Here is a 72,089-nt window from a genome sequence, read left to right as displayed (position 1 = left end):
TCCTCATGTAGGATCTCTGTCCTTAACGTGCTGCACACTGAGGCTTAATGCTATAACGAGTACTCAAACAGTATATTTCACTTTGTGTTTCTATGGGGGTGCAAACGACTGAAATCTTTACTTAATGTACACTAAACTGATCTTCTGTAAAAAAAAATAAAAAAGAAAGAAATTATCAATTCCCAACTTGACTCTCACTGGGATTAAACATGACAATAGGTCTGATCTGATTTCATCATCATTTAAAAAAAATCATCTATTATTTTTCACTTTATGTTTCTGTGTGGGAGCAAACTGTTGAAATACTTACTTAAGGTATACTAAGCTGATCTTCTGTATATTAAGATAATCGAAAATGAATCTTGATGTGAATGGAAGGGGAGAGGGAGTGGGAAAGGGGAGGGTTATGGGTGGGAGGGACGGTATGGGGGGGAAGCCATTGTAACACATGAGTCGTACTTTGGAAATTTATATTCATTAAATAAAAGATTAAAAAAAAAAGGAAACAATCAATGAATAAAATAATTTAAATTATGTAATATATTTTAGCAATCATCAAAATCAATATATAAAAATGAATGACTAGAAAAAATGAGCTCAGAATATGAAAAAAATGAATTACAGGCATTCATAAACAGTGAATAAATGGTAACTAGCCTGAAGCAGATTATTTTAAGATCCAGCTCACAGGAGGCTCCCTGTAGGAACACAGAGTTGAAGCATTTGCAACTGCCTTTAATGTCAGGGAGCCAGAAGACCATGCTACAGAGCTGAGCCCAGGATTCTCCCTTCACAATGCCCACATCTCAAAAACCCTAAGTCCTTGTCCATCCTACACTGCCCAAACACGCTGTGCTATGGAAGATGCTGATTGGCTACAGCTTTGTGACATCATAGGTGCCCACCAGCTTTGCAAACTGTCTAATCAGGCATGCCAGGGGCAGTATGTCACAGTTGTATCCAGCCTCTGCTGCTGAGAAGCTGCAGTTGGGTCAGGCTCTGCCAGTCTATGAATAGGAAACCAGAAGCCTTGGAAACTCAGAAATGGTGAGTACAGGAAGCCTGGTGTCCAAAGAAGGGGTGGTGCTGGTGGAATTACTGGAACTAGCTGTAGGGAGACTGGATCATTTCAGTGTTAAACTCTGGAATCTGTGCACTCCAGTCCAACACTGGAACATATCTTCCCTCTGTTTCCTGTACCCTGTGGAGTGAGAGCTGTGCTAGCCTCCAGGACTCCAGGCAGCCTGTCCCATTGATGCAGAGAGTACACTTTAGACCCAAAGCTCTTGACAGCACTGTGCAATTGTCCCTGATGCCACAGCATTGAGCCCCTAGTATAATACTGTTTGGCAACAACAAGGGTAGTCCTTGTGGTCTTGTTTCTGATGCTGAGAAAGTGTCCCACCTGGTAAAAGGTTCACAACACCAAGTATGGCAGCAGTGTATTCATGTGTGTTCTGTATCACATTGAGACAGTTCACCTCCATGCAAAGCTTTTATGAATGTCAGATTTTATCAAGCGTGTTTCTGCATTTTTTCATATGAATGAGTCTTGAATTTTAGTGTATGTTTAGAAATGTAATATTAATATAAACTGCTTTACAACAAATTCAATTAAAATGTTTCTTGTCTGAAGGGAGCAGCTACAAGTGACAGATGGTTAAGGCTAGTTGATCATATATAACTATTAGTGACAAGACACTGAAAATGTTAATGGTAAGCAAACTGCCATTTTAAAACATCAGAAAGGGGCTGTGATATTCTGCTGTCATTGGCCTCAAATAGTAATTTCTATAGATAGAATTTAGAATATCTATTAGTGTGCTCTTTACAGTGATTCTCATGAAGAAATCCCATATTACGGGAAATTTCGATGTTCCTCCCTCTATGATTTACTGTCAAATATGTCTCAAATTATTTTTTCTGGAGAGATGTATGTATGTTAGTTATTGGTGATGTTGATAAGCTAATATGCAAGCTATATAATCTTCTCAAACTTCTGAAAGCCTTCATAATCATTTTCTGAACATAAGAATTCACACCTCTAAGCTAATGCATCAGATACTAAACAAGAACAATTAGCCTTCAGGCTCAGAATTCTTTGTTTTTAAGATTTATTTATTTCAAAGTCAGAGGTACACAGAAGAAGAGATACAGAGAAAGAGAATCTTCCATCTGCTGATTCGTTCCCCAAATGGCCACAAAAGCCAGGGCTGGGCCAGCCCAAATCCAGGAGCCAGGAACTTCCTCCTGGTCTTCCTCGTTATTCCAGGGGCTCAAGTTAATTGGTCTTCCTCTGCTTTACCAGCAGGGAGGTGGATCAGAAGTGCAGCCACCAGGTTTTGAACTGGCACATGTGTGTGATGTCAGCATTGCAGGCAGAGGCTTAACCTACTACACCACAATGTGTAGGCCTTTATTTAGAGAGAGAGAGAGAGAAAGAGAGAGAGAGAGAGATGTTCTCATCTCAAAAACTGAATTAGCAAATTGAATATAATTGAAAACAAGTGTTAGCTCTTAGTAAAAGCTTCCACTAAACTGTTCACTGGATCTACTGTGAAACTGGCATTAATGTAGACCTGGATGATTGCAGGACTTACAGAACTGGTTATCAGTGTAACAAATAGGATGTACCTTATGACATAAAACATGTGGAAATGAAATTCCAAAAACTCTTAATGGATTATTTGTGGTGTCTGTTAGATGCAGAAATTATTAAATTATTTGACCATGAGGCTATTTTTCTGGCTGCAAATTTATTTTTCAGCACTTATGAATGGGTGGAAATAGATTTATCCTAAAATCACAATAGCCAAAATCAGTGAATGGAAAAATTTCTTCACAAGTTTTATGATTAACTATAAGATATTTAAAATATACCTACCTTAAAAACCCTCAAATCCAATGAAATGTAATAAATATAAAAAATGACTTTTTGGGGGAAAAGGATAGGATGATAATGTTTTATAGTTAAAATGTTTTCCAGTGGCTGGCATTGCATTGTGGCGTGTAAAGCCTCTGCCTGTGATGCCAGCATGTCACAGGGACACTGGTTTATGTCTCAAGTGCTCCACTTCTAGGCCAGGTTCCTGCTAATGTCTTGGGCAAAGGAGTGGGGGATGGACCAAGAGTTTGAGTCCCTGCTATTCAAGTGGGTGACCACATGAAGTTCCTTCCTCCTGGCTTTGTCTTGGCCCAGCCTTGGGTGTTGTGGCCATCTGGGGAGTCAATAATAGATGGAAGGCATCCCTCTGTGTCTCCCTCTCTCTTGTAACTCTGGCTTTCAAATAAATGAATGAATCATAAAATAATTTTCCAATTGAATCACTTCTGATGGTTTGTAGTATACAAAGATATAATTTGTGTCATCAATAATATAAACTTTGAAGACTTAATATTAATTATTATAAATGAATTCTACAAAGAATAAAATTTTTCTATGCATATACATTTAATGTAGTATCAATTTAACGTGAGTCATTGTAACTTTAGAACAATATGCATGATCCCCATAATAACCACAGAACCATTTTTATATATAAGAGGAAATGTGAAAGTAATCAGGATGAGTCACTACAAAAAAATCAGTTAAACAAAGAGGAAGCCAATGAAGTAGGAAACATTAAAAAAGAAAATATAAGACCTAAAGACAACACAGAACATGGCAAAACTATGTACTTTGTTGCCAAAATTAATTCATAAGTCCATAAATAAAATTTCCCAATGAGAAATATATTTTAAAATTTTATTTAAGGTATGTATTTCATATACAGAGATTTAGTAACACGGTGATACTTCCCATCTTATCCTCCCTATGGCCCATGCTTCCACAGTTTTCCTCCTTTCTCCCCTATTTTCACTCTTAATTTGTTACAAAGATCTATTTTCAGTTTACTTTATACTAATTACATTAACCCTACACTAAGAAAGCAGTTCAAAAAATAGTATGAATAAGAAAACACTGTTCCTCAACAGAAAAGACAGGCAATAAACAATCATTGAATCTCAAAATGTCAACTTCACTCCAATACATTACATTTCAGGGACTTTATTAGTTACCACAGATCAGGGAAATATTACTTATGCATATACACTTAAGTCAGAATCAACTTGACATGAGTCATTACAACTTTAGAACAATATTTATAATCCCCATAGACAAAACAATAATATAATCCCACAAAGACATTTTCTGTATGAAAAAGGAATGCGAAGGTGTTCAGAATGTGTCAAAAGTAACCATAAAGGAAGCCAACAAAGGCCAATGCCACAGCTCACTTGGCTAATCCTCTGCCTGTAGCACCAGCACCCCGGGTTCTAGACCCATTTGGGGTGTCAGATTCTGTCCCGGTTGCCCCTCTTCCAGTCCAGCTCTCTGCTGTGGCCCGGGAAGGCAGTGGATGGTGGCCCAAGTCCTTGGGCCCTGCATCCACATGGGAGACCAGGAGGAATCACCTGGCTCCTGTCTTCGGATTGTTGCAGCGCACTGACCATGGCGGGCATTTGGGGTGTGAACCAATGGAAGGAGACCTTTCTGTTTCTCTTTCTCTCACTGTCTAACTCTGCCTGTCAAAAAAAAAAAAAGGAAGCCAACAACAACATGGAACAAACATAATGGCAAAATTAAGTAATCTAGTTCATAATTAATATTTCTCAATGAGAACACAGAATATGGATAATATTTCCCAATGAAAATCAGAGGTAGCTTGAATGGATAAAAACCAACAGATTAAACTATATAGTGTCTATAAGAGATTCAAATCAGATATAAACAGATTCTTATTTTGAAACTGAAAGGATGGAGAAATGTTATTTCATGAAAATGGCAATCAAAAGAGAGAAGAGTCTGTATCGCTATAAATAAGTAGAATTTATGACAAAAATACTACAAGACACAATTAAAGATAAAACATGACAAAATAGTGACTCCTTAAATGGCTATAACTATTATAAGGCACATTCACAAATATTTCCATGCCTAAAAATTTCTAAAAGCACGGTCTATCAACAGTATGTTATAGGGGATGTAAGATGATGGAATAGTAGCAGGTAAGTCTGCTCTAGGTTCTATGAATTTGGTGAAAAAAATAGTTGCAGGGACAATTGCAGTGGGAGGTGATATAAAAGTGGTGGTAATGGTCTGGACCTCAGTGGACGATGCAGGCATGCAGCATGGAGCACACAGCATGAACACAACAAAGAACCCAGCAGCCCACACTGGCTAGCAAGGTGAGGTCAGACTGCACTGGCCTGTTCCACTGTTGATATGGCTGGAGGGCTGCCTAGTAGACAACATCATGTTTGAGTCTGGCCCAGAACCCTCAGGAGAGATAGAATACTGCTCAAATGGTAGTTTGTCCTCCTGACAAATGCCCTGTGGCTAATTGTGAAAAGATTGTGCCATTTCAGACATAAACAGTAGCAGCTGTTCCAGCTCTTCTGTGCACACACAGAAGCTAGAAGGATCTGTCAGCAGGGGCAAATAGAGCAGTTTGAAAGTACTGCTGGCACAGTGACCCCATACAGTCACTGGGACAACAACAGCCATCCACTGTGCTCACCCTGCAATGGGTGTGGAATGGGAGCCAGCACCACAGAAGGAAAGTGCCACCCATGGGAACTCTTGTACCTGCCCAGTACAATTGTGAAGAGTAGGGCTGTGGCTGGTGGGTAATGTGAACTCTTGTGATATATGGATTTTTATCAGGGGTTAAATTTGCATTTGGCACTGACTATGAGTCTAGCTGGGGGAACTGAATTTGATCTGACTGGACAAAACACAAAGGAGTTGCAGCTCTGGGAACCACTCATTCTCTCTGTGGACAAAACAGATGAATGGGGCAGAGTGGACTGTCTTGCATCACTTGACTGTAGGAGCCCTGGAGGCTGATACTGTGAAAACACAGTGAAGGTGTTGAGAGGGGGCAAGGTGTAGCTAGGTTTCTGGACAAGGCTCTGGGTGCAGAGCCAAACTCTCAGAACTTGTTTGCCAAGATAGTACATTGCAGCTAGAACCATGCCCACAGGGAGGGCCACACAGATCATTCACATGGATGCATGTTCAACACACTCAGGACTAACACCAGGACATTGTTCAGCTTGAAGAAGAGGAGGTGATGGAGTGATCACACCAACAAATGTGACCATTCTCCCACTTCTGTTAACCAGAGAAGTGCTACCTCCAACTTGGGTGCAACCCTGGATACTTGCTCCACCCTGGAGGACTGACTAAAGCTCTTAGGACACACCAACCATACATTTCTCAGTATTCATTGAAAGCATAGACATTCTACTAAGCCATAGAGGTATAGCTCTAACATAAAAGTTATCAGAGGGAAAAAAATAAACAATTAACTCCACAAATGCCTAAAAATAAATAGAGAAATTTAAAAAAAGAATATGATCCCCCCTAAAGGAACACACCAACATTTAAATGTGAAGATGGGCTGGTGCCGCGACTCACTAGGCTAATCCTCCACCTTGCGGCACCGCCACACAGGGTTCTAGTCCCGGTCGGGGCACCGGATTCTGTCCCAGTTGCCTCTCTTCCAGGCCAGCTCTCTGCTGTGGCCAGGGAGTGCAGTGGAGGATGGCCCAAATGTTTGGGCCCTGCACCCCATGGGAGACCAGGATAAGTACCTGGCTCCTGCCATAGGATCAGCGCAGTACGCCGGTCACAGCATGCTGGCCGCGGCGGCCATTGGAGGGTGAACCAATGGCAAAGGAAGACCTTTCTCTCTGTCTCTCTCTCTTTCACTGTCCACTCTGACTGTCAAAAAAAAATGTGAAGATGAAGAGATTGATGGAATACCAGAAATGGAATTCAAAAAAATTAATCCTAGGATTACTCAAAAGCAATTAGAAGCAAATTGACAAACTAAGAAAGAAAACAATGCATTACATCAATAAAAATGTTTCCTATGAAACTGAGATGTGAAGAGAAATGAAATACTATAAATTAAGAACTTAATAGGTCAAATAAAATGCAATGAAAATCCTTAACAGCAGACTCAGTGAGGTAGAAGTAAGAATATTCAAATTAGAAGATAAATCTTGGGAAATCCTACAGTCTGAACAACAACAAAAACAGAAAGCTCTCCACGTAAAACATAAAGAAAAGATTATAAAATTTGCACAACAGAAATACCAGATTTCTTTCAGAGGAGCTCTAATTACACTCATGGCTGACTTCTCATAAGAAATCTTATAGGCTAGAAGGGAATGGTGAGATATACTATCAGTCTTAAAAGAAGAAAAACATGTCAACCCAGAATACTGTACCATGCAAAACTATCATTTATAAATGAAAGTGAAATAAATTCCTTCCATAACAAACAGAAATTGAAAGAATTTGTCACCATGTCTCCAGCCTTAAAAAAGATACTTAAGGAGGTGCTACACACAGAAACACAGAAAAATAGCCATCATTATGAAAGAATGAGAAGGCAGAAAATCCTCCAGATGTACAAAAGAACCAAAGTAAAACAGTAATATATACAGAAAAATGTCAATGCCAAGTTGTTACTTATCAATAGCCATCTTGAATGTAAATGACCTCAACTCTCCAGTTAAATCATATAGACTGGCTGAATGGATTAAACAAGACCCCTCTATTTTCTACTTACAAGAAACACATCTCCCCAATGAATATACAGGCATATGTATAGTATGGGAAAAACTAACAGAATCCAAAAAAGGAGGTTTTTTTTTTTTTTTTTTTTTGCTATCCTAATATCAGACAAAATAGACTTTATCATAAAAACTGTTAAAAGAGACAAAGAAGGGCACTATGTAATGATTAAGGGGTCAACTCAACAGGAAGCTATAACTACAAGAAATGCATATACACCTAATTACTAATTACAGGGTTCCTGGCTACTTAAAAGCAATATTGGATCTACATAGAGGTATAGACTGCAGTACAATAGTAATGGGAGACTTCAATACCCCACTTTCAGCAATGGACAAATCAACCAGCAAGAAAATCAGCAAGGAAAAAATAGAGTTAATAAACATTATACACAAGTGAATTACCATATATACAGAACTTTTCACTCTACAATGGCAGAACACATATTATTCTCATTAGTGCATGGAACTTTCTCTAGCATAGACCATATGTTAGGACATAAAGCAAGTCTCTCTCTATTTTTTTAAAGTGTTTCTTTTCTTTTTCTCCTTGCCTTGTTTCTTTCTTTTTTTAAGATTTATTTGTTTGAAGGCAATTGAAAATGAAACTCAATGAAGGGCAGGATGGGAGAGGGAGTGGGGGAGGGGAGGGCCATGGGAGGGAGGGAGGTTGGGGGGAGCCACAACAATACAAAAGTTGCACTTTGTTAATTCACATTTATTAAATAAAAAAACTATATAACAAACAAAAAAAGAAAAAAAAAGAACTTAATACTTTACCCTTTTAGTATTTTTTATGTTCTACTTAATACTATTGGTTGAACTCTGTAATTAATACACAATAACTCTTACGTGATTAATTAATACTATACTAGTACTCAAATAGTGTTTCTGTGTGGGTGCAAAATGTTGAAATCTTTACTTAATATATGCTAAATTGATTTTCTGTATATAAAGATAATTGAAAATGAATCTTGATGTGAATGGAAGGGGAGAGGGAGTGGGAGAGGGGAGTGGGAGATGGGAGTGTTGTGGGAGGGAGGGAAGTTATCGGGGGGAAGCTATTGTAATCCATAAACTGTACTTTGGAAATTTATGTTCATTAAATTAAAAAAAAGGATTTATTTATTTATTTATTTGAAAGTCAGAGTTACACAGAGAGAGGAGAGGCAGATAGAGAGAAGTCTTCCATCTGATGGTTCACTTCCCAAATGGCTGCAACAGGCAGAGCTGCACTGATCTGAAGCCTGGAAGAAGCCAGGAGCTTCTTCTGGGTCTCCATGTGGGTACAGGGGCCCAAGGATTTGGGCGATCTTATAACTGCTTTCCCAGGCCACAGCAGAGAGCTGGATTGGAAGTGGAACAGCTGGGCCTTGAACCAGCTCCCAAATGGGATGCTGGCACTTCAGGCCAGGGCATTTACATGTTGTGCCACAGTTTCAGCAAATTCAAAAAATTCAAAATAGTACCACACATCTTCTTGGACCACAATGAAATGAACTTGGAAATCAACTCAAAAATCTCTAGAATATATGCAAACACATGAAGGCTTAACAACATGCACCAGAAAGCAGAGTGGGTCATAGAAGAAATTAAAAGATAAATTAAAAAATTGTGGAAACAAATGAAGATGACAATATGTCATACCAAAATGTATAGGGCACAGCAAAAGCAGTACTGAGAGAAGGTTGTAGCAACTGGTGCCTACATGAAGAATTTGGAGAGATACCAAATAATTGAGCTATCAATGCATTTAAGGACCTGGAAAAACAAAAACAAACCAAACTCAATATCATTAGGAGTAAAGAAATAATTAAAATTAGAGAAGAAATAAAATTTAAACATAAAAATATTAAAAAAATCCATGAAATTACAAGCTGCTTTTTGAAAAAATAAATAACATTGATGCACTATTAGCACAACAAACCAAGAAAAGGAGGGAAAAGACCTAAATCAATGGAATTAGAGATGAAAAAGTAAATTTAACAATACCATGGAAAAAAATCAACGGATTTAATACAAAGAACTGTATGTCAACAAAATGGGAAACCCGGGAAAATGGATATATTCCTAGATACATACAATCTCCTCCAAAATTGAATCATGAAGACACAGAAAACAAAAAAGACCAATAACCAAGACAGAAATTGAATCAGTAATAAAGACACTCCCAAAAAAGAAAAGGCTAGGACCAGATGGCATCTCTGCTGAATTCTTTTTTTTTAACTTTTATTTAATGCATATAAATTTCCAAAGTACGACATATGGATTACAATGGCTTCCCCCCATACCGTCCCTCCCACCCACCACCCTCCCCTTTCCCACTCCCTCTCCCCTTCCATTCACATCAAGATTCATTTTCGATTATCTTAGTATACAGAAGATCAGCTTAGTATACCTTAAGTAAGGATTTCAACAGTTTGTTCCCACACAGAAACATAAAGTGAAAAATAATAGATGATTTTTTTTTAAATGATGATGAAATCAGATCAGACCTATTGTCATGTTTAATCCCAGTGAGAGTCAAGTTGGGAATTGATAGTTTCTTTTCTTTTTTTTTTTTTTAACAGAAGATCAGTTTAGTGTACATTAAGTAAAGATTTCAGTCGTTTGCACCCCCATAGAAACACAAAGTGAAATATACTGTTTGAGTACTCGTTATAGCATTAAGCCTCAGTGTACAGCACATTAAGGACAGAGATCCTACATGAGGAGTAAGTGCACAGTGACTCCTGTTGTTGACTTTACAAATTGACACTCCTGTTTATGGCATCAGTAATCTCCCTATGCACCAGTCATGAGTTTCCAAGGCTATGGAAGCCCCTTGAGTTCTCCGACTCTTATCTTGTTTAGACAAGGTCATAGTCAAAGTGGAGGTTCTATCCTCCCTTCACAGAACGGCACCTCCCTCTTTGAAGACCTGTTCTTTCCACTGGGATCTCACTCACAGAGATCTTTTTGCCAGAGTGTCTTGGCTTTCCATGCCTGAAATACTCTCATGGGCTTTTCAGCCAGATCCGAGTGCCTTTAGGGCTGATTCTGAGGCCAGAGTGCTATTTAGGACATCTGCCATTCTATGAGTCTGCTGAGTATCTCACTTCCCATGTTGGATCACTCTCCCCTTTATTTATTCTATCGGTTAGTGTTAGCAGATACTAGACTTGTTTATGTGCTCCCTTTGACTCTTAGTCCTTTCATTATGATCAATTGTGAACTGAAATTGATCACTTGGAATAGTGAGATGGCATTGGCACATGCCACCTTGATGGGATTGAATTGGAATCCCCTAGTATGTTTCCAACTCTACCAATTGGGGCAAGTCAGCCCGAGCATGCCCCAAATTATACATCTCTTCCCTCTCTTATTCCCACTTTTATGTTTAACAGGGATCACATTTCAGTTAATTTTCAACACTTAAGAATAACTGTGTGATAATTACAGAATTAAACCAGTCATATTAAGTAGAACAGACAAAAAAAATACTATGAGGGATAATGTATTAAGTTGTTCATTTACAGTCAGGGCTATGCTGATCAAGTCACCATTTCCCATAGTGTCAACCTCACTCCAACAGGTTACCCTCTTGGTGTTCAGTCAGTTGTCACCGGTCAGGGAGAACATATGGTATTTGTCCCTTTGGGACTGGCTTATTTCACTCAGCGTGATGTGTTCCAGATTCCTCCATTTTGTTGCAAATGACTGGATTATGTTGTTTCTTACTGTGGTATAGTATTCTAAAGAGTACATATCCCATAATTTCTTTATCCAGTATATCATTGTTGGGCATTTAGGTTGGTTCCAGGTCTTAGCTATTGTGAATTGAGCTGCAATAAACATTAGGGTGCAGACCTCTTTTTTGTTTGCCAATTGAAAATCCTTTGGGTAAATTCCAAGGAGTGGGATGGCTGGGTCGAACGGTAGGGTTATCTTCAGGTTTCTGAGGAATCTCCAGACTGACTTCCATAGTGGCTTGACCAGTTTGCGTTCCCACCAACAGTGGGTTAGTGTCCCTTTTCCCCCACATCCTCGCCAGCATCTGTTGTTGGTAGATTTCTGTATGTGAGCCATTCTAACCGAGGTGAGGTGAAACTTCATTGTGGTTTTGATTTGCATTTCCCTGATTGCTAATGACGTTGAACATTTTTTTCATGTGCCTGTTGGCCATTTGGATTTCCTCTTTTGAAAAATGTCTATTGAGGTCCTTGGCCCATCTCTTAAGTGGGTTGTTGGTTTTGTTTTTGTGGAGTTTCTTGATCTCTTTGTAGATTCTGGTTATTAACCCTTTATCTGTTGCATAGTTTGCAAATATGTTTTCCCATTCTGTCGGTTGTCTCTTCACTCTCCTGACTGTTTCTTTTGCAGTACAGAAACTTCTCAATTTGATGCAATCCCAATAGTTGATTTTGGCTTTGACTGTCTGTGCCTCCCGGGTCTTTTCCAGAAATTCTTTGCCTGTGCCAATATCTTGAATGGTTTCTCCAATGTTCTCTAGTAACTTGATGGTGTCAGGTCGTAGATTTAGGTCTTTAATCCATGTTGAGTGACTTTTTGTGTAAGGTGATAGGAAGGGGTCTTGCTTCATGATTCTGCACGTGGAAATCCAATTTTCCCAGCACCATTTATTGAATAGACTGTCCTTGCTCCAGGAATTAGTTTTAGATCCTTGATCAAATATAAGTTGGCTGTAGATGTTTGGGTTGATTTCTGGTGTTTCAATTCTGTTCCATTGGTCTATCCATCTGTTTCTGTACCAGTACCATGCTGTTTTGATTACAACTGCCTTGTAGTATGTCCTGAAATCTGGTATTGTGATGCCTCCGGCTTTGTTTTTGTTGTACAAGATTGCTTTAGCTATTCGAGGTCTCTTGTGCCTCCATATAAATTTCAGCACCATTTTTTCCAGATCTGAGAAGAAGGTCTTTGGTATCTTGATTGGTATTGCATTAAATCTGTAAATTGCTTTTGGGAGAATGGACATTTTGATGATATTGATTCTTCCAATCCATGAGCATGGAAGATTTTTCCATTTCTTGGTATCCTCTTCTATTTCTTTCTTTAAGGTTTTGTAATTTTCATCGTAGAGATCTTTAACATCTTTGGTTAAGTTTATTCCAAGGTATTTGATTGTTTGTAGCTATTGTGAATTGGATTGATCTTAGAAGTTCTTCCTCAGCCATGGCATTGCCTGTATATACAAAGGCTGTTGATTTTTGTGCATTGATTTTATACCCTGCTACTTTGCCAAACTCTTCTATGAGTTCCAATAGTCTCTTAGTAGAGTTCTTTGGATCCCCTAAATACAGAATCATGTCATCTGCAAAGAGGGATAGTTTGAGTTCTTCCTTCCCAATTTGTATCCCTTTAATTTCTTTTTCTTGCCTAATAGCTCTGGCTAGATCTTCCAGAACTATATTGAATAGCAGTGGTGAGAGTGGGCATCCCTGTCTGGTCCCAGATCTCAGTGGAAATGCTTCCAACTTTTCCCCATTCAATAGGATGTTGGCTTTGGGTTTTTTATAAATTGCTTTGATTGTATTGAGGAATGTTCCTTCCAAACCCAGTTTGCTTAGAGTTTTCATCATGAACGGGTGTTGTATTTTATCAAATGCTTTCTCGGCATCTATTGAGATAATCATATGGTTTTTCTTCTGCAGTCTGTTAATGTGGTGTATCACATTGATTGTCTTGTGCACATTAAACCATCCCTGCATACCAGGGATAAATCCCACTTGGTCTGGGTGGATGATCTTTCTGATGTGTTGTTGCATTCTATTGGCGAGAATTTTATTGAGGATTTTTGCATCCATGTTCATCGGGGATATTGGTCTGTAATTCTCTTTCAGTGCTGCATCTTTCTCTGGCTTAGGAATTAAGGTGATGCTGGCTTCATAGAAAGAATTTGGGAGGACTCCCTCTTCTTCGATTGTTCTGAATAGTTTGAGAAGAATTGGAGTTAATTCTTCTTTAAATGTCAGGTAGAATTCAGCAGTGAATCCATCTGGTCCTGGGCTTTTCTTTGTTGGAGGGCCTTTATTACTGTTTCAATTTCTGTCTCAGTTATGGGTCTGTTTAGGTTTTCTATGTCTTCCTGGTTCAATTTAAGTAGGTTGCATGTGTCCAGGAATATATCCATTTCTGATAGTTTACCCTGTTTGCTGGCATACAAGTCCTTGTAGTAATTTCTGATGATTCTTTTTATTTCTGTGGTGTCTGTTGTTACGTTTCCTTTTTCATCTCTGATTTTATTGATTTGGGTCTTTTCTCTTCTTTTTTTAGTTAGTTGGGCCAATGGGGTGTCAATTTTGATTATTTTTTCAAAAAAACAGCTCCTCGTTTGGCTGATTTTTTGTAATGTTTTTTTGGATTCAACCCTGTTGATTTCTTCTCTGATTTTAATTATTTCTCTTCTCCTACTAGATTTGGGTCTGGTTTGCTGTAGGTTTTCTAGATCCTTGAGGTGAATTGAAAGCTCATCTATTTGGTGTCTTTCCAATTTCTTGATGTAGGCACCTATTGATATAAACTTTCCTCTTAACACTGCTTTTGCTGCGTCCCATAAGTTTTGGTATGTTGTGCTGTTATCCTCATTTACTTCCAGAAAGTTTTTGATTTCTCTTTTGATTTCTTCTATGACCCATTGTTCATTCAGGAGCATGTTCTTCAATCTCCATGTGTTTGCGCAACTCTCTGAGTTGCTAATTTCCAACTTCATTCCTTTATGGTCTGAGAAGCTGCATGGTATGATTCTAATTCTTTTGAATTTGCTGAGACTTGCTTTATGGCCTAGTATGTGGTCAATCCTAGAGAAGCTTCCATGTACTGCTGAGAAGAATGTAAAATCTTTAGCTGTAGGATTGAAAGTTCTGTATATATCTGTTAGATCCATTTGGGCTATAGTGTCGTTTAAATCTACTGTATCCTTGTTGATCTTCTGACCGGATGATCTGTCTATTTCTGAGAGTGGAGTATTGAAGTCCCCCACTACTACTGTATTGGGGTCTAAGTCTCCCTTTAAGTCCATTAATAAATCTTTTAGATAAACTGGTGCCCTGTAGTTAGGTGCATATACATTGATAATTGTTATATCTTCCTGTTGAATTGATCCCTTAATCATGATATAGTGTCCCTCTTTGTTTCTCTTAACAGTTTTTGTGGTTCAGTTTATGTTGTCCGATATTAAGATGGCTACGCCCGCTCTTTTTTCATTTCTGTTGGCATGGTATATCTTTTTCCAGCCTTTCCCTTTCAGTCTGTATGGATCTTTGTTGGAAAGATGTGTTTCTTGTAAGCAGCAAATAGATGGGTTTTGTTCCTTAACCCAATCAGCCAATCAGTATCTTTTAACTGGACAGTTCAGGCCATTCACGTTCAAAGTGACTAATGATAAGTGGTAACTTTGCCCTGCCATTTGCCAAAGATAAGTTCTAATATATGCTTTGAATTCCCTGTGATCTTTTGCTGTGAGGTTTCCTTCCTTGGTTTCCTTCCTTTACCTTCTTTCATATTGATGACCGTGTTTCTGTGTTTCTGTGTGTAACACATCTTTAAGCATCTTTTGCAGGGCTGGACAAGTGGCAACAAATTCTTTCAATTTCTGTTTGCAATGAAAAGTCTTTATTTCACCTTCATTCACAAATGATAGCTTTGCAGGATATAATATTCTGGGCTGGCAGTTGTTCTCTCTTAGTACCTGGGCTATATCTCGCCATTCCCTCCTAGCTTTTAGAGTTTCTGATGAGAAGTCAGCTGTGAGTCTGATTGGAGATCCTCTGAGAGTAATCTGACGTTTCTCTCTTGCACATTTTAGGATCTTTTCTTTAGGTTTCACTGTGGTGAGTTTAATTACAATGTGTTGTGGTGAGGATCTCTTTTGGTCGTGTTTATTAGGGGTTCTGTGAGCTTCCCGTACTAGGATTTCTCTGTCCTTCTCCAAACCTGGGAACTTTTCTGCTAATATCTCACTAAAAAGGCCTTCTAATCCTTTCTCCCTCTCCATGCCTTCAGGAACTCCTAGAACGCGAATGTTGGGTTTTTTAATAGTATCCTGAAGATTCCCGACAATATGTTTTATATTTCTAATTTCCTCTTCTTTTCTTTGGTCTGACTGTATCCTTTCCTGTTCTCTGTCTTCTACGTCCGATATTCTCTCTTCTGCTTCACCCATTCTGTTTGTAAGGCTCTCTATTGTGTTTTTTATTTGATCTATTGAATTCTTCACTTCAGTCACTATCACAGTTTCCTGTTGTACTAGTTGTTTCGTTTCATTTTGATTCCTCCTTAATATTTCATTTTCACGAGAGAGATTTTCTATCTTGTCCATTAAGGATTTGTTTAGTTCCAGAATTTGTTTTTGAGAACTTCTTAATGTTCTTATCAATTTTTTGAGATCTGCTTCTTGCATTTCTTCTATGTCATCATCTTCATAATCTTGAATTGGGGTGTCTTTCATTTGAGGGCGTCATGGTGACTTCCTTGTTTTTATTACCTCGATTTTTGCGTTTGTTATTTGGCATATTGGAGATATTTGGTTTCTTCACTGTGGTGCTTTTTCTTATTATACTATGACTCTAGATTAAGTGGACTATCTGTTTTTGATGGAGCCTTAGGGCTTGAGATGGGTGTGGCCTGAGAGCTCTGTTTAGTGTGCCAAAGGTGACACTCCCAGGTTAGGCGTGGTAAATCTCTCTCTCTCTCTTTCTTTTTTTTTTTGATTCAAAAGGGAATTAATTCCACACAGCTGAACGAAGTTGGAGGTAGTTAGCAGGCAAATGATATACCCACAGGAGCCAGAAATTGGAAGCTCTTTCCCAAGATCCCCACAGGGAATCTGTTCGGCCCTCAGAGTGGGCTCAAATTCTCCTTCAGCCTCCCTCTGGGTTGCCAAAGTTACGGAATTGTAGCGTCTCTGGAGAGTGCTCATGTGAATTCCATGAGTTCTCTCCCCCACCGTCTCTTTTTTCACAGTCTCAGTTCAGTAGCACCACAAATTTACTAGGTCCTAATCTCCTGTTAATTCGCCCTGCCCAGAGTCAGGTTTTTCTGCTAGGCTCAGGGCCGGTGCAGACCTGAGGTCGCTCCCCCCCCAGGGGTCGTTCCCTCTAGTCTCCTCTCTCCACTTGCCTGCCGGTGTCTCGGGCTATTGAGGTTCGGCTCACCTCGTGTTCCAGCGCTGGTGTGTTGAGTCTGCCATTGGTGTCCCGAACTGTGGGCTCCCACGCTCTCCACGCAGGTCCGCTGTGAGTCACGCGTTCTGGAAGAGTTTCTTCTGCTGTTTCCTCCCCTACTCTTCCTTGAACCTGCAGTATCTCCACTTTTATTAAACTATCTCTCCCCAGACTATCAGTGTGCTCCCTTCCTATTCCGCCATCTTGCCGGAAATCTCTCTGCTGAATTCTACCAGACATTTAAAGAAGAACTAATTCCATTTCTTTTCAAGCTATTGAAAACAATTGAAATGGATTGAAACATCCAAACTACTTCTGTGAAGCCTGCATCACCTTAATCCTGAAGCCAGAATAAAAAGATCCAATAGAGAAAGAGAACTATAAACCAAAATCTTTGATCAACACAGATACAGAAATCTTCAACAAAACATTAGCCAATCGAATCCAACAACACACCAGCAAGATCTTTCACCTGGACCAAGTGGGATTTATCCCTGGTATTCAGGGTAGGTTTAAGATACATAAATTAATAAATGTGATACATCACATTAACAAACTGAAGAATAATAGATACAGGGAAAGCATCTGATAAGATACAACACCAATTCATATTGAAAACCTTAAGCAAATTGGATATACAAGGATATTTCCTCATACAATCAAAGCAATCTATGGCAAAATCACAGCTAGGATACCATGAAATGGAAAAAGGCTGGAAGCATTATAGCTATGATCCAAAACCAGACAAGAATGCCCACTCTCCCCACTGCTATTTAATAGAGTTCTAGAAGTTTTAGCCAGAGCCATTAGGCAAGAAAAAGAAATCTAAGGGTTACAAATTGGAACAGAAGAAATCAAACTACACTTATTCCAAAAGGGATCCCCAGAAACACCACTGAGAGAATGTTGGACTCATAAAATAGTTTCAGAAGGTGGCAAGATATAAAACCAACACAAAAATAAATACTTTGTACACATTGACAAAGCAATGGCTGAGAAAGATCAGTTCCATTCACAATAGTTCCAAAATAATCAAATATCTTGGAGTAAGTTTAACCAAGGATATCAAAGATATCTAAGGTGAAAATTACAAAATGCCAAACAAATAAATAGAAAGACATATAAATGGAAAAATGATCTATGTTCATGGATTGAAAGAATCAATATAATCAAAATGCCCACATTAGTTAAAGTAATTTGAAGATTCAATGTATTTCTAATGAAAATATTAAAGACATTCTGCACTTGTCCAGAACAAAATGATGCTAAAATTCATATGGAAACAATAGAGACCCCGGATACCTAAAGCAATCTTAGGTAATAAAAACAAAGACAGATGCATCAGAATATCTGATTTCAAGACATACACCAAGGAAGTTTTTTTTTTTTGACAGGCAGAATGGACAGTGAGAGAGAGAGAGACAGAGAGAAAGGTCTTCCTTTTTGCTGTTTGTTCACCCTCCAATGGTCGCCACGGCTGGTGCTGTGGCTGGCACATTGCACTGATCCAAATCCAGGAGCCAGGTGCTTCTCCTGGTCTCCCATGTGGGTGCAGGGCCCAAGCACTTGGGCCATCTTCCACTGCACTCCCGGGCCATAGCAGAGAGCTGGCCTAGAAGAGGGGCAACCGGGACAGAATCTGGCACCCCAACCGGGACTAGAACCTGGTGTGCCAGTGCCGCAAGGCAGAGGATTAGCCTATTGAGCCATGGCACTGGCCTACAAGGAAGTTATAATCAAAACAGCCTAGTACTGGCTGAAAAATAGACTGGTAGACCAATGAAACAGAATAGAAATTCCAGAAGTGAAACCGTGCATACAACCAATTTATCTTTGTTCAAGAAGCTAAAATCTACCATTGGAGAAATGCATCTCTTTAACAAATGGCGCTGGAGAAACTAGATCTCCATGTGCAGAAGTATGAGATTAGACTCCTACTAACACTTCACACAAAAATCCACCAAAAATTGTATCAAAGACAAAAATCTATGACCTGATACCATAAAATCTTTAAAGAACAATGGGGAAACTAGGCAGGATTTTGGCATAGGAAAAGAGTTCTTGGAAAAGACTCCCAATGCACAGGCAATCAAATACAAATAAGACAAATGGGATTACATAGATCTGAGAATCTTCTTCACTGTAAAAGAACCAGTCAGCAAAAGGAAGAGGTAATGGACAGAATGGAAGAAATTATTTGCAAACTACAAAACTGATAAAGGGTTAACATCCAGAATCTATAAAGAGTTCAAGAAACTCAACAACAGCAACAATAACAACAAACCACGTTAAGAAATGGGAAACATAGTTGAACAGGGATTTTTCAAGAAAGGAGATTCAACAGACACTTAGAAAATGTTCAGGGTCACTAACCATTAGGGAAATGCAAATCAAAACCACAATGAGGTTTCACCTCACTGCAGTTAGAACAGTCCACATACAGAAATCAACAAATGCTGAAGAGCATGTAGGTAAAATGGTACCCTGGTACACTGTTGGTGGAAATGTAAACTGGCGCAACCACTGTGGAAGACAGAGATCTCAGAGATCTGACTATAGACCTACCATAAAACCTATCCATCAGACCATCACGCTCCTGGGAATTTACACAAAACAAAATAAAACAGTAGATATGTTACCTGAACCTCCATGTTTATTACAACACAATTGACAATAGCTAAGACAGAATCAATGCTGATGCCCATCAACTGATGACTGGCTAAAGAAATTTTGTTATATTTACACTGTGCAAAACTACTCAGCTGAGAAAAAGATGAAATCCTTTCTTTTGTAACAAGATGGTCACAACTGAAAACCATTATACTGAGTGAAATAAGACAATCCTGAGATGACAGATACCATATGTGTTTCTGGATCTGGGATAAGTAACTTAGTATCTGAAATATAATGTAATGGAGTGAAATAGATATCTTGAGATTTTAAAAAGTTATAAAAATTTTAAATCAAATTATAATTAATGAGAAAATGAATAAGAGATAGACATGAATTAATAATGAAACCCCAGAATGGAGATAGAACTGAGGACAAATGCATTCATGGATGAATTTAAAAAAAATACAAAATAATTAATAACAATTCTTTCGAAACAGAAAATTAAGGAAGGAAACATTTCTAATTTCTTATATGAGGAAAACAATACCCTAATAAGAATGGCAGGCAAAGCTGCTAGAAAAAGAGGAGCCCAAGCCGGTGTCATGGCTCAAAGGGTAGTCCTCTGCCTGTGGCACTGGCACCCCAGGTTCTAGTCCTGGTAGGGGCACAAGATTCTACCCTGGTTGCTCCTCTTCCAGTTCAGCTCTCTGCTGTGGCCCGGGAGTGCAGTGGAGGATGGCCCAACTTCTTGGGCCCTGCACCCACATGGGAGACCAGGATAAGCACCTGGCTCCTGGCTTCGGATCCACGATCCACATGGTACACCAGCCACAGCATGCTGGCCTCAGCGGCCATTGGGGGTGAACCAATGGAAAAGGAAGACCTTTCTCTTTGTCACTCTCTCTCTCACTGTCCACTCTGCCTGTCAAAAAAAAAAGAAAGAAAAAGAAAATGAGTGATCCCAAAAATTAACTCCTATTATGAATTTTGTAAAATAAATCTGTACAAAACAATTCCAAAATAAATGCAACTGCTTGTTTAAAAGATTTTACACAAAAGATTTATTCTTAGAAAGCAAGGTTAGTTCAACTTCTGAAAATGAATCATTGTCATAATGCCACATTATCAGAATGAAGGGGAAAAATGACCATTTAAACTGATATAGAAAAAAAAGTCACAACACATTTTCATAATAAAGAGACTCAACAAATTAGTACTAGAAAACTATCTCAACATAATAAATAATGAAAGAAAAAACAAAGTTACCATTAACTTTTTCTCAATGACCAGGTACAAGGTAAAATGTACACTTTCACCATTTGTAATCTACATGGCACTAGGAGACTTAATAAAACTAATTAGGCAAGAATGAAAACACATTCAAGCTGAGAAGGAAGATATCTTTATATATGCATGAGAACATATATTTATATAGAGAAGCATGCCTGTTTATTAATCTGAATAATCTGAATTATAACATAGATAACTTGAAATTCTTCAATAATCATCCAATTACTATACAAGCTGAAAGTTAGAAGTGATTAACATGTGCATTGGAGTGTGCAGAGTGCTTTGGAGCCTATGTAGATGGTATAGGCAGACCTGGGCATAGGTAGTGTTGATAGCCTCATGGGCTGTGAAGAGACACATCACCTTGGCCGGCGCCGCGGCTCACTAGGCTAATCCTCCGCCTAGCGGCGCCAGCACACCGGGTTCTAGTCCCAGTTGGGGCGCCGGATTCTGTCCCAGTTGCCCCTCTTCCAGGCCAGCCCTCTGCTGTGGCTAGGGAGTGCAGTGGAGGATGGCCCAGGTGCTTGGGCCCTGCACCCCATGGGAGACCAGGAAAAGCACCTGGCTCCTGGCTCCTGCCATTGGATCAGCGCGGTGCGCCGGCTGCAGCGCACCAGCCTTGGAGGGTGAACCAACGGCAAAGGAAGACCTTTCTCTCTGTCTCTCTCTCTCACTGTCCACTCTGCCTGTCAAAAAAAAAAAAAGAGAGACACATCACCTGGGAGTGTGGACATTGTTCTGGGTGGAGGAGTTTGGTGGCATGGAAGAAATCTGAATCTTCATGGGCAGTCTTCAAAGTCAGATGTGTGAGACCAACCCCCTGGACTTGCTCTACAAGTAGGGCCATATCTGGGAGATGGTGCTCAAGGATCTGCATGCCTTGAGACCCTCTTAATGGGCTGCAGGGACCCATCAGATACTGAGGATACAATTTATGGAAGGAATGATTAAGATTATGGTCCACGTCACCATCAGGTGGAGTTTCTCCGCTTACCAACATTGGGCTGGATGGTCCTTGGTGGGAGGAATGGTCAGTCTCTAAGATCTGATATCTGAATTGTTGATTTAGGAATTCTTCCATCATGAAGTTAATTGGACATAAAGGATCAAACTCAAGAAAAGGAGGTGTATGGGCTGGAATTGTGGTTTAGTATGCTAAGTCTCTGCCTGTGGTGTGGGCATCACATATGGATTCCAGTTTGAGGCCTGCCTGCCCCATTTCCAATTCAGCTCTCTGCTAATGGCCTGGGAAACCAGTGTAAGATGGCCCAAGTACCACCTGAACCCATGTTGGAGACCTAGAAGAAAGTCTATGCTCCTGGATTATGATTGGCCCAGCTCTGGCTGTTGCAAGCATTTCAAGAGTGAACAAGTAGATAGAAAACAATTCTCTCTCACTCTCTGTAATTCTGACTCTCAAATAAATAAATCTTAAAAAAGAAGAGGAGGTGTCCATATAAAGATGTGCACATGGGTGAATGGGGATGATTAAGTGTCTTAGAAATACAGAATATATCCTTGGTAAACTAGATGACACCAAATTTTGTTCTGATGTGGGTCTGACTTCCTGCATCAGAGTTTGTGCTGACAGAAGCATCAGCAAGGGCTGCTCACTGTCTGGATTTGGAATAGGAGTTGTGACATTCCATACCAATACAGACATAATCTACAGTAGCTCTCTTCCTAAGGCCCTACAGGGTTAGAATTTTTTTCTATTGATTTTGATTAAATCACCAGCTTTGTGCTTATAATGTACATTCCAGATTGATGATTTAGTGGTGTAGGTATTCTTAAGGAAATAAAAATGAATTATATAACTTTTACAAGGGCTATATTAGTAGTTTAAACTTGTAGAAATTGTAGTTTTTGTTCAGAAAAGAAGTTGTATGTTTTTCAATCAGAATTATGGAGGGAAAAATCTGTACTATACCTTTTGTAGGTTGCTCTGCTATAGAGATCAGTATTATTGTGACATAGTGGGCTCTGTCTGCCCAATTTTTTTTCTTACTTCCATAAATTTTCCAAGGCATTTCTTACAACTATTCACTGTATTTATTTTGGATATTTCCATGTACTCCACAATTGTATTTCTCACTATTGTATTATACATTCCTTAATATATATTTTAAATATCTCTAATCATTCTATCTATATCTATATATATTTATTTATATCTATAAATATCTATTTATTATATATCTATTTATATCTATAAAGTTTCTTCAACACATGTAAGAATGCAAGTTGTGAATGGACAAGGCCTCATAAAATTGCTTTATGCAGAATTTCCCTTGACAAAAATTATTTATAAAAGTACAGGTTGGAGGGGATTCAAAGATGGTTGAACAGGGAAGAGAGGTGCTGATTCTGACAAAAGGAAGTACTAGAAAAAAATAGGAAGTAAATTATCAGGGGAGAGTTGGAGAGACGTTTGCAGTGGAAATTCTACAGAAAGAATAGGAATGCTGTGGAGCAGCATGGAGAGTGCAGATACACAGCAGCAAGTGTCACACTACACGTGAATCCCACAATCCTCAAGGAGACAAAAGGTTCTAATATCAAGGTGAGGGCACACTGTGGCAGCCTGTACCACTGGTGATATGGCATGAGGGAGAACCTCTCAGATTACACTGAGTTTGAATCCATCTGGAGCCCGAGGGAGGGGGAGGATAAGTACCTCATCCAGTGAAGGAAAAGCAAATTTCTTTCTCCTCATCCCACACAAGGGCGCTCACAACAGGGAGAAGGTAACATTTTGACAACAGCAGAAGCTGCGGTGGCTCTCCTGTGCATGACTGGGGGAGATTCCTAGAAGAAAAATGCTGTGTTCTCCACTGACTTTGAGTCTCATTGGAAGGGTTGAGAGGGAGCTGTGCTCCTATTTAGGATTTAGAGGTACCCCAACCTCTCAACATATCACAGGCTCTGGGGCTCAAAAGAGATCCTCACCATGACACGTTGTAATTAAACTCACCACAGTGAAACAGAAAGAAAAGATCATAAAATATGCTGAGAGAAATGTCAGATTACTCTCAGAGGATCTCCAATTAGATTCACAGCAGACTTCTCATCAGAAAGCCTACAATCTAGAAGGGAATGGCGAGACATAGCCCAGGTACTAACAGGAAAACTGCCAGCCCAGAATATTATATCCTGCAAAGCTATCATTTGTGAATGAAGGTAAAATGAAAATGAAGGTGAAATATAGACCTTCATAGCAAACAAAAATTGAAGAATTTGTCACCACTCATCCAGCCCTGCAAAAGATGCTTAAAGATGTGTTGCACACAGAAACACAGAAACAAGGTCATCAGTATGAAAGAAGGTAAAGGAAGGAAACCCCACAGCAAAAGATCACAGGGAATTCAAAGCATTATTAGAAAATATAGTTAGCAAATAGCAGGCCAAAGTAACCACTAATCAATAGTCACATTGAATGTTAATTACCTAAACTGTCCAGTTAAAAGACACCGATTGGCTGATTGGCTTAAGGAACAAAACCCAGTATTTGCTGCTTACAAGAAACACATCTTTCAACAAAGTTGCATACAGACTGAAAGTGAAAGGATGGAAAAAGATATACCATGCCAACAGAAATGAAAAAAGAGTGGGTGTAGATAGTTTCCTGGACACAGGCAACCTACCTAAATTGAACCAGGAAGACATAGAAAACCTAAACAGACCCATAACTGAGACAGAAATTGAAACAGTAATAAAGGCCCTCCCAACAAAGAAAAGCCCAGGACCAGACGGATTCACTGATGAATTCTACCAGACATTTAAAGAAGAACTAACTCCCATTCTTCTCAAACTATTCAGAACAATCAAAAAAGAGGGAGTCCTCCCAAATTCTTTTTATGAAGCCAGCATCACCTTAAATCCTAAGCCAAAAAAAGATGCAACATTGAAAGAGAATTACAGACCAATATTCCTGATGAACATAGATGCAAAAATCCTCAATAAAATTCTCACCAATAGAATGCAACAACACATCAGAAAGACCATCCACCCAGACCAAATGGGATTTATACCTGGTATGCAGGGATGGTTTAATGTTTGCGAAACAATCACCACATTAACAGACTGCAGAAGAAAAACCATATGATTATCTCAATAGATGCAGAGAAAGCATTTGATAAACTACCACACCATTTCATGATGAAAACTCTAAGCAAATTGGGTATAGAAGGAATATTCCTCAATACAATCAAAGCAATTTATGAAAAACCCACGGACAACATCCTACTGAATGGGGAAAAGTTGGAAGCATTTCCACTGAGATCTGGTGCCAGACAGGGATGCCCACTCTCACCACTGCTATTCAATATAGTTCTGGAAGATCTAGCCAGAGCTATTAGGCAAGAAAAAGAAATTAAAGGGGTACAAATTGGGAAGGAAGAACTCAAACTATCCCTCTTTGCAGACGATATGATTCTGTACTTAGAGGATCCAAAGAACTCTACTAAGAGACTATTGGAACTCATAGAAGACTTTGGCAAAGTAGCAGAGTATAAAATCAATGCACAAAAATCAACAGCCTTTTTATACACAGGCAATGCCACGGCTGAGGAAGAACTTCTAAGATCAATCCAATTCACCATAGCTACAAAAACAATCATATACCTTGTAGTAAACTTAACCAAGGAAGCTAAGGATCTCTACAATGAAAATTACAAAACCTTAAAGAAAGAAATAGAAGAGAATACCAAAAAATGGAAAAAAATCTTCCAGGCTCATGGATTGGAAGAATCAATATCATCAAAATGTCCATTCTCCAAAAAGCAATTTACAGATTCAATGCAATACCAATCAAAATATCGAAGACATTCTTCTCAGACCTGGAAAAAATGATTCTGAAATTCATATGGAGACACTGGAGACCTCAAATAGCTAAAACAATCTTGCACAACAAAAACAAAGCTAGAGGCATCACAATACCAGATTTCAGGACATACTACAGGGAAGTCATATTCAAAACACCCTGGTACTGGTACAGAAACAAATCGATAGACTAATGGAATGGAATAGAAACACCAGAAATCAATCCAAACATCTACAGCCAACTCATATTTGATCAAGGATCCAAAACCAATCCCTGGAGCAAGGACAGTCTATTCAATAAATGGTGCTGGGAAAATTGGATTTCCATGTACAGAATCATGAAGCAAGACCCCTTCCTATCACCTTACACAAAAAGTCACTCAACATGGATTAAAGACTTAAGTCTATGACCAGACACCATCAAATTATTAGAGAGCATTGAAGAAACTCTGCAAGATATTGGTTCTGGCTAAGACTTCTTGGAAAATACCCCAGAAGCACAGGCAGTCAAAGCGAAAATTAACATTTGGGATTGCATCAAATTGAGAAGTTTCTGTACTGCAAAACAGTCAGGAAAGTGAAGAGGTAACCAACAGAATGGGAAAATATATTTGCAAACTATGCAACTGATAAAGGGCTAATAACCAGAATCTACAAAGAAATCAGGAAACTCCACAAGATCAAAACAAACAACCAACTTAAGGGATGAGCAAAGGACCTCAATAGACATTTTACAAAAGAGGAAATACAAATGGCCAACAGACACATGAAAAAATGTTCAAGATCACTAGCAATCCGGGAAATGCAAATCAAAACCACAATGAGGTTTCACCTTACCCCAGTTAGAATGGCTCACATTCAGAAATCTACCAACAATAGATGCTGGTGAGGATGTGGGGAAAAAGGGACACTAACCCACTGTTGGTGGGAATTCAAACTAGCTAAGCCACTATGGAAGTCAGTCTGGAGATTCCTCAGAAACCTGAATATAACCCTACCATTCAACCCAGCCATCGCACTCCTTGGAATTTACCCAAAGGAATTTAAATTGGCAAACAAACAAGCTCTCTGCACATTAATGTGTATTGTAGCTCAATTCACAATAGCTAAGACCTGGAACCAACCTAAATGCCCATCAACCATAGACTGGATAAAGAAATTATGGGACATGTACTCTATAGAATACTATACAGCAGTCAAAAACAATGAAATCCGGTCATTTGCAACAAGATGGAGGAATCTGGAAAACATTATGCCAGTTCCAAAGGGGCAAATATCATATATTCTCCCTGATCAGGGACAACTAACTGAGCACCAATGGGGAAACTTTTTGCAGTGAAATGGTCACTATGAGAAACAGTGACTTAATCAGCCCTTGTCCTGACTGTAAATGTACAATGTAATACTTTATCTATTTTAGTATTTTCTCTTTTTTTTTTCTAGTACTATTGGTTGAACTCTGTGTTTAACACACAATTATTCTTAGGTGTTTAAATTTTAACTGAATATTGATCCCTGTTAAATATAAGAGTGGGAATAAGAGAGGGAGGAGATGTACAATTTGGGACATGCTCAATCTGACTTTCCCCAAATGGTGGAGTTAGAATTATGCCCGAGGATCCCAATACAATCCCATAAAGGTGGCATGTACCAATGCCATCTCACTAGTCCAAGTGATCAATTTCAGTTCACAATTGATCACACTGATAGGTCTAAGAGTCAAAGGGATCACACAATCAAGTCTAGTGTCTGCTAATACTAACTGATAGAATCAAAAAGGGAGAGAACAATCCATCATGGGAAGTGAAATACGCAGTAGACTCAAAGAATGGCAGATGTCCTAAACAGCACTCTGGCCTCAGAATCAGCCGTTAAGGCATTCGGATATGGCTGAAGAGCCCAAGAGAGTATTTTAGGCATGGAAAGTCAAGACACTCTGGAAAAAAAGACCTACATGGAAGAAATCTGTGAGTGACATCCCAGTGGAAAGAACAGGGCCATCAAAGAAGGAGGTACCTTTCTCTGAAGGGAGGAGAGAACTTCTACTTTGACTATGACCCTGTTGGAATAAGATTGAAGTCGGCGAACTCAAAAGGCTTCCATAGCCTTGGCAACTCATGACTAGAGCCTAGGGAGATTACTTACGTCATAAACAAGAGTGTCAAATTGTTAAGTCAACAACAGGAGTCACCGTGTACTTACTCCTCATGTGGGATCTGTCCTTAGTGTGTTGTCCAATGTGAAGTAATGCTATAACTAGTACTCAAACAGTATTTTACACTTTGTGTTTCTGTGTGGGTGCAAACAGATGAACTCTTTACTTAATATATACTGAATTGATCTTCTGTATATAAAGAGAATTAAAAATGAATCTTGATGTGAATGGAATGGGAGAGGGAGAGGGAGATGTGAGGGGTGTGAGGGAAATTATCGGGGGAGCCATTGTAATCCATTAACTGTACTTTGAAAATTTATATTTAGTAAATATAAAAAATATTGCTATCAAAAATAACTAAACTTAATTCTGAGGAATTCTGTGAAAGAGATAACATCCATACAATGGGTATAAGGTAATATGATAACACATTTCTGCAAAAATGAGAATTTACATGAGATAGATAAACTGAAACCTGCCCAGGGATAAACTGTTCTCAGGGTTAGTTGATTCTTTGAGATGGTAAAGGACTGGCTTGTGAATGCAGCTTTCTAGGCAAACTCCACAATTCATCACACAGCACCAACTGCCTTTTGTATAAGGTTTTCACATTTAAGTCTGGCATTCCTCTGCTAAATCACTCCAAAGCCAAGTGACAGAAAAGCAGAGATACCCAGCTACTACACTCTAGACTTACATGGAACTAATTCAAAGAAGCTAATCCTAAGCCTCTTGACCCTATTTACCCTTGGCCGTTCTCATTAATTCTCATTAAAAGCACAATAAAAACTATTTCTTTTAAAATTTTATTGAGTTATACACTTTTTTGACAGGCAGAGTGGATAGTGAGAGAAAGAGAAAGGTCTCCCTTTTTGCCATTTGTTCACCCTCCAATGGCTGCTGCAGCTGGCACATCACACTGATCTGAAGCCAGGAGTCAGGTGCTTCCCCTGGTCTCCCATGTGGGTGCAGGGCCCAAGCACTTGGGCCATCCTCCACTGCACTCCTGGGCCATAGCAGAGAGCTGGCCTGGAAGAAGGATCACTGGGACAGAATCTGGAGCCCTGACTGGGACTAGAACCCAGTGTGCCGGTGCCACAGGTGGATGATTAGCCTATTGATCCACAGCGCCTACTGAATTAAACAGTTTTATAAGTCACAATGCAATATTTCAATGCATAAACACAGTGAGAACTGATTGAAGAAAGCAATCAACCTCTCTACTGCTCCACCACTTTCATTTAGTACCTTAGTCCTCTCCTTCAGTTCCTTATGAAACATACACCAACATTTATGCATGAAAACATAGAAAATTTGGATAGACCAATAAGCACGGTTGAGATTGAAATGTAAAGCCTTCCTACAAAACTAAGCTCAGAAATTGGTGGCTTCATTGATGCATTCTACCAAACTTTCAAGGATAAACTAACATTAATTCTTCTTAAACTATTCAAAACAATGGATAGGGAGGGAACCACTCAAAACTTACTTTATGAGGCTGAACTTACCTTAAAGATAAAACCAAACAAGGATACAATACAAAAGAGAACTAGGAACCATTATCCTTGATGAATGTAGCTGCAAAAACATTTGAAAAAATAAAAGCAAACTGAATTCAATGACACATCCACCCTGACCAAATAGAATTTATACCAGGGATATACATAACATCAATAAAATAAGGATTAAATCCATACAAGTTCTTCAGTAGATGCAGAAAAAGCATTTGATAAAATACAATATCCTTTTTATGATAAAAGTCATAAAAATTGGGTTTAGAAGGGATGTACCTCAACATAATAAAGGAAATATATGTCAAGCCCACAGCCAATATCATATAGAATGCAGAAAAACTGGAAGAATTTGGACTAAGATCTGCAACTAGACAAGGATCTCCACTACCACCACTTTTATTCAATATGGTTCTGACAGTTTTATTTAGAGCTATAAGGCAAGAGAAAATAAAAAGGATAAAATTGGAAATGTGGAAATTAAAGTAACACTATAATTGATATGATTCTTTATATTGGGAAACAAAAAGACCCCACCAACAGACTATTAGGACTTATATGAGAATTCAGCAGTTTCAGGATGCAAAGTGAACACACAAATATCCATATCACTCATACATATCAACAATTATCTGGCTGAAGAAGGACTTATAAGAACTCTTCCATTCACAAAAGCTAGCAAAAATTAAATAATGGGATATTTTAACAAAGCATGTAAAAGATTTCTAGCATGAAAATTAAAAAAAAAAATAATGGAAGAAACAGAAGGTACAAATGAAAAAATCAATGCTTCAAGTATTGTAAGAATTAATATTATTCCAAATGTCATTATCTCCTAAATTTACAAGTTCAGTACAATCCCCATCAAAATTTCAAGGACATTCCTTACAGAAAAAAATCTTAAAATCTATGCAGAAATGTAAATGTCATTAAATGGCCAAATCTGTCTTAAACAATAAAAATAAAGCTATAGGCATAAAATATCAAATTACAAGACACACTGCAGGATGATTAATATTAAAAAAGCATGGCACTGCATAAAAATAGACATGTAACCCAAAGGATCAGAATGTAAAAAGCAGAAATAGCTGTACATCTACAATCAATTAATATTTGATAAATGTGCTAAAAATTTCAAATATTGTGAAAATTGGATTTATACAAGCAGAAGTTTGAAATGTGACCACTACATTATACTCTATGGAAAAATGCTTTAAATGGATCAAGGATCTAACTTTAGGATTTAAAACTATCAACTATTAGAGGAAAGCATAGGGGAAGTATTGCAGTACATTGGCCTAAACAAAGATTTTTTTTATATATATAACATTCCAGAAGCACAGGCAATAAAGAAAAAAATAGAAAAAATGGTATTATATCAAGCTTAAGATGCTTCTGCACTGCAAAGAAAAACACATGAAGAGAAAAATGAGAGTGAAAAAAATCAGCAAACTATGTATCTGATGATTAATATCCAGAACGTATAAGCAGCTCAAGAATTCAACAAGACAATATGGTTAAAAAATGGACAAAGAATATCAATGTATATTTTTCAAAAGAAGAAACACAAATGACCAACAGACACATGCAAAAATACTTAGTATCACTAACCTTCAGGAAAATGCAAATAAAAACTTCAGTTACATATCAATCTACCCCAGTTAGAATGGCTACAATGCCAAAATCAAAATGTGAAAAATACTGACAATGTTGTAGAGAAAAGAATGCACTAATATACTGTTGGTGGGAAAATGAAATACTGTAACTGTTATAGAAAACAGTATAGATTTTGTATCTGTGTGGATGCAAACTGTTGAAATCTTTACTTAGTATGTACTAAGTTAATCTGTATATAAAGATAATTGAAAATGAATCTTTTATTTTTTTTTTGACAGGCAGAGTGGACAGTGAGAGAGAGAGAAAGGTCTTGCTTTTTCTGTTGGCTCACCTCACAATGGCCCCTGTGGCCAGCACACCATGCTGATCTGAAGCCAGGAGCCAGGTGCTTCCCCTGGTCTCCCATGTGGGTGCAGGGCCCAAGCACTTGGGCAATCCTCCACTGCACTCCCGGGCCATAGCAGAGAGCTGGCCTGGAAGAGGGGCAACTGGGACTAAAACCTGGGGTGCTGGTGCCACAGGTGGAAGATTAGCATATTGAGCTACAGCACTGGTGAAAATTAATCTTGATGAAGAATGGGATGGGTGAGGGAGTGGGAGGTGGGATGCTTATGGGTGGATGAGGTTAAGGGGAGAAAAGTTGCTATAATCCAAAATTTATATTTGTAAATTTATATTTATTAAATAAAAGATAAAAAATAAGAAAAAGAAGAAAAAAAACAGTATAGAGGGACATAAAAACTCAAGGTGGCTTTACTTTATGATCCAATTATCTGACACAATGGGATATATCCGAATAAATAAAATCAACATATAAAACCTGTTTATGAATGGAGGAATCTGGAACACATCATGCTGAGTGAAATAAGCCAGTCCCAAAGGGACAAATACCATATGTTCTCCCTGATCGGTGACAACTGACTGAACACCAAAAAGGAAACCTGTTGAAGTGAAATCGACACTATGAGAAATGGTGACTTGATCAGCATAGCCCTGACTGTTAATGAACAACTTAATACATTATCCTTGTAATAGTTTTTTTTTTTTTTTGGCTGTTCTACTTAATATGACTGGTTTAATTCTGTAATTTATACACAGTTATACTTAAGTGTTGAAATTTAACTGAAATGTGATCCCTGTTAAACATAAGAGTGGGAATAAGAGAGGGAAGAGATGTATAATTTGGGACATGCTCAGGCTGACTTGCCCCAAATGGTAGAGTTAGAAACATACCAGGGGACTCCAATTTAATCCCATCAAGGTGGCATGTATCAATGCCATCTCACTAGTCCAAGTGATCAATTTCAGTTCACAATTGATCATAATGAAAGGACTAAGAGTCAAAGGGAGCACATAAACAAGTCTAGTACCTGCTAATACTAACTGATAGAATAAATAAAGGGGAGAGTGATCCAACATGGGAAGTGAGATACTCAACAGACTCATAGAATGGCGGATGTCCTAAACAGCACTCTGGCCTCAGAATCAGCCCTAAAGGCATTCCGATCTGGCTGAAAAGCCCATGAGAGTATTTCAGGCATGGAAAGACAAGACACTCTGGCAAAAAAAAAAAAAATCCTATATGAAAGCTCTCTGTGAGTGAGATCCCAGTGGAAAGAACAGGTCTTCAAAGAAGGACGTACCTTTCTCTGAAGGGAGGAGAGAACCTCCACTTTGACTATGACCTTGTCTAAACAAGATAAGAGTTGGAGAACTCAAAAGGCTTCCATAGCCTTGGAAACTCATGACTGGTGTATAGGGAGATTACTGATGCCATAAACAGGAGTGTCAATTTGTAAAGTCAACAACAGGAGTCACTGTGCACTTACTCTTCATGTAGGATCTCTGTCCTTAATGTGCTGTACACTGAGGCTTAATGCTATAGCGAGTACTCAAACAGTATATTTCACTTTGTGTTTCTATGGGGGTGCAAACTGTTGAAATCTTTACTTAATGTATACTAAACTGATCTTCTGTTAAAAAAAAAAAAGAAATTATCAATTCCCAACTTGACTCTTGCTGGGATTAAACATGGCAATAGGTCTGATCTGATTTCATCATCATTTAAAAAATCATCTATTATTTTTCACTTTATGTTTCTGTGTGGGAGCAAACTGTTGAAATCTTTACTCAATGTATGCTAAACTGATCTTCTGTATATAAAGAGAATCGAAAATGAATCTTGATGTGAATGGAAGGGGAGAGGGAGTGGGAAAGGGGAGGGTTGCGGGTGGGAAGGACGTTATGGGAGGGAAGCCATTGTAATCCATAAGCCATACTTTGGAAATTTATATTTATTAAATAAAAGTAAAAAAAAAAAACCTGTTTATGGCAGCCAAATGCACAATAGAAATGATATGGAATGAGATTAGTTGTCCATAAACTGAAGGTTGGATAAAGAAAAAAAAAAATATATATATATTACACACACACACACGCACACACATATGTGATGGAATATGACAGCCACAAAACAGAATGAAATCCTGGCATTTGCATCAAAATAGATGCAACTGGAGATTATTATGTTTCTGTTATTTGTGGACATTAATATAGAAAAATATAAAAATTGCATGGATATATTATTTTTATATAGATATAATTCTTTATAGAATTATGCCATGTATATGAGAATATACCACTTTTCCCATGCTATGATTACTGCAATAAATCCATTTTAAATGCATTTATTCAAAAAAATAAAAAAGTAAACATCAGCTTTATTATTATAAGCTATAGTCATCCCACTGTACTACAGAATATTAAAATTTATTAATTCTATGTTTTGACACTCTTTATTAAACCCCTCTCTACCCTGACCCCATAATGCCTTGTCTTCAGTAGTTATTATTACAATTTCAGATTTTTTTATTAAACTTTCATATAAGTGTGATAAAATGTTGTTTTCAACTTTCTTTTGGGAAATATTGGCTGATTTCACTTAATATAATAATTTCCAGTTGGATCCATTTTTGGGTAATGTTAGAATTTCATTCTAATCATGGCTCAATAATATTCTGTTGTCTCTATGTATTGAATTTTCTTCTTCTATTCATGAATCAATTGACATCTACATTGATTCCATACCTCTTTACTGTGTATAAGGACAGGCATGAGTGTACAGGTTTTCTTTTATGTGTTAATTTCATTTCATTCAAACTTATGACTAGATGTGGAATAGCTGCATCATAAATCAGATCAATTTTTTTTTTAATTTTGTGGGGAACATCTATACTAGTCTCCACAGTGGCTGTAGTGAAGTTCATTCTCATTAACAAATTGTAAGGGCTCCTGTTTCTATGCATCCTCACAAGCATTTACTTATTGCCTGAGAAGAGTCACTCTGTTGTTTTAATTGGCATAATTGGTTCCTGAAGATATAGAACTCCTAGACAGACCAATAACCAAGAGGGAGTTTAACTCTGTAATAAACAACCTCCAGATAAAGGAAAGCAGATGACTTCACTGCTGAATTCTACCAAATTTTTAAAGAGGAACTAATTCCAATTCTCAAACTATTCAAAACATTTGCAAAGGAAGTAATCCTCCCAAACTACATATATGAGGCCAACATCACCTAAATTCCTAAAGCAATACAGTTTTCACAGCCTTTGTCATGGCTTGCTTTATTTCTTTAAATGCACATTTAAATCTTTTCCAAGCAAATCCCAATATTGCTCATTCACAACTCCTTCTGCTAACCAAGGACTGACTATTCCTATAGCATTAATGAACTGTTCTATGGCTCGCCTTTTTTAACCCTTGCTCCTCCTGCCTTGAGTCATGCTTTTAACCCCTTCACAAAGAGTTCCTGCTTACTTAGTGTTTGCCCCATAGTTTCGTTGCTCCACTTACCCTCGTAGCCTTGTATTGCAGATGGGTAAGGACATGGTGGCCACTATATAGGTCTTCACTCACCTTCTCTGGGCCTGTATCACAGATGAATTTTCTGTGGTGGCTCTTATGAGAAGAGGCAGTGACCTAAATGAAACAGCCAGCTTTAACAGCAATGTTCAGCTCAATTCCCTTCCTCATGCCCCACATTGAGTGCCACTTGCCCCCACCCATGGGACAATCACTAGGACATGAGGAGGGAAGACCTGAATGGAGAGACAAACCAGACATGAGAAGGGAGACCAAGACAGTACTCTGATCAAGGTCTCACTTTATCGGAGAAGGAGGTAGCTTATATAGTACAGAGCAAGGACTAGGAGTCAAAGGGAGCACATAAACAAGTCTAGTACCTGCTAACACTAACCAATAGAATAAATAAAGGGGAGAGTGATCCAACATGGGAAGTGAGATACTCAGCAGACTCATAGAATGGCAGATGTCCTAAATAGCACTCTGGCCTCAGAATCAGCCCTAAAGGCATTCCGATCTGGCTGAAAAGCCCATGAGAGTATTTCAGGCATGGAAAGACAAGACACTCTGGCAAAAGATCTCTGTGAGTGACATCCCAGTGGAAAGAACAGGTCTTCAAAGAAGGAGGTACCTTTCTCTGAAGGGAGGAGAGAACCTCCACTTTGACTATGACCTTGTCTAAACAAGATAAGAGTCGGAGAACTCAAAAGGCTTCCATAGCCTTGGAAACTCATGACTGGAGCATAGGGAGATTACTGATGCCATAAACAGGAGTGTCAATTTGTAAAGTCAACAACAGGAGTCACTGTGCACTTACTCCTCATGTAGGATCTCTGTCCTTAATGTGCTGTGCATTGAGATTTAATGCTATAATGAGTACTCAAACAATATATTTCACTTTGTGTTTCTATGGGGGTGCAAACTGTTGAAATCTTTACTTAATGTATACTAAACTGATCCTCTGTAAAAAAAAAAAAAAAAAAAAAAGAAATTATCAACTCCCAACTTGACTCTCACTGGGATTAAACATGACAATAGGTCTGATCTGATTTCATCATCATTTAAAAAAATCATCTATTATTTTTCACTTTATGTTTCTGTGTGGGAGCAAACTGTTGAAATCCTTACTTAATGTATACTAAGTTGATCTTCTGTATATTAAGATAATTGAAAATGAATTTTGATGTGAATGGAAGGGGAGAGGGAGGGGTAAAGGGGAGGGTTGTGGGTGGGAGGGACGGTATGTGGGTGAAGCAATTGTAATCCATAAATCGTACTTTGGAAATTTATATTCATTAAATAAAAGTTAAAAAAAAAAGAAAATGTGATACACACACACACACACTATGGAATAGTACTCAGCCTTAAAATAATGAATTCCTGCCTTTTGTAATAAAACAAATGGACCTGGAAGCCATTATGGTTAATAAAATAAGTCAGTCCCCAAAAATGACATACATCCTATGTTTTCACTGATTTGTAGTAACTATGATACAGAGTACAAAACTGTATATTATATGAATGAAATTGACATTTTGAGATTTAACTATTGTTTATAACCCTTGCCTATACTATTGAGGAATCGTTTTTTTGTTTTTTTTGTTTTTTTGTACTTATTATTTGTTGAATTGTTTGCTCAGTGGAAGGCTAAGTAACATAAACTGAAAGTATGTCAAGGTAACTATTAAAAGAAAAAGTAAGAAAAGAAAGCTGTAGAGAGGTTGGTAGCATGGGTAGGAGAAAGGCTAGGGCAGGATGTATCACAATGCTCCTAAATCTGTATACAAGAAACATCAAATTTGTTGACCTTATGTAAATAATTGAAAATAAAAATAATAAAAATGATCTAATTGATTTATAGATTCAAATGATTCCTTATAATACTCTAATAGTTATATTTAAAAAGAAAATAAAAATAACAGAAAATCCATACGGAATGACAAAGGATCCAAATGCCCAACATATTCTCAAAAATAGTATTAATGATGGAAGTCTCACAATCCCTTAATTCAAAAGGAAAAGTAATCAAAAATTGTGGAAGTAGCATGAACACAGATGCAAAGATCAAAGTAATGGAATAGAGAAGCTAAGGGTGGGCATTTGGTCTCTTAGTAAAAATGCTGTTTAAGATGCCTTTATCCCTGCCAGTGCTGTGGCTCAATAGGCTAATCCTCTGCCTGCGACTCCAGCATACCGGGTTCTAGTCCCGGTTAGGACGCCAGATTCTGTACCAATTGCTCCTCTTCCAGTCTAGCTCTCTGCTGTGGCCTGGGAGTGCAGTGGTGGATGGCCCAAGTCCTTGAGCCCTGCACCCTCATGGGAGACCAGGAGGAAGCACCTGGCTCTTGGCTTCAGATCAGTGTGGTGTGCCGGCTGCAGCGTGCTGGCTGCAGCAGCCATTGCAGGGTGAACCAATGGAAAAAGGAAGACCTTTCTCATCTCTCTCACTGTCCACTCTGCCTGTCAAAAAACTTTTAAAAAAATTTAAAAAAAGATGTCTGCATCTCATACTACAGTATTTGGGTTCAACTTCTGTCAATGCTAAATATGACAAGCAGTCATGATGTGACAAAAAATTGGGTCTCTGCTACTTACTTAGGAGGCTAGGATTATAAGTATGGCTTCTGGTTCTGGTTCCAGTTACAGTGTGCAGATCTGGTCATCACAGACATCTGGTGAGTGAACCAGCAGTTAGGAGCTGTGTCCTTCTCTGCCACTCGAATTAACATACTGCTACTACTAATGATAAGCATTAATATATAATAAGCTATGTTAATAAATGAAAGTAAAGGTTCATTAATCTCATTAATCAAGAAAAATTTGACTGAATTCACCTTATCATTAAAACCATAAACAAACTATGAATTGAAGAGCATTTCCACAACAAAGGCACATATAGGAAATCTACAGCAGACTTCAGTAAATGGGAATAAGGCACAGATACTGTTAACACTTCTATTCATCAGGTGAGTAGAGGACTCTGCCAAAGAAATCACATAAAGAAAGAAAAAAGAAAACTCTACAAGGGACAATTTATTGCCTCAGCAGTTTCTCTCCCAGCTATGCCACTAAAATATTCAAAATCTGCATACACACAAAGGCTCACAGAGCAATATTCATGAAAGCCAAATGCAAAAGCAACACAAATACTGAGGTATAAGAAAATACATTATGAAGTACATCTTTCATAATGGTATGCTATTTGGCAATCAAAATTAATTATGAAATGACAGACTATAGATCTAGTGAAATTCACAAGAAAAAAGAAATCAAAAGTAAAACCCCAAATACTGTAAGACTATGATTCCAATTTTAGGACACATCCAAAAAAGTTCAATCTCTGAAAACAGATTTTAAATTAGTTCCTGTCTGTTCCTGATGGTGAATGAGGATTTATTGCGAATAATACTGACTATTTGGAATTAACAAAATGTGCTTATATTAGACTGTGGTAATCATTATGTAATTCCCAAAATTTTATAAAGCATGGAATACTCACTTAAAACATGGGGCAGTTAGGTCTAGGGAGATAGCATCCTGAGTTTGGTCTTCAGAGAATAAAGTGAAAATTAACAAATATGAGGGAGTGGGAGCTGGCACTGTGGTGCAGCAGGATAAAGCCCTGGCCTGAAGTGCCAGCATCCCATATGGGTGCAGGTTCTAGTCCCAGCTGTTCTACTTCCCCTCCAGCTCTCTGCTGTGGCCTGGGATAGCAGTATTAGATGGCTCAAGTCTTGTGCCTCTTCACCTGAGTGGGAGACCTGGAAGAAGCTCCTTGCTCCTGGTTTGAATTGGTGCAACTCCAGCTGTTGCAGCCATCTGGGGAATGAACCAGCAGATGGAAGACCTCTCTTTCTCTCTGCCTCTCTATGTAGCTCTGTCTTTCAAATAAATAAAATGAATCTTAAAAAAAAACAAATATGAGAGGGTTTCACATGCTTTGTAGAACATGAAATTAAAACACCCTCAATTTGGTTAAAAATATATAAAACTATGAGGGAACTTATAATTCATGGACAATGTTTTTGTGTGAAAGAACTATGCATATGATTCTATAAATTCTTGCACCATTTAATCCCTCATTTATTGCTTGAGATTGCTCAATTGCACTAATTCAAATTAATTCCACTTATGCTTGAGAAATATCTCATTTTCCTTATGTGAAACAATGTAAAAGATGTATTAATCACCAATTTAAGGAAATATTTGATTCCTAACCAAACCATGTACCATGACAAAATATCAATTCAGTTATTTCCAGATTGTTTCTCTTAATAAACTGCTTCCAAAGATCATAATTTTAACTGTGATACTAATTTAAATATTTTAACACTTCTTAATTTTAAACACTGAGTGAGATGCTTTTTGAGTTTTTTGTCTATAGTTATACATATATATGAGCTACAATGTGAAATTTTAATCACTGAAAACAGTGGCTACTGATCAAATCAGGGTAAACAACATTCTCCTTTCTTTGGAATCGTACTTCATGATCAAGCCTTGGAACACTGTTGTTCTGTTTGCTTATAAAGTATAGAATCATTTATGGTACTACCATCACCCCAGCATTCTATGTAAGACTAGGAACCAACAGCCATAATCTAACTCAGATTTGGTGTCAATTATCTAAATAGTTTTTACATACCACATTTCAAGACACACTACAGGGCAGTTATGATAAAAAAAAAAAAATTCTGCTACTGATACAAAAACAGATGGATAGACTAATGGAACACAATAGACATACCAGAAGTCAATCCAAGCATCTACAACCAACTTAAATTTGACAAAGGAACTAAAATCAATCCCTGGATCAAATACAGCCTCTTCAACAAATGGTGCTTAGAAAACTGGATTTCCACATGCAAAAGTATGAAGCAGGACCCTCATCTTGCACCTTATACAAAAATCCACTCAAAATGGATTAAAACCTAAATGTATGACCTGATAACATTAACTAATTAGAGAATATTGGGGAAACTCTGCAAGACATTGGCATAGGCAAAGTCTTCTTGAAAATAATAATAATAATAAAAAAACAGAGGCACAAGCAATCAAAGCAAAAATTCATAAGTGGGATTTCATCAAGTTGAAAAATTCCTGCACTGCAAAAGAAACACTCAGGAGACTGATGAGACAACTAACAGAATGGGAGAGATTATTTGAAAGCTATGCAATGGAAAAAGGATTAATAGCTAGAATATATAAAGAGATCAAGAAACTCAACAACAACAAAACAAACAATCCAGTGAAGAAATGAGCAAAAGACTTACCCATTTTCTAAACAGGAAATGCAAATGGCCAACAGACATACAAAAAAAAGCTTAATCACTAGTCATTAGAGAAATGCAAATCAAAACCACCAGGTTTCACCTCACCCCTGTTAGAATGCCTTTCATACAGAAATCAACAAACAACAAATGCTGGCAAGGATGTGGGAAAAAAGGTACCCTAATCTACTGTTGCTGGGAATGTAAACTGGCACAGCCACTATGAAAAACAGAATGAAGATACCTCAGAAATCAAAATATAGGCCTACCATATGACCCAGCTATTCTACTTCTTGGAAGGTACCCGAGGAAAATGAAACCATCGTATGAAAGAGTTATCTGCACACCCCTGTTCACTGCAGCTCAATTCACAATAACTGAGACACTGAATCATCCCGAATGCCCATCAGCTGAAGACTGGGAAAATAAATTATGGTATGTGTACACTATGGAATACTACATAGTGCTAAAAATGAAATCTAGTCATTTCCAACAAAATGGAAGAATTTGGAAAGCATTATACTTAGTGTAATGAGCCAGTCCCCAAAAGACAAATACCACATATTCTCCCTGACCTGTGATAACTAGTAGAGCACCTAAAAGCTGATCTGTAGAAGTGAAATTGACACTGAGAAGCAGTGATTTGAACAGCCCTTGTCTTGATTGTGGAAGAGCATTTTTTATACTATTTTTTGAACTCATGTATATAAAGTCAACTGAAAATAGATCTCAGTAAAAAGAGTGGGAATAAGAAAGGGAGGAGGAAGAGTAGTTTGGAAGTATGGGTGAGAGGATGGGCATGATGGGAAGAATCACCATGTACTTAAAGTTGTAATTATGAAGTGTATGAAGTTTGTGGCTATAAAGCTTTATAGCTCCACATACATTCCTACAGTCTTACTTCTAAGGGTATAGGTTAAAAACTTTCCATGAGGTCCCAAATCTCTTAAGGTGGGGGTAAAAATACCATCTTAAGTGCTAAAGTTATCACATGAATAGGATTGAGGTTCTGGTAATAATAATAGAAATTAAAAGAAGTGAATGCTCCAACATGCGAAGCATTCCACACAGCAGACTCACAAAATAACAATCACTTTAAATAGCACTATGACCTCAGAATCAGCCCTTAAGGTATTCTAGCCTGGCTAAAATACCCATGAGAGCATTTCAGGAATGGACAGCCAAGATATTGTGGCAATAAATGTCTTACATGAAGGAACTTGGTGGGTGAAACCTCAGAGGAAAAAAGTGGTCATCAAAGAATAAGGGAGGAGAAAACTTTCACTTTGTTAATGGCTATGTCTAAATACTGATGGAGTTTGTGGGTTCAAAATGCTTCCATAGCCTAGGCAGCTCATGCCAAGAACTTCAGGTGATCACTGATGTCATACATAAGAGTGTTAATTGTTAAAATAACCAAAAGATTCCTTGTGCATTAACTTCACATGCAGGATCTCTGTCCTCAAAGAGTTCTATTATAACCATGTCAAAGTGCTCACAAAAGGTATCATTCTTGGGTGCTTCTTAAAAATTAAGGTTCTAACAAAAAAGCGAAATTAACTTGTAGATGCATGATTCTGAACAGCCTTTGTCTTGACTGTTGAGGAACAGTTTTCTTTTATTGATGTCCAAATTGTTGAACTCTTTAATTAGTATAGAGTTGGTTTTCTGTGTATAACGTTAGTCAATAATAGGTCTTAATGGTGAATGGAACTGGGGATGGGAAAGGGAAGAGGAGGAGGAGTGAGAGAGTGGGTGTTAGGGCAGGTATGGTGGGAAGAATCACTATGTTCCTAAACTTGTACTTATGAAATGCATAAAGTTTGCATTCCTCAAATAAAAGGTTTCATTGAGGGGGGTGAAATTAATTAGTTTTAAAAAAGACACACTTGAAGAGAAAGACAGAAAAAAATACTCTCTTCAACTTGTCAATTTACAAATGCCTAAAAATTCAACAATGATTTAGATATAACACTAAACACAGGTGACAAAAATGAAAATAAGGAAATAGGACTGTAAAGAACAACAATAAAAAACTACATGCTAAAGGAAAAGATAAAAACAGAAAGCAAAGAAGGGGAAAATATTGGAAAACAGTATGATTAAGGAAATAATACATAAAACATATAAAAATCAAAAGCAAATATAAAACTGATAAATGACCTAATCAGTTTGGACAAATGATCTGATCTGTTTTTCCAGTGAAGATACACAAACAGCTAATAGGTATTTGAAAAGGGGCTCAGTATGGATCATCAAGACTAAAATGGTTACCACCTCATATATGTAAAAATGAATATTATCAAAAAGTATGAAAAAAGGTAACAAGTATTGAACCAGATGTGGAGAAATGGGAACATACAAATTGGTTGTAGAAATGTATATTGGTACATCCATCATGAAAAACACTATGGAGAAACCTCTAAAAATGCAACAAATGACAAAACAATTTCATTAATTTATGTGCATCCATAAGAAATAAAATCACTATCTCAAAGGTAAACCTGCACATCCATGTTCACAGAAACATTACTTACAAGAATAAGATATTGAAACAACCACATTGTCTGTCAACAGATCAAAAGATAGAGCATGATACTCACACAATGGAATCACATTCAACCTTACAAAATAAATTCTGACGTTTTGTCACAACATGGATCCCAAAGTTAGAATGTGGACATTAGGTTGCTTGACATAACACAGAGAAAAATAAATGCTACTTATTTGTGAAATCTAAGAAAGTCAATCATAAGCACAGAATATAACGAGGGTTGCGAGGGGCTAAGGGTGAAAGAAACTGGAAGGTGCTAGTTGAATGACACATTTGCAGTTAGAAGATAAATTAATGTTGAGATGTACTATAGAGCACAGTAATGATATGAATACAGTACTAGATACAGCAGATTGACATCTGAAATATCTTTTAAAAACTATGTAAGGTGATAAATATGTTAGTTAATTGCCCTAATCACTTCATAATATATATGTATAAGGGGACAATAAAGGTTTCTGATAAAGGGCTTGAAATATAATGTGAATATTCCATAAGCTCATAAAAGTCCCCCACATTGCAAAACAAGTTGCAGACCTTGAATGTATACAAATTTTGCCTGTCAATTATACTTAAATAATCTTTAAAAAATCACCCTCTATCAAACTAAAAATTAAAAAAAAACTAACTTAGGAATCTGGGCTTATATATTCAAGGTGGAAAAGTAATCATGGAACATAAACAGTTTTTAAAACAGTCAGAAATGTGACCAGCTAAAATTTGTATTTTGAAAGTTCAGAGACAGATGACAGCCTGTCCATGTAATGAGCAGGGCTAAGATGACATCCAAACATGAATGTACAGTGTCCTCCTGCCCTCTCATAACCTTGACAAAAACCTGAGTCAAATAAAACTGCTTTGTGGACAGCACTGCAGCTCACTAGGCTAATCCTCCACCTTGCGGCACTGGCACACCGGGTTCTAGTCCCAGTCGGGGTGCCGGATTCTGTCCCGGTTGCCCCTCTTCTAAGCCAGCTCTCTGCTGTGGCCAGGGAATGCAGTGGAGGATGGCCCAAGTACTTGGGCCCTGCACCCCATGGGAGACCAGGATAAGTACCTGGCTCCCGCCTTCGGATCAGCCTGGTGCACCGGCCACAGCGCGCCAGCCGTGGTGTCCATTGGAGGGTGAACCAATGGCAAAGGAAGACCTTTCTCTCTGTCTCTCTCTCTCACTGTCCACTCTGCCTGTCAAAAAAAAAACTGCTTTGTTTTTAATTTATGTAGTCTAGGACACTGTTATTGTCAACAGAAAGCAGGGGCAAGACTCAGAAAGAGCCATGCTGAGCCCCTGCTTCTGACATAATCAGAAAACAAGGGGAACAAGGTCAGCCCTGGAAAAAGTAAGCAAGGACTCCATGAAGAACAACTCCTCCCCTGCATGAACCCCCCACAGAGGGTCTGGATTCTCCCTGGTGTCTATTGCATGCTCACTGCACAATCTGGGAGGCCGGAGGATGACACCAACACTGCCTCTCAGAAACTGGTCCCAGCGGACAACTGGTTGTGAGGAGATGGAACTCCAAGAGTCCCAGCTGCCAGCCCAGCCCAGACACTGAGGACCAGATTGGGCCGAGGGAAGGGCCATGCCAGCAGGGAGATGTGGCCCACAGATTCCCAGAGAGGACCCCTGGGGAGGCCTGCTTCAGACCAGTTTTCTCCACAACTTTCCCCAACCTCTCCTTCCCCATATCTGCATGCCAGGACTCTCATACTTACCATCTACAGCTTCCTGGGGGAGCGCTGTCCTGATGCTGAGTTACACTGGAATTCAGTAAACACCAGAGGCCCCGCCTAGGACCTCTCTCCACTGTGACACTGGAAGACTATTATGGCATCAAGATCTCGTGTGATTACATAGCATTCACACCCAATGCCTGATTGGACAGCGTGGATATCCATTAGAATGCACAATGTTACCAAAGTTGCATCAATCAGCATCCTCCATAGTGCTGACAAATGACTTCAGATCTTGTGGGAAGGAAAAATAAGAGGTGAGTCCTGTGTTCTGTTCTGAAATTGTGTCCTGCAGTGGGGGTTTTCACCTCCCTGGTCCACCACCTGCTGGGCCCACTCCTGCATCCAAGGTCATTTCTCTGAGGATCTTACCTGGGCTCCCAGTAACCTGCTTCAGATCAGTAGCAATTTAAAGGCTGTAAGGCTGGCACTGTGACTCACTAGGCTAATCCTCTACCTGCGGTGCTGGCACACTTGGTTCTAGTCCCAGTCAGAGTGCCAGATTCTGTCCTGGTTGACCCTCTTCCAGTCCAGCTCTCTGCTGTGGCCTGGGAAGGCAGTGGAGGATGGCCCAAGTGCTTGGGCTCTGCACCTTCATGGGATTCCAGGAGAAGCACCTGGCTCCTGGCTTCGGATCAGCATGGCACGCCAGCCACAGTGGCCACTGGAGGGTGAACCAATGGAAAAGGAAGACCTTTCTCTCTCTCTCTCTCACTGTCCACTCTGTCAAAAAAGAAAAAGAAGAAGAAAAAAACAATTTAAAGGCTGTTTATTAGTTCCTGAGCATTTTTCATCATATGTGTGATGCACTTTACAGTTGTTTTTATATTGCTTTAAAGAATGTTTAGAGACAGATAATTTAATCCTTTTGTTTCCATTTCTCTTGCAGATTTTTTCGAGTCTGTCTATTGTCCTTTGGTATTATTTTTATTTGTTTCATACTGATTCTTAGTAATGACTGGATTTTATGATATTTCTAGTAATAACATTTATCAGTTATTTTTTAAGATTTTCATCAATTATCTGTATATAAGCATAATCTGATGTATTCATGTTCACGTTGTATTACATAGGAGTTGAGCTTTACAACTTGTTTGTTTTTTGCTGCTTATTTCCCTGACCACTCTTGAGTAGAAAGTTGGAGAGAGAAAGTGCAGGCATTGGCTAAGCTTACTTCCAGGGAAAATACATTCAATGATCCTGTATTAGCTGTGTAGTTTTTTTATAGGTTCCTTTTGCTCTTGATCATATAAGGAGATCACTGACTTTTTCCTTGTTCTGCTAGCAGTTTTATTTTGTACTAGATGCTGAACTTTATCCAATGCTTTTCAACATGAAATCTACAGGATCGTGTGATTTCCCTTTACTGTTTTCTTCCTGGATGCCTGGTCTGGAAATCGTAACCACTACTGCATTTTTCATTACTTCTTGCTTGCTATGGATATGTTATGTTTTTATGAAGTGAGTTCATTTATTATATTGACATTTTGCTTAAGATACTTGTAGCTGTGTTTATTAAAGGGATACTTTAAAAAAGTAAGTTCTGGTCCATTTGCATCATCTTTAATGTAATGTTGGTTTTCCAAAAGAAATTTTAAAAATTTTTCTCTGCTTAATTCCACTTTGAGTATGTATGGGAAATGTAGATTTGCACTTTCCTCTTTGAAAGTCTGAGGTATTCTTTAAATCTGTATCTGAAATCTAGATTTGTGGGACATTTTCCATTATTGATTTGCTGAAATTTTTAATATGTGATTCAACTTACTTGGTTTATATGAGTTTTTTCTAATTTGTATTTTTGTTCCGGAAACTGATTTTCAAAATCCAATGAATTTTGAACTCTGTAGTCATATTTTTACCCCTAAGGTTTTAACAGCTTTCTCCTTATATCTTGGAAAAGGCTTATTATCTCTAGAAAATAACGATCTTGTTTAACTTATGAAGACAGTTGTTTGTGTTACTGTTCCATTTGTTTCCTTGAATGCTTTATCTAATGGTTTGTTAACATTATGAACATTTTTATAAAAAAAAAAACATTCCACCCTGTTGCTGATGATTTCTCAAAAATGTTGCAGTGGATTCATTTCTGAGAGGAGCAGCATGGTGGGGGCAAGAGGTGTGGAGTCACCACACAGACCCTGGGAGTCGGGTGAAAGCAGGCTTGAGGCGAGCAGCCTGCAGACTCATTTATTTCAGTTGAAACTACATCTTGTATAGCCAAGACCAGCCAATCTGGTCAAGGGGTGGCCTATGTCCAACCAATCACAGCTGTTGCCAGGCAGTTTCCAAAGCCATCCAATCACAGCCTGTTGCCAGGCAGGCTCTGTTGTCAGATGGGTTTCAAAGCCATTCCTGAGTAACTGACACTCACTTGCCAGTGGCCATCTTGGCATGGCCTTCTCATTCCACCACAATACCCTTGTTTTTTTGTGGTACTTTATATGGTATTTCATAGATGACTGTTGTTATCTTTTTCTCTTGCTTTTATTAAATGTTCTTTCAATATTTTGACTCTCAACAAAGAAGTTGTAATGATTGATTTTCAGTGTTTTATTTTAACATAATAATTTAAAGCTATACATTATCTCCAGGCACTGATTTATCTGCATTCTCTTTATTCTCTCTTGTGTTTCCAAACCCTGTATATGCAGGCCCTGTCTGTCTCCCAGTGTTTCAATCCCCATGGGCCTGCAGCTATCACAGGCTAAATGTGCCTCAGTGTATGCAACTCATATGTTCTGATTGGTAACAGAATCATTGCACTCCTTTTCTTTACTCTTGTATGCCTAGTAATCTCAGTGCATCAACTACCATTTCCATGTCTAGAAAAGAGCTGTGAGCCCTCAAAACCTATCACATCCTCATAAAGCCATGTCACTCCTGATTTCTTTTAGAAGAACAACTAAAATTTCCCAGACATCTTAGGTAGACATTCCCTTATTTACTACTGACAACATCTGAATCATCTGATCTGTACACATCATCAGTTTTTATTTTTTTCTTTATGGGGATGTTAGCTAATTGCCAGATTTTATTTATGCTAATGAGATTCATATACTTGATTTTTCTACTTACTGGAGTGTCCTGAATGGCAAAATTCCACCCTCACAGAGCATATATGAAGATGGTTTAACAAATTATGTATGTAAAAATAGTTAATTTTTAAAGTGCTCTGGAGAAAAAAATAAAATAAATGATAGGTCCTAATGCAGAGGACAAAGATTACTTCAGCTATTACACTAAGAAAAACTCAACTATGGGCAATTATTTGAGTTTAAAACATAATGACAGGGGCCAACACTATGACCTAACAAGTACGGCCACTGCCTGCAGTGCTGGCATCCCTTATGGGCACCAGTTCGAGTCCCAGCTGTTCCACTTCTGATCCAGCTCTCTGCTATGGCCTGAAAAATCCATGAAAGATGGCCCAAGTCTTTGGATCCCTGCACCTACATGGGAGACCTGGAAGAAGCTCCTGGTACCTGGCTTCGATTGGTGCAGCAGTGGCCATTATGACCTAATGGGGAGGGAACCAGCAGATGGGAGACATCTTTATTTCTGCCTCTCCTTCTCTCTTTGTGTAACCCTGACTTTCAAATAAATAAATAAATATTTAAACAAACATAATGATAGAGAGTAACTTTCAGTAAGGAAGCTAGAAAGATTGCCTTTAAGTTGAAGCAAAAACATATTTAGTGATCTTTATGAGGGAAAGAAAAATATGGAAGTATTGACCTGGAAGCTAAAGAAAAAAGTGAATTATGGTGATTATAGTCAATGCAAAGTAATTTAATCTCCAAAATTACTGAGAAAATAGATTGAAAATGTCCTACCTCTAAAAATGTACAAGTTTATGTGTATGCTAATTCTCTTTATTAAGCCATTACACAATACATACATATTTCAAAACAACATGTATAATGATACTGTAAAATTTCACATAAGGTGCAATTAAATGATTTAGATTAAGAAAAACTTAAAATAGATTTATAGTTAGGTATAATACAAATTTTCAATGTGTTTTTAAAGATCCTTTATATAAATGGATTACAAATTTTCTTGCACAAAGATAAACTTGTCTTTGAATTTCATTCTCCTCAAATATTTTGAAATGCTCATTGTATGTAATATGTGACTATATGCTGTATATATTTTAGTTTTTATTTTTTCAAGTGAATAAATAAAAAAATGAGAAGTACTGGTGAATTTCAAGCATAGAGATCTTTTTTTATGTCTCTGGTGTTTTAAGAGACAACATATCGTGTTGACACTGCTCAGTAAAAGGATACGGGTAATTGCTAAGACCACATTAGGAGGCTAATCTTGTTGGGTGCACCATCATTAACACATCTAATCCAATTCTGATTAAGATTTGAATGTCCATCTCCAATTTTTCTCTGTTTATTTGTTAATTGATTGTCATAGCAAACATTGTGAAGAACATAATGTGCAGATGTTCTTATGGTCTACTCCTTTTGTTCCCCTAGAATAAATTCCTAGAAATTAAATAACTGGATTAAAGGGCATACTCAATCTAACATTTCATTACACAAGTCATCCTATTTCTGGGAGTCATTTCATTGAGTCGTAGCAATTTGAGAAAAATTCACGTAGTAGTTACTGTTATTAATCCTCCTTCCATCTTTCAATTAGTAACCATAGTTTGGGCGTTACTAATATACCCAGATGACAAAATATTCCCTCCTCAGTAGAACGGTACTAAAATAACATGTATATTCAGATAGTACAGCATCAGGGGAGGTGAAAACTGATAAGTGTACAGACATATGGCTGGTCCTGTAAAAAGTCACCCTGTAAAATGACCTTTTAAGTAATTGGTTGGTCCTTATGCCCTGCCCCAGTAATCCTGTGGTCTTGTGCTTTAGAAGGATTTGCTACGCATGCAATAAACTGAGTTCTTCCTTGCTTGACTTGACTCCCCACTGTGTCTGATTGTCTCCAGGATTGGGAGGCTGTGGAACAGGCGAGCAGCACACTTACCTTTCTTTGGACCCAGTCCATCCTCATTCAGGTGGACTAAGGCCCAGCTTCTGGCACCCAACGTGGGGGCACAACCAGTAACTTTTTGGCCGAAGCTAAGTGGTCTCTCAGGGTAAGTGAAACCTTCAGTATGGGTGATGCAGTTTCGTCCCAAAAGGACCTGGCCTTAAAGGCCTTACGCTGTGTTAAAAAGTGTATGTGAAGCCATCATAACCTTGGCCCTTTGGATTCAGACAGCAAATCTCTTTTCTTGGAACATTGGTCACAGGTGGAAAAACTCACCCTTGAGAGGGAGAGACACTTTGATACCACCCTTAAAGCATCCTTCCACCCAGATGCTATACCCCCAACTTCCAAGGGTGAGAGGGAGAAAGAGGAAGTGCAGAACTTGGGAGAGCCTAAAGACTCAGAGGAAGATGGTGGGGAGAGAGAATGGGCTAAGTTTGATCAGGAATGCAAAGACTCCATATAGGCATGAACTGTTGAGGTAAATATGAAAGTGAAAGTCGTCCCACCTAGCCCATCTGCCCCAGAAGGGCCAGGACCCCCCCATACCTCCCAGGGGCAGAGGTGGCCTCCCCCTATGTAGAGCCATAGAGGGAGCTATGTGATCTGGGCCCTTACGATTGCCCAGAAAGGGGGAGGAGAAATGAGGTGACCTTTGTGGAAACTTATCTGGTGGACATAAAGCAGCATAGGGAAGTGAACTCAGGGCCTGGGAACCTGCCACCTCAGGCCTACCCTGTTAGTTTAACTCCAGGTGGCAACAGACCTCTGGAATGGTATCCCTGGGAAGCAAAGGACTTAAAGGAGCTTTGCAAGGCAGTGGCGGAAGATGGACCAAACTCCTCCTGGGTCCAAACCCTGCTGCAAGACATAGCTTATCACCCATGTGTCCCTGAGGACTGGTTGGACATGGCCAAGGCAGCCCTCACGAGTCCCCAGTTCATAAAGTGGTGTGCCTTCTTTAAGGAGGAGTGTCAGGTGAGGACTGAAGCTAACCAAGCAGCCCAGCTGGCTATTCCTATTACATATGCCATGCACGCTGGGACAGGGGAGGGATTCTCTACGGGATCCAGTAAGCCACGCTACCCACTCCGTACCATGAACAAATGAGGGAGGCAGGACTTAATGCTTAGTACAAGCTGGATGAGGGGCCCACTGAATCTCCCATCACGGAGGTGTGACAAAAACCAGGAGAGCCATTGCCAGATTTTATAGCCAGGGTCCAACACAGTCTCCATCATAAGTTGCCAGCTGGGGACCTTTGGGATCCCTTTGTTAAGATGCTTGTTTTGGAAGAAATGAATGCTGATCATAGGACAGCCTGTGCTGGCCTGAGGGAGGCTCCTAAATCCCCAAAGGCAGTTAAAACTAAGGTGGAGCCTTCAGGTGTGGCAGCAATGCTGCATCAACCCACTGAGGCTCTAATTCTGCCCATGTGGCCACCCCTTTATGGTTATTCTCCTCTCTTGGATTGCCTGTCACCATCTTGTAAACAGCATGCCTACCCAACCCTGTGGCCAGTCCTGCTAGGCCCTGGTGTGCACAGTCTTCCCTGTAAATGGGTTACCATGGCCTTTCTCTGCTCTCTGCACTCTCTTCCAGTCAATGTGGCCTGCCGCACCCATGTAGGTGTGGCCAGATATCTCTAGGGAGAGTACTCCCTAGGGCTGCTTTTTTTTTCTCTCCATTGACAATTCAATACCTTTCCTCACTGGGGGGGTAAGTGCCTCTGGCTACTACTGGCCTTACCTAAACCTCTGCCTTCCAAGTGTGTGGCCCCAACTTCACTATCTCAGCTCACTATACATACCCCTCCTGCCTAGGAATTCCTTCTTAGAACCAGCCGTGGTCCAAAGTCTACTCTCCTTGTCTTAATGGCTGTCTCCATGATTTCCAATTGGTCTTTTGTCCCTCTCTTGTTTTGGTTAGTAAGGGAGTGGTAATCCCATCCTTGGGCTCCCTGCTTATTGAGAAATAAATTAGGTATCCCACCCTTCTGATGGCTCTTTTGTTTTATCTTGAGCAAGGCAGACAGGAAAATCAGGAGTGGGAACTCTGACAGCTGCCTGAACTTTTGTTTCAAAAGCAGCCCCACATGGTTGATAGACTATGATGTCATGGGGCCTGAGATATTCTTTAAAAAAGGGGGGGGGGCAACTAACTAATTTTTCTTTACATCTAGGACATTCACTAGCCTTAAAAATATCGCTTTGTGACTTGCTGAACTTATTTTGCAATTTATTTTAACAGGTTTCTGGGTAATCAGTGCTCAATGAAACAGCAATGGGTAATTAGTACTTGTTTTAGATAAATGCAATTTTAATTGTAATTGAATTCAGATACATATTATAAAATATCAGCACCCTAAGTCATTTAGGTGTAACTGCTAATTTAAATTGGGTAAAGGCAGATGAGATAAATGCATCCAAATGTAAACTTTTATATACTCGGCATGTTATGAAAATAGTTCAACACTGTTTAAAATAACTTAGATTAAAATTTGTGTTACCTTATTTAAAAATGTTATGTTAATTTGGAGATTCTTAACAGGTTATTTCAAAATGTAAATGAAGGACATTGGCAAATGGAAAACATCACAAGTACACTAATCTATTTCTCTTTAACATAAACTTAAAACCTGATCCTCTGTTAAAGTAATGTGTTAAAATCTATTATGTTCTCTTTATTCCTTTTGACATAGAATTAAAATCTGATTCTCTGTTAAAGCAATGAGTTAAAGTAATATAGTATGTTCTCTTAATGTCTGTTAAATTCTAATTGTTTGAAAACAGCTGAGTTTTTATTATTAAGAGCTATGGGTTATTTAAAAATGTGCTTATTTTCAAACATTTAAATAATCACCTTGTAACAGTGATCAAGCTTGGTCTATATTATGTAAATTTGCCTGTTTTTGACATTTAAGTGATTACCTTAAATCTAATCAGATCTAGCCCACAGCCTTGGTTAAATTTTTGGTAAAATGGTTTGACTCTAACCGTTTTAAATTCTAAAATGAGTCTTCCAACTTTGGGGCTTCCAGTAGGATCCCTGGAATTCTCAAAGTATGAGACTCTAAATGTGTTAAAGTACAACTGTTTGAGTTAATTCAGATTATGCAAAGTATATTAAATGTTGTAAATGATGTCAGACCTATGTTGTACTCATGTTTTTGCTTTCCAGATAAATTGGTCTTATGTAAATGGCAGTAAATTCTGTGTATACAAGTCTTTACATGTCTTTGATATGCTTTAAACTTGTTTCTTTTATACATCTGGTTTTTTGCAAAAACTGTAACATCTCTTTTTAACAATGTCCACTTAATTGGTTACTCTGCCATTTCTAGAGTGAAGTCCTGTAAGCTCTTTTTGACTCTTTAAATAGTTCTGAGTTATGTGATGATTTCATGTGCTAACTCTTATGCAAGGTTTTTATTTCTGGTTTATTTGACAACAAGAGACATAAAATCCATGTTCTGCCAAGGTAATTTATTGTTTACTGTCTTTGTTAAGTTTAGATTGATAAAAAAATAATTAAGTCTTAAAAGGTTATGTTAAATATCATTATAATTAAATCTGGTCCAAAAGTTTTAAAATCGTCCTAATTAAATAAACAGCTGTCATTTCAGGATGTTAAAAAAATCCATTTTAACAAAATACTCTAAATTCTCTTGGCACTTTTAACAAACTTTTAAAAAATCAAAGTTCTAAATTCTCTAAACTTTTGGTATCTCCAGAAGGGCCCCTGGAGATGTCAAAAGATGTATCTCTCATCTTGCAGAGATAATAACCAATCAGAATGTTTAAATTAAAAGTGCTGCCAAGATGCAAAACAATTCAACACTCTACTAAAATTCTTCGCAACCCACAAAGACAAATAATCATCAAAAAAAATTTTAAAAACCAATTTATAAAACAAAAAGGGGGAATCATACGCCCACAAGACTAGCTACAAATGGCCATGCTCACCTTAAAATTTTGAATATTCCAAAATATCAGCTCTTATCAGCCTATCACAAACATCGGTCCCTCCAAGTACCCTACCTTTTGGGTAGGGTATAATGGAAAAAAACCACTAAAGGGATGCTGTCAAGGACCAGACCCACTGACAAGGGTTGGTAGAGGATTTGGATGTGTCTTCCCTCAGGGGAATTCCAATCCCTTATGGGTACCTGTGAGAAACCTTAAATATCCCCCCTTTGCCAAAGAATGTCACCCAGGAGGACCCCCTCCTGAGGAGTGATTTTTCTTTTCTCTTACAGGGATAAAAACACCATATTGAACTCCCTGCCTCATTGTGACTGGATCATCATGGTACATCAGGAGTGCTGCTTTTATGCTAATCGCTCCAGCATCATCAAGGATAAGATCAAGACCCTCCAAGAAGACCTTGAAGCTCTAGTTATCTGTGGTCTGGCCTTGGGGGATGGCTTCCTTATCTCCTCGCCCTTGTCCCTTGGTCTTCATTGTCCTTGTAAACTTGTCCTTGTCTAAGATTGCATTGCTGAGGTCCAGTTAATGGTGGTCCGACAACAATATGCCACTCTTAAGCACCAGATTGGGAACTCTATACATCTGCCCATGACCATTGCCAAGATGTAGAGATATAATACATCATACACTGAGTTGCTGAGGTGGTAGCCAATGATGGGTCAGATTCCCAGGACAGCCCTTAACAGCTGGAGTAGTAGTCAAAGACAGGTAAGATCCCCAGAGGGGGGCAACCTAAGACAGACACGTGCCCTAAAGGGCTGATCCCAGAGGACAACCTAAGACAGGCACACTCTCCGCTCAGTTCCTCTTCCTCTCTTTAATAATAAAAAAGGAGGGGTCTGTGGGGGAAATTAGGCACAGGAGGCAATTCAAAGATAGCGCCCAAAGGAAGTAAGGTGGGCGGTACCCAAAGTCATTTACCACCAAAGCTGATTGGCCACACAGCATCAGGGAAGGTGACAACTGATGAGTGTACAGACATATGGCTGGTCCTGTAAAAAGTCACCCTGTAAAATGACCTTTTAAGTAATTATGCCCTGCCCCAGTAATCCTGTGGTCTTGTGCTTTAGAAGGATTTGCTACGCATGCAATAAACTGAGTTCTTCCTTGCTTGACTTGACTCCCCACTGTGTCTGATTGTCTCCAGGATCAGGAGGCTGGGGAAGGGGTGAGCAGCGCACTTACCTTTCTTTGGACCCAGTCCATCCTCATTCAGGTGGACTAAGACTCAACAATAAATATTCTCTGAAGCCTAAAGATATATGGACTAGACAACAAGAAGTGTAATTAACTGGGCAGTTAAATGTTTGATGAAAGTGGAAATTTATATAGTATCAGAGTAACCTCACATCCTTTGTTACAAAGGGGCAATAACCTCAAAGAACAATGTGTCATCACCTCATTATTTAATTTGAATAAAATTTATATGTTTTTTATTAAGATGGTCATATATAAAGACAGATTAAGCTCTTATTTAAATTTGAATTTTAGTTAAACAGCATAATTTTTAGTATAATTATGTTCCACACAGTATTAGGGTATCTTGTATTTTATCCGGAAGAACTGCTCTTGTAGCAATACAAAGTGTGATGCACATATTTCATATACATATTCTCTTCCTGTCAAACATGTTTAATATGAACCCAAAAGGATTCATCTCCTTGTTTCAAGGATATTTAGAGGATAGAATAAAATATTAAAAGATAAACTAGGGCTGGTGCTGCAGCTCAATAGGCTAATCCTCCACCTAGCGGTGCCAGCACACTGGGTTCTAGTCCCGGGCAGGGCACCAGATTCTGTCCCGGTTTCCCCTCTTCCAGGCCAGCTCTCTGCTGTGGCCAGGGAGTGCAGTGGAGGATGTCCCAAGTGTCTGCACCCTGCACCCCATGGGAGGCCAGGAGAAGCACCTGGCTCCTGCCTACAGATTAGCACAGTACGCTGGTCGCAGTGCACAAACCATGGCGGCCATTGGAGGGTGAACCAATGGCAAAGGAAGGCCTTTCTCTGCCTCTCTCTCTCTCACTATCCACTCTGCCTGTCAAAAAGAAAAAAAAAAGACAAACTAAGAAAATCCAGATGAAAAGAAGAAAATGGGGCATGCTTTGGGACAGCTAGACTTTGTTTCCAGCACACCCGTGAGATCTTAATGGAAAGGTGCAAGACTAAATGACAGAAATGGGCAAAGAATGAATCCAGTCAGTTGTCCTCCTTTGTTCCCTGGACATATCTGACATATGGAAAAATAAAGTAATCATTGCTCTTAAAATGGGTAGCAATGCATTGCTGAACAAAAATACATATTATGAATTCATGAAATCAGGTAACTATTGTACACATAGAATGTTGTCATATTGGACATAAACAAAAATATTTCTTCACGATGAGATCTGAGATGACATGATGAGTCTAAAAATGCAAAAAGAATATGTATTATGAAAGAGCTTCATGCATTTTTGTACAAAGATGAACTCGCCTTTTAACTTAATTTTTGGAAAATTTATGTTCCTTTCTGTGTATTTACTAGTAAACCTTCTTTTAACCCCATGTTGTTATTTACCACTTCATTCTCTGTATAAAGATAAATTTATTTATTTATTTGAGAAATGGAGTTACAGAAAGAGGGAAAGACAAAGGTTCTCCATTAACTGGTTCACTTCCCAAATGCTGCAAGAGACTGAGCTGAGTCGATACGAATCCAGGAGACTGGATCTTCTTCTGGATCTCTCATGAGGGTTGTAGGGTCCCAAGCCCTTAAGCATTCTTCTACTGCTTTCCTATGGCATTGCAGAGACCTGGATTTGAAGTATAGTAGCTCAGAACTGAACTGGTGCCCATATGGAATGCCAGGACTGCAGGTGGCAGCTTTACCCAGAACACCAAAGTGCCAGCTCCATCGCTTCATTCTTCAAAGTGATACTTATTTACCTGTTCCTAAGCCTGTGCAATATGACTAAAAATATAAAATTTAATACGTGCAGTTGTTAAAACTTTGGCCTTTAAATCAGACATTTCAACAATTGAAAGTTAAAGATGTTAATCCTATACTCTCATTTAAATAATTGGCTTGGCAGTGTTTACCAATAAACTCAGAGCATCCTACTTTACTATTTGGATAGCTGTGGATAATTACATTAGGATAGTGTTTCTGTTGGCATTCAGGTCAAAGTCACAAGTTATGTAGAAATAATTTACATATTTTATGAGAAAGGATAACTCTGAAATAGCGTGACTGTTTAAAAATCACATACCGAGAGCCTAAGGAGATTAATGACGACATAAACAAGGTGTCAAATTGTTAAGTCAACAACAGGAGTCACTCTGTACTTACTTCTCATGTGAGATCTGTTCTTAGTGTGTTGTCCAATGTGAAGTAATGCTATAACTAGTACTGAAACAGTATTTTACACTTTGTGTTTCTGTGTGGGTGCAAACTGATGAAATCTTTACTTAATATATACTAAATCGATCTTCTGTATATAAAAATAATTGAAAATGAGTCTTGATGTGATTATAATGGGAAAGGGAGTGGGAAATGGAGGGGTGCGAGTGGGAGGGAAAATATGGGGTGGGGAGCCACTGTAATCCATAAGCTGTACTTTGGAAATTCATATTTACTAAATAAAAAAAATAAAAAATAAAAAATACACACACATACATACTAGATACATGTACTTTTTGAGACGTGATTTGCACCAAGTTAGTAGGTAGTATTTCATTTTTTGTAACACTGTAAATGCATACTGAAACATTCAGCTATCATTTATGTACACAATTGTTTCTTACCTCCATCAGCCATTTTTATATGTACAAATTTTGAATCTCTGTCATTTTGTAGATATATAAAATAATTATATATTCCTTGTCAATTGGTCTTTTTGTCATTATTAAATGTTATTTTTTATCCCTAGCAATATGCCATGTCCTGAATCTATGTTGCTTCTTATCAATATATCAGTCTAGCTTACCATGATTACTATTTGCAAGGTATTCTTTTTCTTTTAATTTGTCTGTGTACTGATATTTAATTTAATTTTCATTTCTTTCAGAAATTTAGCTTCTTTAGGGTATAGTTGTAGTGGCTTTTTTTCTTCAGTATGAAAACTGATTTAATTGGAATTCTTACAGCCCTTCAGTTAATGTAATCATCAGTAAGACTTTCAGTGTTTCATTGTACTGCATATTTGTTGTTTATTTTGTTCTCACTTACAAAGCTTTCTTTCTTGCTCTAGCTAATTGTATTTATTTGTTCATTTAGGATATATTTTGTCCTAGCTATTTGTTTATGTGCTTTAGCCCTTTATTCTTTTTAAAATATTGTTTCCTATGCATTAATATAACCACATTTACCTTATCTCAGTCTATTTGTTAAACATTTTTATTTATTTATGGGCATGCAGGGATGGAGATGAGAGTAAGTCTAGAGTGAGAGCAAGAGAATGAGGAAGAATGTGTGTGTGTGTGTGTGTGTGTGTGTGTGTGAGAGAGAGAGAGAGAGAGAGAGAGAGAGAGAGAGAGATTTCCCATCAGCAGGTTTCTCTATCAAATACCGAAAATGCTCATGGTTGGGCTAATACCGAAGTGGTAACTCTACTGAAATGCAGGTCTCCCACATTGGTGGCAAGGACCCATCAATTTGAGTCATCACCTGTTGCTACCCAAGGGTGTACACCAGCTGGAAACCAGAATCAGAACTCAAAGTAGGATTCAAACCATTATGTTAAAGGGAGGGAGGGAGGGGGGAGGGGAGGGGATGGGAGGGGATGGGAGAGAAGGGGAGGGAAGGGAAGGGAAGGGAAGGGAAGGGAAGGGAAGGGAAGGGAAGGGAAGGAAGGGAAGGGAAGGGAAGGGAAGGGAAGGGAAGGGAAGGGAAGGGAAGGGAAGGGAAGGGAAGGGAAGGGAAGGGAAGGGAAGGGATACAAGGAGACAGACATTCTATAGGCTAGCTCACTCTACAGATGGTGGATGATGACAATACCCAGAGCTGGTCCAGGCCAGAAGATGGCAAATCAATCCAAGCCACCTCTGTGGGTGACAGAGATTCAACTATTTAAGCCATCACCTGCTGCCTCCCAGAGTTTGCACCAGCAGGAAACTGGAATCAGGAGTGGAGTTGGGACTCCAATCCAGGCCCTCCAATAAGGGATGCAGCTGTCTCAAGTGGTATCTTAATCGCTATGACAAAGGCCTGCCCCGTATGTATTTTATTAATTCCAAAACACATTGTCACTATTGTTACATTAAATGGATAAATGTGTATTGAAAGAATTTTAAAAATAAGAGAAACACATTTTATATTTACCTATGCATTTACCATTTCTGGGCTCTTTATTTCTTTTTTGTGGATCTGGATTTCCATTTGGCACAAATTTCCTTCAATTTACAATAAATATTTGTTCAAATTATTGTGTGATTTGTAGCAGATAATTTTTTCATATTTGTATACCTGAAAAAACATTTCATCATATATATGTGTGTGTACACAAATATATATATGTATAAAATACATATATATGTTTCATACATATGTTTCTACTATTAAACTAAATAGATTATGATGAGTCTTTCACTTTCATTGTTGGAACTTGGAAACCTCCCAGTTTGGGGAATGGTTTCATTTTGGGCTTCCTAGTTTCACCTGACTCACACAACACCTTAATATCCATCAATACAGAGACCCTTATGCAGATATGTAGATCTTTCTCTGGATAGCTTCCTTCTTCCTGATCCACGTCTCCCAAATCACACCTGCTTCATCCTCTGACAACACAAGGTCTACTCAGCCCAGAAGAACCACCTCAGTTTCCATCCTCCTCAGCTACCTTCTTATAACAGAAATGGGTCCTCTTTTATAGGGGTCTCTTGTTTTCTTGCTCAAGGATTATGGCCCAACACTGCTGTTGCCCAGTATCTGTATGCATTGGTCTCATTTTTCTGTATTCTTACTGTTTATGGTGGGAAGACAAATCTGGTACCAATTATTTCAACAAGGCTCAAAATGAAAAAAAAACAGGCCAGCACCATGGCTCACTTGGCTAATCCTCTGCCTGTGGTGCTGGCACCCTGGGTTCTAGTCCTGGTTGGGGCTCCAGGTACTAGTCCCAGTTGCTCCTCTTCCAGTCCAGCTCTCTGCTGTGGCCCAGGAGAGCAGCAAAGCATGGCCCAAGTGCTTGGGTCCCTGCACCCGCATGGGAGACTGGGAGGAAGTATCCAGCTCCTGGCTTCAAATTGGCACAGCACCAGCTTACATTCTTTCTTGGGTATAGATTGGTGTATTTAGAAATTTAAATATATTTAATAATTGTAACTTTCTCATTGGTGGTAAGCTCTCTGTCTCTCTTCAGTATAAACAATAAAAAAAGAGTCAAAATCATTATCTATATCTATATCTATATCTATCTATCTATCTATCTATCTATCTATCTATCTATCTATATATATATATATACTCTTTTCTTAGCAGATCTAGGAATTTATACTTCTAGCAAATATATATCTGAATAAAAATGGTTAAGCTTCGGCAAGCTCAAAAGGCTTCCATAGCCTTGGCAACTCATGACAAGAACATAGGGAGATTACTGATGCCATAAACAAGAGTGTCAATTTGTTAAGTCAACAACAGGAGTCACTGTGCACTTACTTCTCATGTAGGATCTCTGTCCTTAAAATGCTGTACATCATGATTTAATGCTATAACTAGTACTCAAACAGTATTTTTCACTTTGTGTTTCTGTGTGGGTGCAAACTGTTGAAATCTTTGCTTAATATATACTAAATCGATCTTCTGTATATAAAGATAATTGAAAATGAATCTTTATGTGAATGGGATGGGAGAGGGAGCATAAGATGGGATGATTGCGGGTGGGAGGTAAGTTATGGGGGGGGAAGCCACTGTAATGCATAAGCTGTACTTTGGAAATTTATACTTGTTAAATGAAAGTTAAAAAAAGTGATGTAACCACAAAAACAATGGTTTTTATACAAATATTCATCTTAATGCAAGCTATGTATGTGTGTTCATGTAAAACTAAGAACAGAGACATCATGGGAGCAGGTGCTATCCAAATTATTCAACTGACAAGCTTGTCAAAACATAATAATTAAGCAATTGTACTGTGGCATATTTTTAATGTTATATTTTAGATAGGGTTGGTGCTTCATTTAATTTGTGATTTGGTCTTTTCTGACAAATTGAATGAGTTCCATTTGGCAACAGATGAACAAAACTGCTGTGAACAGAATTACCAAAATCATATGAACTATAAAATTAATTTCAGTTTAGAAGTTTGATACCAAGATATCCAACACTTAAAATGACATTTCTAATATCTGATAATATTAATTTACATTTAAAGCATTTTAGATAAATAATAGATTGAATTTATTTGAAAAGAGAGTGAGAGAGAGAGAGAGAGAGAGAGAGAGAGAGAAAGTGGCCCTCTATCCATTGGTCTACTGCCCAAATGGATTCAGTGGCCTGATCTAAGCCAGGCCAACACAAAATGCATGGAGCTTCATCCAGGTCTCCCATATGATTGGCGGGGATCCAAGCACATAGGTCATATCCTATTGTTTCTACAGCCACATTTTCAGGAAGCTGGATCAGAAGTGGAGCCACTGACCTCAAACTGGCACTCATGGAATGTCAACATCAGATGCCTTGGCTTTATATCTGCTGAGCCACAGCATTGGCCCCAAACCACAAGAAATGTATTTAAAAATTAGATTCTGGAAATTATTAAGAATCTGTTCCTACTGCCTATCCTTCTGTGTCACTCTGCCTTTCAAATAAATAAATCTAAAATTTATTTATCACAGTGGGATGAGTTATCACTTGAAAATTCCAGCTGTTCCACTTTCATTCCAGCTTCTATTAAAGGTACCTTGAAAAGCAGTGGAAGATGATTTAAGTACTTGGGCAACTGCCACCCTGTGGGTGACTTATATTATCCAGTTCCTGACTCTTGAATTCCACCTAAAAAACACGAGTGTTACAACCATTTGGGAGTGAACCAATTGTTGGAAGATAAATCCCCCCCCATTCTCTCTCCATCTTTGCCATACTACTTTTCAATAAATAAAGTGATTCATGTTAAAAAGAATATGTTATTTGGGATGGTATTGTGGTCCAGCTAGTTGATCTACTACTTGCCACGCAAGCACCCCATATCAGAGTGCCAGTTTGAGTGCTGGTTGCTCCACTTCTGATCAGGTTTCTTTTAATTCATCTGGGAACACAAAGATGACCCAAGTATTTGAGCCCATGACACCTGTGTGTGGGAAACCAAGCTTGAGTTTTTTTTTTTAACTTTTATTTAATGAATATTAATTTCCAAAGTACGACTTATGGATTACAATGGCTTCCCCCACATACCATCCCTCCCACTCACAACCCTCCCCTTTCCCACTCCCTCTCCCCTGCCATTCATATCAAGATTCATTTTCGATTATCTTAATATACAGAAGATCAGCTTAGTATACATTAAGTAAGGATTTCAACAGTTTGCTCCCACACAGAAACATAAAGTGAGAAATAATAGATGATTTTTTTTAAAATGATGATGAAATCAGATCAGACCTATTGTCATGTTTAATCCCAGTGAGAGTCAAGTTGGGAATTGATAATTTTTTTTTTTTCTTTTTTTTTTTTTTTTACAGAAGATCAGTTTAGTATGCATTAAGTAAAGATTTCAACAGTTTGCACCCCCATAGAAACACAAAGTCAAATATACTGTTTGAGTACTCATTATAGCATTAAGCCTCAATGTACAGCACATTAAGGACAGAGATCCTACATGAGGAGTAAGTGCACCATGACTCCTGTTGTTGACTTTACCAATTGACACTCCTGTTTATGGCATCAGTAATCTCCCTATGCACCAGTCATGAGTTTCCAAGGCTATGGAAGCCCTCTGAGTTCTCCGATTCTTATCTTGTTTAGACAAGGTCATAGTCAAAGTGGAGGTTCTCTCCTCCCTTCAGAGAAAGGCACCTCCTTCTTTGAAGACCTGTTCTTTCCACTGGGATCTCACTCACAGAGATCTTTTTGCTAGAGTGTCTTGGCTTTCCATGCCTGAAATACTCTCATGGGCTTTTCAGCCAGATCGGAATGCCTTTAGGGCTGATTCTGAGGCCAGAGTGCTATTTAGGACATCTGCCATTCTATGAGTCTGCTGAGTATCTCACTTCCCATGTTGGATCACTCTCCCCTTTATTTATTCTATCGGTTAGTGTTAGCAGATACTAGACTTGTTTATGTGCTTCCTTTGACTCTTAGTCCTTTCATTATGATCAATTGTGAACTGAAATTGATCTCTTGGAATAGTGAGATGGCATTGGTACATGCCACCTTGATGGGATTGAATTGGAAGCCTCTAGGCTTCAACCAGGTCAAACCCTGGCTATTGTATCCATTTCAATTGTGAATCAATGGATGGAAGATATCTCTCCTCTCTCTCTCCTCTCCCTCTTTATAATTTTTAAATTATGTTAAAATGAATGTTAATTTTTGTAAAAATCATGGCTCTATTGAAAAGCATCTAAAATCTAATTATGGGCACCAGTTCAAGTCCTGGCTGCTCCACTTCCAATCTAGCTCTCTGCTATGGCCTGGGAAAGCAATAGAAGATGTCTCAAGTCTTTGGACCCCTGGACCATGCAGGTGATCTGGAAGAAGATTTTGGCTCCTGGCTTTTAATTGACAGAGCTCCAGCTGTGCAGCCAATTGGGGAGTGAACCAATGGATGGAAGGCCTCTTTCTCTCTGCCTCTCCTTCTCTCTTTGTGTAACTCTGACTTGCAAATAAATAATTAGATTTAAAAAAAATATCTAATTTTGACTATCTATGACTACTAAATTATTTGTATTTATTCTTTACTTCTAAGTAAACATAATGCACTCTTAATGACTAACAGGGGGATGGTCCTGTGGCTTAATAGGTAAAGCTGCTGCCTGCAGTGCTAGCATCCCATATGGGTACTGGTTCAAATCCTGGCTGGTCCACCTCTGATCCAGCTCTCTGCTATGTCCTGGAAATCAGCAGAAGATAGCCCAAATCCTTGGGTTCCTACACACAAGTTGAAACATGGAAGTATCTTGTGGCTCCTAGCTTGAATTTTTGCAGCTCTGGCCGTTATGGCCATCTGGAGAGTGAACCAGTAGATGGAAGACCTCTCTCCCTCTCTCTCTTTCTCTCTCCCTCTCTCTCTCCACCTCTCTGTAACTCTACTTTCAAATAAGTAAATATCTTTTTTAAAAAGACTAACAATCTTTTGTTGTATATAATATATGCTCCAATAATCACATAACATATGCATACTACCTACAAGTAAAGCTGCCATAACTAATAAAGAAATTTTAATTGTTCAGCATTTTGCACAGATGTAAATTCCAGTAGCATAGCAGTAGCTTTAATAAAACTTTAACAGGCCAGCGCCTGAGCTCACTAGGCTAATCCTCTGCCTGCAACGCCAGCACACTGGGTTCTGTTCCCAGTCAGGGCACCAGATTCTGTCCTGATTGCCCCTCTTCCATGCCAGCTCTCTGCTGTGGCCAGGGAGTGCAGTAGAGTGCAGTGGAGAATGGCCCAAGTGCTTGGGCCCTGCATTCATAGGAGACCAGGATAAGTACCTGGCTCCTGCCATCAGATCAGTGTGGTGCGCTGGCCGCAGCACACTGACCACGGTGACAATTGGAGGGTGAACCAATGGCAAAAGGAAGACCTTTGTCTCTCTCTCTCACTGTCCACTCTGCCTGTCAAAAAAAAAAAAAAAGAAGAAGGTGAATTAGTGTCATCTAAAATACATAAGAAATTAAGGTATTCCACCAATCTCTGAATATTTTAACTATAATTTATTAATGTCTTTTTTCACTTATATAGCAGAGTAGTTATTCCATCTTCCATAAAAGTGAAAAGGAAATATCTAAAAACTAAAGAAACTGATGAAGTAATTTTATAAAATATAATAATGTTATTTGTACACACAGAGACACAGAAAATAAGTACATTTAAATCTTATAAGAGGCCGGCGCCGCGGCTCACTAGGCTAATCCTCCGCCTAGCGGCGCTGGCACACCGGGTTCTAGTCCCCGTCGGGGCGCCGGATTCTGTCCCGGTTGCCCCTCTTCCAGGCCAGCTCTCTGCTGTGGCCAGGGAGTGCAGTGGAGGATGGCCCAGGTGCTTGGGCCCTGCACCCCATGGGAGACCAGGAAAAGCACCTGGCTCCTGGCTCCTACCATCGGATCAGCGCAGTGTGCCGGCCGCAGCGCGCCAGCTGTGGCGGCCATTGGAGAGTGAACCAACGGCAAAGGAAGACCTTTCTCTCTGTCTCTCTCTCTCTCTCACTGTCCACTCTGCCTGTCAAAAAAAAAAAATCTTATAAGGATCATGATAGTACAGAATCTAGTGTACTGTACACAGATCCTGGATTTACTTACAATCCCAATTCAATTTACCTATGAAATAATTTCACACAGCAAGAATATTTTACCTGTTTAAAATGTAACATTAGCTTCCTGAAATACTCTACTCTTTTTCTTACTTACCCTGATTCTCAGCAAATACAGCAACATGTCTGTGTAATTGAGTCAAGAAAATTGAGTAAATTATTCATCAGAGTTCACACAAAATCCCTGAAAATTCAAATTAGAAAAATTTTATATGGACTCCGTTCATACTCCTGATGTAGCAATGAAGTAGAACAAATATAAAACTAAAAAAAAAAGAAAACTCAAGTCAGAATAAGAGATTTTTACTAATTTCTAGTACAGATGTTTAAAAAAGATCCAAACTGATGGAATACATAATTACCCTTTTTTAGAAATCAGAAAGGATATCTAAAAGCCACTGTGATACCGCACAGAAGGAATGGAAAATCATAACTTCAACTAGCATAGTAATAGAATAAAAGTTGGAGGAAATATTACCAACAAAGTTGAGATGAATCAATATTGAAAAATTTGAAAGAACTTGAGTGTAAGGAACAAACATGCAATTAACTGAAACAGTGGATAGAGAAAAGTGTGAGGAAAGAAAAAAACATGATTTGTTAAGATATATTAATGAATTAATTACATATAAACTTAAGGAAACAATAGAAAATAGGTAGTTAAAACCAAAGTTACAGCTAAGATCAGTGAAAGGGTGACAACATTGTACCTTTATATTCCGACCATTGAAATTCCCATAAATTTGGTATTCTTATTATTCAAGGTTTCATGACTTTTCAATACAAACTAATATATTTCCAATCAAAGTTTTATATATTGTCACATATTTCTGAAATTAAAATGTGCTTAAAAATGATGACATGGCATAATAGAAAATGTTATACTCTTTGTATTTGAAGAAATTTCACCATAATACCATCATAAAGTTGATAAGATCATCTTGGATCATCCTGAAAACACTAAAATTTCAGTTCAAAATCCATTTTTCAGTTAATATCGATTCACATATTTCAAAAACGTATAGGGAGAGTGTGAACTAACACAAAAACATGACAAATAAAATCAGTTCTTTTTTGATTCTACAAAGAATTAAAATAACCATTACCATATTACTTTATAACATTATACCTAGGAAAATGCTCAAATTAATGATATTTAAGAGAAAATCATGGTTATTTTCCAAATGTTGGGATGACATTCTACCTGTTAGGTAAAAAAAAAAAAAAAAAAAAAAAAAAAAAAAAAAAAAAAAAATTGAAAAGCAATCTATTAAAATGCTTTGGCTGGGTCAAGTAAAGTAGCCACTCTCAGTGCCGGCATCCTGTACAAGTGCTAGTTCAATTCCCAACTGCCCCACTTCTGATCCAGCTCTCCACTATGGCCTGGGAAAGCTGTAGAACATGGCTCAAGTCCTTGGGCCCCTGCACCCAAGTGGGAGTCCTGGAGGACTCTCCTGGAATCTGGCTTCGGATTGGCATAGCTCTGACCATTGGAGCCAACTGGGGTCTGAACCAGCAGATGGAAGAGCTCTCTCTCTTTTTCTGCCTTTCCTCCTCTCTCTGTGTAATTCTGACTTTCAAATAAATAAATAATTGTTTAAAAAACAGAATGAATAAAATGTTTTGGCTAACTGAAATTATAAAATGGCCAACATGAGATCATTTAAGTTTAGAAGTCTAGCAGAAAGTCTTATTTGCTTACAGTTTCCCATTATTAGAGAAATACATTTCAAACTAATAAGTAGAAGGAAAAGTCAAATCTCCACAAGGACACACAGACACACATACACATACACAAGCACACACTCAGGCATTTTTTTTTTTGACAGGCAGAGTGGACAGTGAGAGAAAGAGAGAGAGAGAGAAAGGTCTTCCTTTGCCATTGGTTCACCCTCCAATGGCTGCCGCAGCCAGTGCGCTGCAGCCAGCACACTGCGCTGATCCCATGGCAGGAGCCAGGTACTTATCCTGGTCTCCTATAGGTGCAGGGCCCAAGCACTTGGGCCATCCTCCACTGCACTCCCTGGCCACAGCAGAGAGCTGGCTTGGAAGAGGGGCAATCGGGACAGAATCTTGTGCCCCAACTGGGACTAGAACCTGGTGTGCTGGCGCCGAAAGGAGGAGGATTAGCCTAGTGAGCCACGGCGCCAGCCAAAATAATTTATTTTGAATAATGAACTTCTATTAAAAACCAGCAAGTTCATATTCGCAAACTGAGCAATTGTGCAGACACCAGAGAAAAAAGGACAGTTGGGAGCAACATTAACAATTAACATTAAAATTCCATTATTTAACCAGCCTTCCTCTTTCCTGGAAATCACAGGAGGAGGGCCTATCGTTATTTGACCTAAATCAATCAATTTATTGAGAATTAGAAGGAGCAATACTTTCAACACTGAGGCTACCAGAAATGATAACATTTGGAGAAAATTTTCAATGGACAAAACATAAATTTAAAAAGAAAAGCTGAGGAATGTGAAGTTGGTAGGGAGTGCATTTTTGTAGCCACACCAAACTCATATTTTGAAGCTCTAATATCAAGGGTGAATGAGACATAAGAGTGATTCCACAATCCAATAGTCAAAGACTAGTCAATTCACTGGTTCCAATATGTAAGGGACTTAGTTGACCACAAAGCTAACCAAACAGAAACTTCAATGGTAATACATAAAAACAGGCTATAGAATTAGTTCTGAAAAGTCATTAGTCATTAACCAAAGAGTAAAACCCTCATATACACACACAAACTAGCATGAGAGATAATTGAATCCTCATTTTTATTATATCAATGTCCAGTTTTGAACAGAAATATTATACAAGATGCAGATTTGGAAGAAAATAATGAAAGATGCAAGTATGACACCCATACAGGAAAATGTCAGCCAATGGAAACTATCCCTGAGGAAGTTAAGATAGACTTCCTAAAGAGTTTAAATCAGTTATTTAAACCATTCACAAAGAACAAAGGAAATATTATCTAAAAATAATAATAAAGTATGAGGTTAATGTTTCCATGCTGCTCAGAATATCAATGAAAAGACAGAAACTAAAGGGCATTTCAGGTTACACAACCTATAGAAAAATTAAAAATGGATAAATAAAAATGAACAAAGCTAAGGGGATCTTTGCAAACTAATCAAGTATACCAAGATACACATGCATGTCCCAGAAAGGAAAACCAACAGAAATAGAATGTTTGAGGGGCCAGCATTATGGCATAGTAGGTAAAGATGCCACCTGCAACTCTGGCATCCCATATGGGTGCCGGTTTGAGTCCTAGCTGCTCCATTTCCTAGTTAGCTTTCTTCTAGGACCTGTGAAAGCAGTAGAAGATGGCCCAAGTCCTGGGGCCCTGCATTCACATGGGAAACCCAGAAGAAGCTGCTGGCTCCTGGCTCAGATCAGCCCAGCTTCAGCCATTGCAGCCATTTGGGGAATAAACCAGCAGATGGAAGATCTCTCTCTTTCTCCCCCTCTCCCTCTGCCTTTGCATCTCTGTAACTCTGCCCTTCAAATAAATAAATAAATACTCAAGAAATTAATGCATACACTAAGACACTTATAGATTTAATAAGATTGAGGGAATTTGTCATCAGTAAATCTATCTTACAAGAATTGCTAAAAGTACTTCAGGGTAAAATGAAGGGGTACTTGATGATAGCAAATATTAACAAAAAGACATAAAATACACCAGTAACAGCAAAATGTAAAAAAAGAGGGGCACTATATAATGATTAAGGGATCAATTCAACAGGAAGATATAACAATAATCAATGTATATGCACCTAATCACAGGGCACCGGTTTATTTAAAAGATTTGTTAAGGGACTTAAAGGGAGACTTAGACCCCAATACAATAGTACTGGGGAACTTTAATACTCCACTCTCAGAAATAGACAGATAAACAGGACAGAAAATCAACAAGGATACAGTAGATTTAAATGACACTATAGCCCAAATGGATCTAACAGATATCTACAGAACTTTCAATCCTACAGCTAAAGATTTTACATGCTTCTCAGCAGTACATGCAACCTTCTCTAGGATTGACCACATACTAGGCCATAAAGCAAGTCTCAGCAAATTCAAAAGAATTAGAATCATACCATGCAGCTTCTCAGACCATAAAGGAATGAAGTTGGAAATTAGCAACTCAGGAATCCCTAGAGCATAAGCAAACACATGGAGATTGAACAACATGCTCCTGAATGAACAATGGGTCATAGAAGAAATTGAAAGAGAAATCAAAAATTTTCTGGAAGTAAATGAGGATAACAGCACAACATACCAAAACTTATGGGACTCAGCAAAGCAGTGTTAAGAGGAAAGTTTATATCAATAGGTGCCTACATCAAGAAATTGGAAAGGCACCAAATAGATGAGCTTTCAATTCACCTCAAGGATCTAGAAAACCTACAGCAAACCAGACCCAAATCTAGTAGGAGAAGAGAAATAATTAAAATCAGAGAAGAAATAACAGGATTGAATAAATTTTTTTTTTTAAAAATCAGCCAAACGAGGAGCTGGTTTTTTGAAAAAATAAACAAAATTGACACCCTATGGCCCAATTAACTAAAAAAAGAAGAGAAAAACCCAAATCAATAAAATCAGAGATGAAAAAGGAAACGTAACAACAGACACCACAGAAATAAAAAAAAAAAAACTCAGAAATTACTACAAGGACTTGTATGCCAGCAAACAGGGAAATCTATCAGAAATGGATAGATTCCTGGACACATGCAACCTACCTACATTGAACCAGAAAGACATCAAAAACCTAAACAGACCCATAACTGAGACAGAAATTGAAACAGTAATAAAGGCCCTCCCAAAAGAAAAGCCCAGGACCAGATGGATTCACTGATGAATTCTACCAGACATTTAAAGAAAAACTGACTCCAATTCTTCTCAAACTATTCAGAACAATCAAAAAAGAGGCAGTTCTCCCAAACTCTTTCTATGAAGCCAGCATCACCTTAATTCCTAAGCCGGAAACAGATGCAGCACTGAAAGAGAATTACAGACCAATATCCCTGATGAACATAGACACAAATATCCTCAATAAAATTCTCACCAATAGAATGCAACAACACATCAGAAAGATCATCCACCCAGACCAAGTGGGATTTATACCTGGTATGCAGGGATGGTTTAATGTGCGCAAGACAATCAATGTAATATACCACATTAACAGAATACAGAAGAAAAACCATATGATTATCTCAATAGATGCAGAGAAAGCATTTGATAAAATACAACACCCGTTCATGATGAAAACTCTAAGCAAACTGGGTATGGAAGGAACATTCCTCAATACAATCAAAGGAATCTATGAAAAAACCATGGACAACATCCTATTGAATGGGGAAAAGTTGGAAGCATTTCCACTGAGATCTGGTACCAGACAGGGATGCCCACTCTCACCACTGCTATTCAATATAGTTCTGGAAGATCTAGCCAGAGCTATTAGGCAAGAAAAAGAAATTAAAGGGATACAAATTGGGAAGGAAGAACTCAAACTATTCCTCTTTGCAGATGACATGATTCTTTATTTAGGGGACCCAAAGAACTCTACTAAGAGACTATTGGAACTCATAGAAGATTTTGTCAAAGTAGCAGGGTATAAAATCAATGCACATAAATCAACAGCCTTTGTATACACAGACAATGCCATGGCTGAGGAAGAACTTCTAAGATCAATCCCATTCACAATAGCTACAAATACAATCAAATACCTTGGAATAAACTTAACCAAGGATGTTAAAGATCTCTACGATGAAAATTACAAAACGTTAAAGAAAGAAATAGAAGAGGATACCAAGAAATGGAAAAATCTCCCATGCTCATGGATTGGAAGAATCAACATCATCAAAATGTCCATTCTCCCAAAAGCAATTTATAGATTCAATGCAATCCCAATCAAGATACTGAAGACCTTCTTCACAGATCTGGAAAAAATGATGCTGAAATTCATATGGAGGCATGAGAGACCTCGAATAGCTAAAGCAATCTTGTACAACAAAAACAAAGCCACCATATTTCAGGACATACTACGGGGAAGTCATAATCAAAACACCATAGTACTAGTACAGAAACAGATGGATAGACCAATGGAACAGAATTGAAACACCAGAAATCAACCCAAACATCTACAGCCAACTCATATTTGATCAAGGATCCAAAACCAATCCCTGGAGTAAGGACAGTCTATTCAATAAATGGTGCTGGGAAAATTGGATTTCCAAATGCAGAAGCATGAAGAAAGACCCCTACTTTCACCTACACACAAATTCACTCAACATGGATTAAAGACTTAAATCTAAGACCCGACACCATCAAATTATTAGAGAACATTGGAGAAACCCTGCAAGATATAGGTACCGGCAAAGACTTCTCGGAAAAGACCCCGGAAGCACAGGCAGTCAAAGCAAAAATTAACATTTGGGATTGCATCAAATTGAGAAGTTTCTGTACTGCAAAAGAAATAGTCAGGAAAGTGAAGAGGCAACCAATAGAATGGGAAAATATATTTGCAAACTATGCAACTGATAAAGGGTTGACAACCAGAATCTACAAAGAGATCAAGAAACTCCACAACATCAAAACAAATAACCCACTTAAGAGATGGGCCAAGGACCTCAATGGACCTTTTTCAAAAGAGGAATACAAATGGCCAACAGGCACATGAAAAAATGTTGAAGATCACTAGCAATCAGGGAAATGCAAAGCAAAACCACAATGAGGTTTCACCTTACCCCAGTTAGAATGGCTCACATTCAGAAATCTGCCAACAATAGATGCTGGTGAGGATGTGGGGAAAAAGGGACACTAACCCACTGTTGGTAGGAATGCAAATTGGTTAAGCCACTATGGAAGTCAGTCTGGAGATTCCTCAGAAACCTGAATATAACCCTACCATTCAACCCAGCCATCCCACTCCTTGGAGTGTTAAAAGTTAAAAGTAGAAATGCAAAAAAAAAAAATAAATAAAATAAAAAAATAAAAATAAAAAAGACCTAAATGAAAAGTCTCTGTGAGATTCCAATGGAAAGAATGGGCTATTGAAGAAGGAGGTACCTTTCTCTGAAGGGAGGGGAGAACTTCCACTTTGACTATGCCCCCGTTGGAATAAGATCGAAGTCAACAAACTTAAAAGGCTTCCATAGCCTTGGCAACTTATGACAAGAGCCTAAGGAGATTACTGTCGCCATTAACAAGAGTGGCAAATTGTTAAGTCAACAACAGGGGTCACTGTGTACTTATTGCTCATGTGGGATCTGTACTTAATGTGTTGTCCAATATGAAGTAATGCTGTAACTAGTACTGAAACAGTATTTTACACTTTGTGTTTCTGTGTGGGTGCAAACAGATGAAATCTTTCCTTAATATATACTGAATTGATCTTCTGTATATAAAGATAATTGAAA

The sequence above is a fragment of the Oryctolagus cuniculus genome, chromosome Y (genome assembly GCF_051225735.1).
Source record: "Oryctolagus cuniculus isolate XC-2025 breed Fujian yellow rabbit chromosome Y, ASM5122573v1, whole genome shotgun sequence".
In the NCBI taxonomy this organism is placed as follows: domain Eukaryota; kingdom Metazoa; phylum Chordata; class Mammalia; order Lagomorpha; family Leporidae; genus Oryctolagus; species Oryctolagus cuniculus.
Note: the sequence above shows the minus strand (reverse complement) of the source record.